The sequence below is a fragment of the Takifugu rubripes genome, chromosome 22 (assembly GCF_901000725.2).
Source record: "Takifugu rubripes chromosome 22, fTakRub1.2, whole genome shotgun sequence".
NCBI lineage: Eukaryota > Metazoa > Chordata > Actinopteri > Tetraodontiformes > Tetraodontidae > Takifugu > Takifugu rubripes.
The window spans coordinates 10,736,370-10,793,521 of record NC_042306.1 but is presented as its reverse complement, the minus strand read 5'-3'; the positions used below and the strand labels follow the sequence as shown (position 1 = coordinate 10,793,521).

Here is a 57,152-nt window from a genome sequence, read left to right as displayed (position 1 = left end):
TGACATTTAGCAGCTGCAATAGATGGAGAGGAGGAACCGTTTCATTTTCAGTCTCGAATGACTCCTCTAATGGGGGAGTAATCGTTTTCAGAGTGAAACCTGCATGCTTTGGTGCTGAACCGTCCACATCCTGCAGAGATGCGTGCAGCCCTGCTCCTGGTGCCTCTGGATGAGGACATAATTGTTGGCACTTCCGCTGCATTCGCTGTCCCCTGAAAACAAAGCGGTGAGGGGATCTCGCAGCGATCCTGCCCCACCTCCGTCTACTGCCTGTGCAAATGTGATATAACCACGACGTGATTTATGGGAGGATCGTGACCACAATTATATTTACCACCAGCAACCTTCCTCCATCACGCTGCTGTCCCAAACGAGGCTCCTGAGAGAGCCGTAAAACTGTCAAAGCCGTGCTGATTTATCCCAAAATTCAGTTTTAACCCCCGGTGCCACCAAAGAGTGTGTGTGTGTGTGTGTGTGTGTGTGTGTGTGTGGGAGGGGGGGGGTGATTCAGCCTCCTCCACCAGTTTGTTAAGGGTTCGATTACGATTTGTTCCCTACAATGGTTTTCCTTGGATGACCTAATTTCCTTATTGAGTGGGGTGCAGGAAAAATAGATCCCTTTTCCTCTTCTCCTTCTGCTAGCTCCCTCATCCCCCTTTTCTCTCTTCCTCCTCCTCCTCCTCCTCCTTCTGCTGCCATGACTCCGCATTCATCTGTGGGCCGATTCATCTGGAGGGCGACAAAACACCGCTGTCATGCATTCCACCAGTGACAGCATGTCACAGCCCCCTTAAGCCCTTGTCAGTCCCTCCAGTAGAAACACACACACACACACACACACACACACACACACACACACACACACACACACACACACAGGCACAGGCACACACACACACTTGCACACACCCCAGAAAGCAGGACATAACGATGCAAGAACACATCACACGTGCATTAACAGTCCCCTAACTGAGCTTTTCCGTCCCCTTGTGGCCCTTCCGGGTGTCTCTGCTCTGCTCTGCTCGTGCTTTTTCATCTTTCAGAGCTAGATCTTTGAGAATCTCCAGAAGGAAGCGCTGATCTCCTCTTTGCCCTCGCCTTTCACTCCAGGCCTTAGACTCCTTTCATTTTGTTTCTCACCCCTCGCCCTGCTGGGCCCGGATGGGTCACCTCCTTAATTCATCCATCCTTCTAAGCAAATGAGCTGCACGGCTCCGTGTCCCCGTTGCCCTCGGAAACAACTACATTTTGGAAGAAAAAAAAGAGCTCATAGCGAAAATCAAAACTTCTTTGGGAGGAGCATGTGTGCAAGTGTGCGCATCCATTTATGGTGACGAGGGGCAGAGGTGATGACAGGGTCGTCTGCCTTCCCCCCCGGAGCCACCACAGTCTGTACACACACACACACCCGTCCCATTCAGAGCCGCTCACTCATGTGGTAATGTCTCTATTGTGACAGCCTGAACGCATTATAGGCAACAGCTTGGCGCTGGCATTTGTGCAGAGGCATTAGCCTGTGTGTGTGTGTGTGTGTGTGTGAGCGTGCATGCAGGTTCACGCACAGGTTCGGATGATCTGCCAGGGAATCTATCCATAAGGAGCTGGAATCACCAAGATCTCCACTCCTCTGTTCCAGGGAAGCAGTTTCTGGCAGGAAGTTTGAAAGGAAAAATAAACCCAAAGATATTAACAAACACACACACACATCCTGGTATTTCTATGTTGCTTGGGACTTTCATAGACATCATTTATTACCCATCTAACCCCCTAACCCCAACCGTTACTTGAACCCAAATCTAACCATGTCCTAACTCTCAAATGGTCCTTTGAAGCCATGGCCACCTTTACAAAAATGTCCACATTTAGGTGAGCAGAAGGAGTATTTTGGTACTCAAAATGTACTAAATACACACACACACACACACACACACACACACACACACACACACACACACACACACACACACACACACACACACCCAGAAGCCCTCTGTCTGTGCTCGCTGCACATGCACTCTTGCTGCCACTTCAGTGCGCTCGGACTCTCCTCCTGTCTCAGCGAAGCGGGCGGAGCGATTCGTCATGTCAGACAGCGCCGGTGCTGCCGTACAACAAAAGGTGAAAAGGAGTGTGGGAATGGGCCGGCGCACAAAGCCCCCGTCTGCCCCCTGTCTCAGCTGCATACGCAGGCTCAGGAACCCCCCGAGTGAGTGTCCCATCTGACAAAAAGATGGGGATCTTCATCTCATATAAAACAAATGCCTGAACTCTGCTGAGCAGCCACGAGCTTCACGCGCTTCCACGGCTGAGCTGCTGTTTTTGGGGCTGTGGGAGAGCGAATGTGGAGCGTTCAGCACTTTTCCCTCACAGCTGAGCGCCTTTACCGGAAGGCTGCGGGGGAAGTGCCGCCGCACCGCCGTCCTCCTCCAACAGAAGAAGGATTGAGCAATCAATGGATCCCGGCCGGATCATATTCCCGTCCGAGCAGACCTATTATCCAACGATGAAAAAGGAGGCCGACCCGCCGCGGGTGGCGAGGGGGGGGGAGAGGGGAAACAAAAAAACGAAGGTCGCCGGTTCTTCAAAATATAATTGATGGAACAGAAAAGCGGCGTTGTCAGATCAAATCAAAGGTGTTTAGAGAGTGATGGATAAAAGGGAGGATGTGGTCATCGGACATATTGGAGTTTACCCAAACAGTGACGGCCTGTTGGCAGAGGAAGGAGCCTGAGTTGGGAAACTCCACCTCCTCGCCATTGTGCCCTAATATCAATAGGTTGGCTGAGAGAGAGAAGAAGATAAATGAGATTTAGGCTTGGCTGTCGTCCGTATGGATCGCACAGACCTGCCGCCGTCAGGTCTCCAATTTTATTAAGATTTTCTGCTGCTGATCCTCCAGCGACAGTAAATCTTTGGGCTAATAGCCCCAAACTCCAGGAGACAGGAGAACCAGGGCAGCGACCCACGGAGAGAAATTCCACTGTTTTATAAAATATGCATAGATGGATATTGACAGGTCCATAAAAGCAAGTAGTAAAACCAATAATGGCGACTGGAGTCCATTTAGCTGCTCCAGTTTGGAGGTATTGGGATTGTTCCTGCTGGCTGAATGCCAGAGGAGTTACGGATCAATCAAACTATTCAGGAAACAGAAGAGACCTATATGTGGAGCGGCGAGGCCTTTAATTGTCCTGATACCAAAAACTGCCCTCAGATTTCTCTGACTTCCTGTCTGACGGCTCCTGCTTCTGCTCATGCGGGTTATGATGAATAAATGAGAGAAGTTATTTTAGGCGCAGTTTAGCTTCCGAAGCTTCCCCAGAATCAGCTGATCTAAACGTGAGCCCGCACCAGCTGATGGCTCCGCCGATCCCCCTCCTCTCCTCTGCAGTCGGTCTACACATCTCAAGGCTGTTCAAAACCCTTCAACCCTCCCTGGGTGACCGCTTTCATCCCAGCTCCTCCTTTTCCTGCTGGAATCGCTTCAATCACTGTCATTCCCGCTGTTCCCCCATCAGCAGGTTATTTGCAGCTCTACTCCCTGTCTGAGCCTTCAGACTCTTTAGGCTTATCAAAAATTTAGTGCTCTATTCAAGGCAGCATATCTGCTGTGGGAAACCACGCTGTCTGTTTACAACCATTTAACAAATGTGCTATTGCTACGAATCACCAGTAGGGGGCGCACAGCTACCTCATGGAAAACAACATTTAAATATTTCAAGCTTTGAGTGACATGTTTGACCTTGGATGAGACACAGGGGCTGCAGCTACCACCAGGTCACCTGTCTGTGATGCAGGAGCTCCTTGGTTGTTGAACTTTTTAAACCAAACTTTTGCTAAACTGAGCCAAATTTTAACTATCAACGTCACGGCTTCTGAAGCAGAAAAGAAGTTCAAGGAAAAACAGAGTGTAGAGCTGTGCGGCAAATTTTTTTGTTTTGTTTTTATAGCTGCGTTATAGTCACGGCCCATAATGTATCTTTGAAGCAGCAGGAAGAACTACAACTTGAATGCATTTATAGGTAGGTGAATTTCCTGCTGAGCTCAGGTAATCTGCTAACCTAAAGCGCCGGTGTAGATGGTGACTATTGCTAAATATCAGCCTGAACGTCGCAATCCAAAAGTCAGTTTGTGCCAGCTAAAGGCGCCATGGGCCCTTTCCCGTTACGTAACATTTCAATGCTAAAGCGCAAGTGTTTCTTTGAGTAAACAATCTTCTAGATCGCGCTTATTTCACGCAAATAAACACGATTACCGCATGTACACAGAGCAGACAGACATGTTGGTGTTATTTGTCACCATCGCTGTTGGCACGGACAGCCCCGCGCTAATGGACTGACACTCTTAGCCGTGCTAAACAAATTAGCTCCATTAGCAGGAGACAGCAGACAGATCGAGGGAGGGGGGAGGGGGACAGAAAGATGCAGATGTGGAGGGAGATGGATCCGGTACGACGGAAGCGTAAAACGTAAGAAGCGCGTGGAGGAGATTTACATGTGGCGCCCAGCGCCTGCGAGGGAAGTCGTCTTATCAAACGCGATACTCTGCAAAAGGCGGCGAGACAACCGAACCTTTCCGGCCCCCGTGAGGGTAAATGTGCATTATCTCCCATCCATCACTCACTCGTTACTCATTCACTTACTTACACTCAGACACACACTCGCCACCTACATGCAGGCTGATACACCCTCTAATAAGAGCACTTAACACCAGACTGGATGCGAGCGAGACACATTTATCTCCATGCGGCTGCGTCGGGAAGCGGCGCTGAGTGCCTCCGTGGATGTGTGCGGGCGTGCAGTGGCGAATGTGATCCACCAGGTTTCGGGTCAAAGCGATCCTCCGCTGAATGATTGGCTCCTAATCCGATTGACAGGCAGACCTCCTCCTCACTGCCTCCTCCCGGCCACTTCATCGTCCGTCATCTATTTTCATTTTGCCTCGTTAGTCCTCCCTCCTGCATTCCTCTGTTCCTTTCACCAGCATTCTTTCAGTCCTTGCACCTCTTTTCCCCTCCTTTGATAGTATAAACACATCATTCTGTTTACGCCTTGATCACATTACCCATGGTCAAGCTGGTCATGACCACAGAACAATGTTGTTGTGTAGTTTTAAACTGTCTATAGCTGCTAATAATGCTAATGCTAATGACATCAGTAAGATTCCTGAATTTAAATGATTTCAATACTTAAAGTCGCACAGCTTGCTCATATCAAAGGCAGGGTTCATTAATAATTTATGATATAGTATATAACTCGGGCCATTTTCACCTATTCCATGATTATGTAGAGCTGAAACCTGATCTGTTATTTTTCAAGGTCACGATTCCAAAGCATAGATGGGCCCGGCAGCTCATTCAAAACACATTTTGTATCTGGATTTGACTTTATATGAATTATTTCTTAATGTTTATAAAGCAGTCGGTTCGGACCAAGTCATTTGATTGGACAGAGACATCCCATGAGCGCTGGGACTATTTCCAGATGGTCTCACTCCGCTGTGCAGGTGTTCTAATATCTGATTAAATTATTAACTGATTCTCAACAGCCAGTCTCCCTTCCAGTTGCACAACGATTTGTGTTAGCACAGCCAAAATAAATGATTAAATCAAGAAATCATAATCTTTTCTCAATTATTACTGTTACCTGATAAAATACGTTTGTAGAACTTTTGGATGAAAGCAGCCACATCCAAGGTCGCGCTGTTGATTTAGTTGTAGGCACGAGGCCGCAGGTCTGATATTCAGCGCTACAGGGCTCTCGTGCGAGGGATATTGTTTAAATATAGAAAAATACGAGTTGGGACATATTTTCATTCCTCCAGGGATTGATGTCAAAGCTCTGTATTTGTTTAGATGCCACATATTTTAGTGGTTTAATTGCTAATATCTGTTAAATTCACGGACCGGGTGGATGTGGTTAGCATCCGGCTATCAAATAATGAAATAAGGAACACAACCGCACCGCTGCTGTGTCGTCATGACACAATATGCTGGAAGATGGAGTTTCCTTTCTCATTTTAACTCTCAGCAGCTGCTTGTGAGTTATAATCGCCCTCGATCTGCACACATAAACGCACCCCAGGAGGAATCTCTGCTATCGAGCAACATTGAATCGGGCCGACACACGTGAATGGTCATTGAGGCCGGATTGACTCACAGCAAGGTAGTGTGTGATCAATGCGGGGCCCCCCCGCCCAACACACACTCCACAGCTGTCCATTTATTCACGGTATATTGATATTAAGAAGGTGCTGGCACAGATTAGCACAGTGCTGGAGCCCCGTGATTGGCTTCAGTGCATCCTTGGACTCGCATGACAAGAGAGGCCCCTCGGCCGGGCTCCCCCACTGGGCCCTTGAGACAAAGACAAGTGCCTGTGTTTCCAAACATGGGCCCCTCTTACCACCCTAAGGTCAGGAACTTAGATTAATCCAGCTAAAGTAGGAGGGACTCTCTCTTACTCACACACACACACACACACACACACACACACACACACACACACTAAGACTTTAAAATGACTCTGCCTGACTCAACAGAGGAGCAGAGGAGAGGGTGTTGCAGTGGGGAGCGGGTTGTACAGACCAAATGTTTCAAGGGTGTGTGGCGTCTCCGTGGGCAGAGAGTCAGAAGGTGCTCGCGGTGAGGGTGAAATTTGCAACCGTGGGACCTTTGTGAGTCGACGGAGAGCTGGTGCGTGTTTGCTGAAAGACAAAGAGGGTGAGGGAGAGGAGATGTGAGTTGGAAAGACAAGAGCAGAGAGAGGAGAGCTCATGAAGCAGCTCCATGGTCAGGCTGGTTCTCACCTGACAGTATCTGTCAAACAGCCTGTAAGGTCATCACCAAAGGGAGACATGTGACTGACGGCCAGTTACAGGAAGAAATGGACAGATTTTCTGTTAAAAGCTAATTTTTGAGTCAGCAGACAACAATTACGCATCCAAAATGGGAATTCCAGAGCAGCAACGGCCCGCTGACATCTTATCTTGCTGACTGTGAAAGCATGAAGAGCAGAAAAATGTCAGCTGTAGCCTGAGGGGGGAAACTGGCTGTATTTTTGCCATTTTGCGCCGCTGGGATGAATTCAGATGACTCACTCACAGCCTGTCAGGCCCCTGCACGTGGTTACTGCAGGAGAACAGCGCCATCTAGTGTCGCCCTTTGGAAGGACAGAAGAAGAGAGGAGAGAAGAAGAGGGGTTCGGAAATGAGAGCTAGAAAAAAGAGCCCTCAATCTGATCATCATGACAGGAAGTCCAGCTGAGCAGATGTGAGGGTGGGCTGGTGCCTCTAACACCAAGCGGAACCGACAGGTCACTGAGGCGAGGAAGACCCACTCTGTCTGATGATCCTTGGATCAGCTGGGTTGCCAAGAACCCCTCCGGCCGTGGAGTCCAGCAGGCCGAGCGCTTCTGTAATCAAAGCTGTTATTGATCAGGCTCCGTGCACTCCTGCAGCCTCTGGGCCGCGACCCGGAGACGAGGGGTGGCTCGGCCCCTCTCAATATGCTAATATATATGGTAATACGGAGCATTTAAGTCGATAATTGACGCCCTCTCTAAATGGACGGTTGATCCGCGATCGAGGCAGAGTGGGAAGGGGTCAACAGCAGTCAGACGGCGGGGGCGGGAGGTCGCTTCCATTTCTGCTTTGCGGGTTCCAGGAAATGAAAAGGCAATGACTTTATTAATTGAAATATTAATGGGAAAGTAAATGTCATTTCTGCGGCTCCCAAAGGAATTCCCTAATATCGAGCTGGAATACACGGGCCCAGGGGAATGTTTGGGGAAGGGGGGGGGCATTTGTTGAGTTCTATCCAATCAGGAGTTTCATTTAATCAGCTTTTCACTGTCCGTGTAATAGAAATAAGATTGTATAAGGGCTTAAAAGGAGAATTGATTCTATCTCACTCAGAGAATAGGAACACTTGAACGATGGTTGCCGGACCGCTGGGGTCTTTGGGGGGGGGGGGACACCAGCCTGAGAAAGGTCAGTGCATTGATCTGCAGAAATATCCGAATCTTTCTCCGGCTTTTTTCCGAATCCCGCCCAGACGGGAGGTTTCCTGCCTGCTGCACGGGATTACATTTTCCGTGTTGTCTAAAAATCTTTGAACAAGACAACGGGACGAGGCGGGGAGTTGATGGCTTACAAGGCTTAAAACCAAAAAGAGGAAACTCTCTTCTCTAATCTTGATCTCATTACTGTCATTCTGCAGGTACTGCTGGGATGTTTCCTGCCCGGTTCGACCCTAAACTCCCTGTGAATAAAGCTCAACTGGCCCTGAAGAGTAAACACAGGCTGCAGACAGGATTTAATCTCTGCAGGGTAACTTTCCAGTGTCTTTCCATTTGAGGCCCAGGGATTTCGTGCGCTATTGGATATTCTTTTTCATGTTAATCTGCAGGGACTCGACAGCATGCATCGCTGGCTGTCCAGTCTGTTAGGGGACGAGATATGAGAGTCGCTATTGATTGTAATTTCCAGCAACGCCACGTTCCACTCCCTCGCTCTATCAGGAGATGAATCGCTATCAGCCACGCTGTCGGCGACCCGACGACCCGGGCTGCTGCCCACACAACAGCTAATGAATATGAGAGGCATAAATAAAGCAGCGAGGCGGTTCTTCTCTGACAAACAGGTTGCCACGGGGACGATACTGATGAGGATGAGCTATTCGATGCAGAGAAAGCGCTCATTTGTATGCGTGTGGGAAAAGGCGCGTCCAAATTTGCTGGCTCGTACCCACATCTGCATTTATTTGTTCACTGTATCGCTCCCAACAGTCAGGTATGGGAGAGGCTAACAGGAAGTGGCACAAGCGCTGGTTAGCGATGCCTTGACACGCATTGACCGCGCCGCGATAGCAGCGACAAGCATGGAGAAAGCTGGTGGTTGAGGCCGACGGCGTCCATTTTGATTGACGGACGTCCCCACTCGCTGTATGATCGTCTCCCATCGAATCCCCTCCATGGGTGCTGGTTGGAGGCAGCGCGTCACCTGCGCCTCTGCTGCAGAGCGCTTGATATCTGTATCACGGGGATGAAAGTTGTGGGCAGGGCTGTGGTGAGAAGGCTTCTTTCTCATCTCTGGCTTGCTCATTCTTTCCTCTTCCTACAATGTGACCACCGCCTTGGGTTGGCGGTGTGATGGAGGAAAGCGGAAGGGGTGGGGGACGTGTGGGGGGTATCTTGTTATAAGAACAGAAACCAAACCTGAACTGTTCAGAAAGATCTGCCAGCCCTCCCCAGAAGGTCGCGACCACCGCCTTTTCTACCCGACTTAGACGAACTCGGTGTTCTGCCGAAAGAGCCACGACCCGCTGCCGCCGTTTCAGAGCGCGTGTTGCTGAGAGGGGACGCGAGCAGAATGCTGAAGACGAGCACGGCGCTGGTGTTGGCCACCACTCTTCTGTGCTTCAGCCAATGGATGAGCGACGTCACCGCGAGTGAGTACAGGCCAGAGCTGAATTCCATGGACGGCTTTGGTGCGAAGGGCGTCTGACCGTTTCTGCTCCTTTCTTTCAGCCCCCGGACTGGGTGCAGACTGTCCCTGTCCACGTCGGTCCAAAACCCAAATCAAACTTAGTAAAGTTGTGGATTACAGCATTCAGCATGAAGGCATCTGTCCAGTCAGAGTCTTAATGTAAGTGACTTAAACAGTCTCCAATGTTTGATCAAAGAATGTTTGACATGATGCTTAAGCAGCAACTGTGATTCTATATCTACTGCAGGGTTCACACCTTGTCCGGAAAAATACTTTGCTCCAACCCGGACACTAAATGGGCAGAAATGGTGAGGTTTAAGGTCCAAATGGACAGGGTCACAAAAGAACTGCGAGAGAACCCGCTGATTACAGCCGGGCCATCGGGCACCATCACGCCGACGCCAGCGCCAACGCCAGAGACGACGCCAGAGACGACGCCAGAAACGGACAGAATTTTGACAAAGGAGAGACTCAAATGTCTCAGGAAACTTCAGAAGAAAAACTTCAGGAAGGGGAAGAAACAGAGAATATGTCCGTGATTAACGGAACACAATTCACAGCAATATGAAGCTTTTATATATTATTGCAACCATATATGCAGGACATGGCTCATATAAACTATATATCAATCATATAACAATAAAGCAGTTTTGACACACTTGATCTTGTGTTTTTTTGTTTAAAATGAATCTCACTGGTGCTCACAGAGGCTGATAAATATATGAATCTACGGATCATATATGCAGGGAGGAGACAGTGGTCAAGACAAACAAGGGAACCGAAGACAGCTTTTAGGTACTTTATAGGTATATTAATATGAAATAAACAGAACAATAAACAGAACAAGGAGCCTGTTCTGGCCTCAGAGGAAACATTTCACCTTCTTAGAATACGGGGAAACTCAGAAATATACATTAAATAAAGTATATTTAAACCTAAAGACAGTCCTCACCACACAATATGTAACCCAGCTCCCTACCCTGGGCATCCCAACCAACCCCCCGACTCTACCATAACCGACCCATAACCCCAACCGTATCCCATCCTAACCAATCCTAACCAATCCTAACCTCAACCTTCTTAGCACGCCGTCCGTAGGAGCTGTTGGGACCCCAAATATGACACATTTAGTCGTTAAGATGTTTTTAAAAGAGGTCGGTATAGACATGGATGAACAAATGTCTTTTTCCTTTTGAGGTGATGATGCAGGATGGTGACAGATTTTTGGTGACAGGTTTTTGGTGACAGGTTTTTGGTGACAGGTTTTTGGTGACAGGTTTTGGTGACAGGTTTTTGGTGACAGGTTTTTGCCATAGAGACGCAACGGAAACATCATGCATAAAAGTTCAACTTAAAGTTTCTCAGCAGTCTTTAAAAAGACTGGATTTGAAGAAGGAATCAAGAAGAGCTGCACTCTAAAATACATGAAAATACAAGAAATATTAAGATAAATACAGGAAATTATTTAGTTCTATTTCCCCCAGCCAGTGACTCTGTGTTTGAGTCATGATGTGTGATTGGCTGTGTGATATTATAGACTTTTTGGTGCAGGGGGCTGTTTGAGTAGACTCAAAACCAGAAAGGCCACATCCTGAGTGCAGTGTTGAGCCTGTGTAAGTTCCGAGGTTGTGGTCGGCCAAACAAGCATCGGTTATTAGCAAGAATCTTCCATCTCTTCTTAGAAAATTCAAACTTTGCTGCGCAGTTCTTACAAAGGCGTGTGCACGTGGAGCACAGCGCCGACAGCACAGCACATGCAATTAGGCAAATGGGTTCTTTTAGGAGTCTATTGTACTTGTTTATAATAACATCTCTTTAAATGGTCCAGCTAATGTCATTATTTTTTAGAATATCACATTTACATTCAATTTCTGATGCATGAAAATATTTTTCAAGTACATTTGAGCACAGGTACTCATTAGCTATGACAGTTAGCTTCTGAAGAAGACCACCATGGGGGGAAAACCTGTTCGCCTGCGGTTCATGTAAACGGTTGCAGCCTCAGACTTTCTCCACTCGTCCTCTGTGGCTCCCCTCAGCTGAGGCGCTGTGCGACCGAGCTGTACTTTCTCTGCATTGACCGCCCACGCAAAAGAACTTATCTTTAAATAAATCACACTTCATTTCATTAGCCTCCATCGAGTGATGGAAAAAAGCCCCCAGAGAACCAGCAGCATGTCACATGGTCACCGTGAGGGTTGGTGGAACATGGCGCCAAATCAGAAGGAGTGAAGATCAGTTCCCACTGAATGATTCATTAGCTGTGTAAAGGGTTGACATTCGTCAGGCAGTCATATGTTTTGGGTTTTGGTTTTTTAAATTATGGAAATATGACGTTTCTATTTTTGCTCCAAGAAACTAAAGACAAAACTTGTCTAAACGTTTCTTTGTCTTCCTCCACTTCCTCCCCCAGTTTCATTCCATGTAGTGTAACCCCAGTGAGAATTCGTCATTTTCTTCTTATTCTGCTCTTTAGTGAATGAAACATGGATGCAGGGAACTGATCGAGCTAGTTACCCCTAAAACCGCACAAATAAAACCGAAAATAGGCATATAAAATAAAAAAGTAGCAACATGAATACATTGATACAAGAGAAATCTGACAAAATAAGAACAAAAATCCCCCAAAACAAAGAGCCAAACAAAGTTTAGACGTTGTGTAGCTAAACCTTCCATGCACACGCCGCAGCCTATTGTAATGTTGCACCCACACGTGCTTATTTGGAAAGTCATAGTACATGTTTCCTCTGAGGCCAGCTTACTAATGTGGTCCCGGGGCCCTCCACTCACCTGCTGCTCCCCCCCCCCCCCCCCCCCCCCCCAGGTCTGAGGCTTAGTACTCTTTCCTCTGCTCAGACGGAAGCGTGCACATATCTTCACACTCTGGCGAGTGAAACGTGTCCTGTCGTGTCGAAAAGTTTACTCATACAAACCCGCGAAGCTGCAGATCTCTGGTTTTGCTCCAACAGCAGCAGCTACTGTATTCGTTTCACTCTCTGAGTCAGATTTAAAAGGTTAACACGTGTATGTTCGCGTATTTGTGTGCAGCCACAGTGCAGCCTTGGGTGAACCTCTGTTGATTTCATGGTGATAACATGGACGCACATACACCAAACTAGGTTGCTGCATGTGTTAGACGGTGATGTTCTGTGGTTACCTGTTTATTCTGTGCATCAGAGGAAGAGTAGCGCAGGGGTAAACAGTGCTCGAGCCCTTTGAGAGCAGTTACACAACAGTTACGTAACAGCCATTGCTGGTACAATCATGTGCCTAAAATCCATAAAGGTTGTTTTCTGCAACACAACGTTGACATAGATGCTCTGCGAGCCGCGTTTGGGGTCGATAACGCACAACAGGAATTAGCAGTCAGCACAACACAGCCATGATCACGGGTCAATCAGCGGAGGCCCGGTGGAAAATGAAACAGGCGTGCGGCGGCCCAGAATCTGTAGTGTTTTGCTGAAAAGGTGGGATGGATATTGATCTTTTCCTCTTTGACCACCCAGATTCGAGGGCGCGGAGGGAGATCAATCATCGTAGTCTGAACACGTGACACTTTTGATGTATTTCATCTGCTCGGGGACAGCACAAACTCTGATCTCTGTCTTCTTTGGCTGTATTTAAGGGTCAGGCCTGCAGAGAACCGAGCACCAATCCTCCGTCTACAGGTATTTAGTGTCGGTTATTGTCTCCGTGGTAGCTTGGCTGTTGCTGGTACATGCTTTAATCGGCCTTTCTGCCATCTACAGTTTCTTGCTGTTTCAATTGGTGCCTTGAGAGCTGGGGGCGCATTTTTAACAGGGAGATTCTGCCACCTAGTGGAGAATCAGGGGAACGTGGCGAGGATGCAAGACTCACCTTGCCTGGCAGGATGGTCAAACCGCTCCCCCCCCCCCCCCACACACACACACACACACACACATACACGCTCACGCACGCATTCTTCACACAACACATGAATAAAAGTCCTGACTTATTTGAGTTTATTGGATTATGATGATTCCTTTTTTCATACGTCTGATTACAAAAGCAGATTAACTGCAGACAATATAATGAAGCTAAATAAAGCTGCCGAAGTTTTTAAAAAAAGCCATTCTTGCCATAAGTAGATGCAAAGCAGCTCTGGTCTCTGGATAAATCCAGGATTAATAGAAGAAAACCGGTTGTTGCATCAAAGCAAACGAGAGCAACTCAGTTTTTCAGAGATAACCTGAGCTGATTATGAGCTGGCAAACTTCTGCTGAAAAACTGAGGCTACAGCTTTGGGATTTTTTGCTAATAGAAGCCAGCAGTGCTGTTTTGGGAAGGCCCTGAAGAGCGATCCACTCCCATCAGGCTTCAGGCATTTCTTCAGGGTTTGCCCTTGGATAGTCTCCGCAACTTTGAACTATGAGGAACGGAGAGGCTTTTAATCAACCAGAACAAAACACTCACCAAAATGAGTTCTTACCTGAGCAGTTTCAGGACTTTTTTGACCCATTCGTCCTTCGGATTTGCACAGACCATCTTCCTCTGAACAGTGTAGAAGCTACAATGAGGGAAAAATTCTGGTTATAGCAGAAGTTACTGTCCCACCGCTCAGAAATGTAGCACATTTTGCAGTGATTTATGCAGCTTGGTCATTAAAATAAACACGTGGCCGCATCCTTTGTTGTTTTTTTGACACATTTTTGGCCACACCCCAAGATAATTGTGAGATTTGACACCCTGCTCTGCTGTGTGTGTAACGTGGGTCTGTCAGGACATCCAAACATCCTGTTTTGGACGGCTGGCTGTCCACCCTACCGTCTTTTCTCAAACGTTCCTGACAGAGAAATCCGTCCGATGGAACGGCCTATTTGTCTGGCGAGATCTTCCGGAAGGGATCACTGCACCACAGATATTCTGAATTTGACACTTTGACACGCCGAAGATCAGACACTCAGCCACGTTGGGAGGGGAGCTGGGGGGAGAGGTTGTAAATTTGGGGGTCTTACATGATCGCCTCGATCCGACAGTTTTCCATGGCGGTGTGCTCTCTGTAGCCTCTGATGAGCTGGGGGGGTACGGGCTTCCCGCTGTATCTGGTGCAGCAGCTTCTGCTCGCATGAGAACCTACTGTCAAAGACAGACCGAGCTCATCCATCAGGTCAACACAACTAGTTTGGGCTGACTTCAATTTGGGGGAGAGGGAGAAAAAAAAGAGCCTTACACGCGTATGGAGCTGGCGTCAACGCCAGAACGAAGCAGAGGACGAAGGTTGTCACGGTGATCATGTCTGCGCGAGTGGCGATGAGAGGAGCCGAATCTGGCCGCCTCTATCCGACACGTGTTTATATGCTGGAGCTGCGATTGATGTTTCGTCATCTGTGGCTCCTAAATTGAGGACAGGAAGCCCACTGCTACACCGTGGCAGCCAAAGTTGCAGAGATTGCACTTTGATGCCATTTCTCTACGTGGGTGTGCGAGAGGCTCGGTGTGCATCTGGTGCACCGAGGAGTCGTGTTCTTATTGTCTCCTTGGGCTCTCATCTATATTTATGCCATCTGGGTTAATAATCAGGCTGCAAAGTTCTCCATATAGCGCACAGCGGATTCTAATCATCGCAGCGACTCCAGTTCATTTAGAGCTCCAAAGCTGCGGCGTATTGCTTCGTATTTAGCTCTCAGCAGGCGCGCGCGTAATTGCGTGTAAATTGAATTTGCTCCGCGACGCGTTGCCTTTATCTGACTTCATATATTTCTTTATGAAGTGAGCGTAATGGCCACTGTCATTATTTGACAGTGGAGCTGAAAGCGGGACTTTTACATAATCAGCACTCTTGAGATTGTTTTGTGGTTCTGATGCTGCATGAGGGGCCCCACCCTGATGTTAGCATGACCTATTTAGCCTCCTGAAAGCTGACAGCTCCCGAATCAAGCCGGCCTACGTCGGCTTTTACATCAGAAACTCCTGCGTGAGAGTTTTCCCCCATTTGTCCTCCTCAACTGACGCCCGGAGGATCCATTTCTGCTGACCTTTTCATAAAAGGAAGAGTGTGAAGGTCGGCGACAGATCAGAGGTGGTGATGGGGACTCAAGTGCTTTTGCTCATGGGCACTTTAGAAATGGTGGCAGTTGGTGGCTGTAAATCTTTGTGATGTGTTAACAACTCTGCGTCTGTAGATTTCAGCGTCGCTGGTATAGATCACTGTCAGGCGGCAGCGCCGGGATTGATCCTGCGACAGTTTTCAGCCGGCTCGTCACCATGACAAATGAGTCATTGTGTTCTCGAGATGACTTGTTCAACTTTCGCCCTCCCTGAATCCTCCTCTGTCCTCCCACGCCACGGAGACACGGCTCAGTTTAGCGTAGCCGTCACACACACTCATGACTTAGGCCGTCCATCTGCAGGGGGTTTTGCTTCCGCCCACCAGAAGGGGGCACTGGTGTCGCGGAACCGTCGGGGAATCTCTGAGTATGACCCACACTTGATGTGTGCAAATGAGACATTATTTACAAATCTGTGGGTATTTTCAATCCTTCCTTTTCATTCTGTCACTTTCTTTTTGTACATTTTGTAATCTGGTGATTCTAACTACAATAAACTGGATAATTGCAACATAATTCCCAATAATCCCATGTAACACACCTCCAAAACCATGGAAAGATCAGATTTTACAAAACCTGACTTCATGCTTGGTTAGCGTGCATAATAAGACCGATATATTTGAACAATATTCTTAAATCTTCTGAATCATTGTCATTGCTAATTACTCATTAAAAATAAGTAAAAGTAACAAACAAAAGTTCTCCTAGGTTAGCATACGTGGAAATACAATATTTATATATGTATCTTTGAAACACTGAATGTGAATTGTCAAGACATGCAAATCTGACCAGAGGATGAATAAATCACAATGTGGAATTAAATACAGAAATTGCATTTTTTGTTTAAAAAAAAACAACTTTAGTTTGTTTTTTCTTAGTTTGATTTAAATTAATACTTAATTACCTTCCTAGTGCATCTGCTACCTAACGAGGAGTACAGCTTGATAGAGCACACTTATACCAAATGTTAATGTACTTTATTGATTAATGCAACTTAATTTCTTAATAAAAGGTTGATTTGTTAATGGTAATTCTTTTAAGCAATTAGCATTAGCATCATCAAGTCTTTTTGAGTTTTTATCACCGCGTCTTGTTGGCAAATGGAATATTGAGTTTGTTTTTTTTAACGCAATTTTCCTTTTTTGTTTGTCTCATGGTGGCAGAAACGAAGAGGACTAAGGAGGAGGGGGGGTGGGGGTGGTGTGGGGAGGAGGGTTTTTTGGGGGGGGGACATCACTATTGTGATGTCCGCCCACACAAGGTCCTCTCTGGTCACCTGCGTGGGTTTGGGGCAAAGTAGGATTGAAGACCCACACGCGTACACACACACACGCGTACACACACACACACACACACACACACACACACACACACAGCCAAAGGGGCTTAAAATGAAACATTTTAAATTAGTTCAAAATATCCAAAACAGCTGAGAAAAGGTCAAAGTGAGTCCACTTCTTTACACCGGGGGCAAAATACTCCCAAAGTGATCAGCTGAAGTCTTTTTATCCTAATTAACGTCGCCCCGACCCGTCAAACACGTTGGGTAAGAAAACAATGCCCACGTTGCTAATTTATGGCAAGGTTATGCTCAATGAATTGAGGGAGCCCAGCAGATTCTGTCCTCTCTGTCTCCTCCTACATCCCATCTGCCCTGTTTGTCCAGAGTGTGGGTGACTGGAGTAGCTGCAGGGGGATGAGGAATTCTTGCGGAAAATTAAGAAAACTTGTGATATAACAGCCTGAGTTGCACTTCTGCTGTTGAAGTTGACGCCGACGTCCACGGCTCCAACAGCATGACTGGTGCAACGTGAAGAGGCAGGAAAATATAGAACCGCAGAACCTCTCTGACATCAGGAAATGCCCAGGAGGGGGGGTTCAGCTTGGCAGAGCTGAGGCCAGGGAGGCGAACAGGGAGGGGAAGAGGAGCGGAGTGGGAGAGTGAGGGGTATTTATAGGGTGGTCTGTAATCTGCAGAGAAGACGGTGAAGTAACATAACCGGGTCACATCGCTGGGGGGGGGGAGATGAAGAGGAAGAGAACAATGAGAGTGTGTGTTTGTGAAACACACACTCTCTAAACCACATCCAGGAAGACGCGCTGCAGCTTCACACTCGCGCCTTCCTCGGAAGCCCACAGACAGGTTAGAAGATCGCCTCAGAATAACGACGCCGCTCCGAGGAGACGGTGCCGCGTTGCTCCGCCAGACAGACCCACGTTTCGGAAATAAATAAAGCCTCCACTCAACCGCTTATCTCCCTCCTTCTCCAGCTCTCTCCATTCTCTCTTTAACTCCTCTTTATTGTCGCCCCGCAAAGATGTAAATGCCAGCAGAACAGATGGATGGAGGGAACATCTCATCACGCTGACACCGTGTTTATGCAATCGCAAGTAAATAGAGCGCGCAAACACACTGGGCGCGCACGCTGTCCGTCCGTGCGCCGAAAGCGAGACGCCGAGGGAGATCTCTCAATCATCCAAGTGGTGCACGCATATTTGGTGTCTTCAGTGGAACCTTCTGTTCTCATCATCCCTTGTTTATGTTGGGCCCAACACACAGCCGCGCTCATATAGACGCGAGCGGACTCATTTGTTGGACGAGCAGCTGTCAGGAGGAGATGTGGGTTGTAACAGAGTGCCTCACAAATGCTAATGGCGCCTCACAGACCTGAGGAGCCCATTTGCACGCACGCAAGGACCCCTGTCGGCCATGTTTGGTTGCGCGGCGCGTCCCTGTCACAAATAGCAGACGATATCAGCCTGAGCGTGTAAATATTCATCGTTTTTCCCACCCGGCGGGATTCGGTGGCTCTGGTCGGGCCAGACGAAAGCGCGGCCCGCTCCTGGAATATCTCAGCCGAGCTTTGAGGGAAGATCCTTTTACTGCGCCCAGCACCAACAAACCCCCGGCCCCTCCCCTCCCCTCCGCCACTGCCACCCACCCGCCCAATCAAATCCTCTCTGGCAGCGCGTTGCTCCGCGTCTCTTCTGCGCTTCTTTTGTTCGACTCTCTCGGCCGCCCACACACCTACCGTCCCCCAGGCTTTTCTCTTTACACTCGCACAAATGTGCGCATTTACATTTGGCTACTTCCTATTTTATTTCAGCACTTTTCATCATCGTGGGACACTCGGAGACTCTGGACTCGTATTGAGATGAGCTTAAAAGCGTCTCCAGATACAAATGCTTGAGGTTTTTTTTGGTGTTTTACAATACAGATGTGGGGGCATCAGCCATCTGGAACCCCAAATGGAACAAAGTGTGGATGTGTGTTTTTGTGTCACGGGACTAAGAGCCAAACCAAAAATAAAGGTTTGGAGCCAGAGGCCTGTCTGGAAACCCCCTCCGGAGAGCTCCGGTTCTCAAGGGAGAGTGGGAAAACCATCCCGACGGTCATCAATCAAAACTTTAGTGACACAAATGACCAGAAACAACAGGACCTTCTCCCTTCAAGGCATTGTGTCACCTCCAACCCACGGCCGCGTCCCACCCACCTGCGCCGATGCCCCATAGGCCCTCGCCGTACGCCGCCCGACGCGATTGGTCCGCCGGGCCCGGTCGAAATCGCACTCCCCATCTCTGCTAATTGGCCCTTTGTGATTGCGCACTCTGTCGTGACGCCCGAAGAGAAAGGAACCTGAAAGCGGTTTTCATGGTGGATGGGCGAAGACTGGCAGGTCCAAGTGGGGACGTCGTATTTGGCGTCTCCAAGCACCAGATGCTCTTCCTGGGTCCATTATGACGCCTCACGGGGGATCGAGATGGTTTCGGCGTAGCAACTGCGGAGACACAAAGCGAGATGGAGACCGAGCCGAGATGGAGACTCAAACAAGATGCGCACACACACACACGCATTCATTTCCCTCGTCAAACCTTTAAACATTTGCAAAGTTGCTCCACGTTTCTGGGAGCTTTAATCTGAGGTTAGGGTCCTTGCCGCCGTGCACCTGTTTCGGCCCCTTGTGCCGAAAATGTGCCAAAGATCTGGGGAAATCCCGGCGCCACATCAATGCAAATGAAAGTATTTACCTTTTCAAGCCGTGCCTCCGCGGGCAATTGTTCGCCAGCATCTTTGAAACAGAGAGCGCGTAGGAGGACGGGTCATGAGCCAGCTCTTTGTTTGATCCAGCAGGCTCCGGCACAAGGCCGCGGCCCTCTGTTCTCAGCAGCTTCCCCTCCGTTAAACTTTGCATCTGTCTCTGTTTTGTCCCCCGTCGATCCGTTTGTGGACTTAGGAAGAAAATCATGTGGCGACCAACAGATGGCGAGGAGCGAATGAAGTCCCTCATCCAGTAGCCTTAAAATATCCCAAACCCTTCCTGTAACGGAGCCCAGCATTCAATAGGATTCTCCCCCATACTAAGCAGCCACAGACAGGTGGCGCTGTTGACGCACACTTTCCCGACGAAGAGCCACAGCTGCTGCAAACACACAAAGCCACAGCATTTAGGTATTCTGATTGGGAACATTTGTGTTTTGGCATTTATGTGACAGATTAAAAACCGGATGTTGTGACGTTTGATGGCCCCCCTCGGATGCCGGATCCCGTCAGGGCCACCGCTAACAAATGTCACCCTATCAAAGTTGCGCGTTCGTTTCCAAAGCTTTATCTTATCGTTATCACCTCGGAAAGGTTACTGACTCCAGCACTTCCAGAAATGTCAACTTCATTTAATTGTTTTAAGTAACTAACGCGGAGTCCTTAACTGTCGCGTTTGTAGACAGGAAACCTAAAAAAAGAGAGAGGAAAAATGCAAAATCCCAGCGTGGCCTCTCACCTTTTTCAGATATTGACAAAGTGACGCAGATGAGGACGACAGCGCCGTTTGTCACTTGAGTTGGGCGCCGGAGTGGGAGAGACCGCCCCGCTCACCAGCGCCCGCTGCATCCAACTTGCTCACACTCGGCTTCATTCACACACACTTCTCCCACCGGGATGGAGCCTGACCGCGCAGCGCGCACAGCCGGCGGGGGACGCGGACTCTTTTGCGCGGCGCACACGGCCGCCAGTTCACGGCGAATGTTGCCCGCTTTCGTCTGGATCGTAGCTCTGGTTTCGGGTTCGAGGAGCAGGACTTATCCACCTAACGAAGGTGAGTAGGGAGGGAGGGGGGGGGGGGGGTTGTTGTCGGAGACGCGACACCCGCGGAAGGGGAACTGCGTGCGGTCCGCGAACGCCTCAGGACGGTAGCGCATGTTTGTTCAGCTCAACACTGTTTGATTGTTTTCTGTCGTTTCTGTATCTTTTCTGTCGACAAGCCGAGAAGTTATGCCACCAAGAAGACCCCCCCCTTCTCTCTCTTTCTTACTATGGTGGTTTTTTTTGGTTTGTGGATGATAGCGCGTAAGACGCATTTAAGGGAATCGTGTGTAAAACATGGACAATAATCATCCTTTCTATAATCACTTAGATTCCAGTTTCCCATTCACGTGCATCTCGCGGTTCTTGTGCCATGAAAATGACAGCGTGATGTGATTTCAGCTTTCAGATGGTCATAATCATGGACCAGCTTCTGCCCAAACCTGACATGTTCTTTTTCGCCAAGCCCCATTTGACTGAGACGCCGGGGGCTGTTTGCCATTAAACTCACTGAATGTTTTTATGCGTGGATTGCAGTGACCCTGCTGGACACCAGGACGGCGCCAGGAGAGCTGAAATGGGCAGCCAGTCCATCTGAGGGAGGGGTGAGTGGGAGCGCTTCTTCTTCTCCTTTTCCAGGGACACAGTTTCCAACCTGTTCTCCCTTTTGGAGGACTGACTCCATCTCTCATCGCTGGTCTGGAAGCGGTGGGAGAGTCGTCCCACAGCTTCTGAGGCGCGCTGTTGTTCAGCCTGAGTGCTAATACGAGTTGTGTTGTTTGGCAGAGGAGCAGGCGAAGACCAGCTTGGTGGTGGGTGTATTTTAAGGGATTTTTTTTTTTTTTTTACTGCTGTACCGTTTCCAGCACGAATCGTGGAGATATCTCTTATCTGATCACGTCTTCTCGCATTTCTATCACGCGCGTCGGTATCTCTGTCCAACCTCCATGTTGGTTTGAAAGTTATAGTTGAGCTTGGCTCTTATTTTTTGGTGCCTGTGCTCTCATTGACTCACATGCTGCTTGATTGACAGGGTCCTGGTCTGCACTACTGAGCTTTTGATTACAAGCAGCCCTCACCACCACCTTTCAGAAACACACACACACGCGCGCACAAAGATTTGTGCTCAGTCGGGACAAGTGCACAGTTCTTCTCCTCTGACAGCTGTGATTTCTGTCTGCTGACAAAGACTCCCAAAGACGAATGGTCCTCCCGCGACATTCATTTTTTAAAACGACTTCCCCTTCCGATAAACACACGCGCTGCAGATATAAACACCCTTCCATAAGCTAAATGCATCACATTACCCACAGCGACACGCGTTGTCAGGTTATCCACACACATCGTGGGGCTCTGGGTGCTTATTCCTGCACAGATATTTATGCATAACGGGACGTTTGAGGTTAGCCTGCCAGTAAATTCTCATTTGAAGCCTAAATAATCAACACACTGATCAAATCTATATACGGCATTAAGCTTTATTATTCCTGCTACCATTTTTATCATCACCAGATCAATATATCTTTAATAAGCTCACATTGAGTAATAGAATCAGTGGTGATGACTATTGATTAGGCTTAATTAGACATCAGAAGCATGACAATGAGGCCTGAGTGAAACCCTCATGTTGTGGGACCCCACGCATGTAGCAAATCACTGGCGCGCGCACACACGCCCGGAGCTTCACACGTTCTCCCACTCTCCCTGCGTTTTTCTCCCTTTCGACACGCCACATTTAGTGTGTATGCTGCTTTCACTGGAGACGATTATTATTCAGGAGCAATAAAAAGCCAATTTGGAGTTGGGAGGGCTCAGCGGGCATTTGAAGGGTCATGGTACAAGGCAAACAGCCGGCTGTATTGAGATGGATGGAGCGCTGAAGGTTGAGGCGCCTTCACTTGTATGGAAATGGGCCTTTAAAAAACCTTGGAGTTGCAACAAATCTGAGCCTCCGTCCACTGGAGAACAGCGATGCCAGAACAAGTGTTGGCCCCTGAGCTTTCTAATAACAGCCGCTCCTGCAACCAAGATGCACTTGCTCCTGTATTTTGTTAATCATTTTATTTAAAAGGGCACATCTTTTCCTTCAGCTAAGAGAAAAACAGGGATTTTTTTACGCCGCAGTGGTGTTTTTGTGGTCAGTTCTTCTGTGTTTGTCTCTACTGGTGCCAGCGATGATGGTAAAATATGGGATTTTAGCCTTCCTGACACCATCCAGGGCCGTTCTGGTGCATTCAAGCACCCCGAGGAGCCTTGTGATGTATTCAACAGCCTGCCAAAATAACCTGTAACTTAAAAAACATTGAAACTTTCCCGTGGCTGGCCCAGTTACACCTGAGCATATTGTTCCTTTTGGTGCCAATTGTTACATTTATGTGTCAAAGTTTCCTGAAAGAAAAACCTTTGACTGAGACTGATCCAAATAATAAAGCTGCATGCGTGTTCATGGCAGTGGGAGGAGGTGAGCATCATGGACGAGAAGAACATACCCATCAGAACCTACCAGGTGTGCAACGTCTTAGAACCCAGTCAAAACAACTGGCTGAGGACGGACTGGATCCCCCGCTCTGGGGCCCAGCGGGTCTACGTGGAAGTCAAATTCACCCTAAGGGACTGTAACAGCCTGCCGGGGGTCACTGGCACCTGCAAGGTACAAAAGAAACTCGCTGTCCTCTTGAGCGCCATCAGTTTTTGCAATTAAAAGTCCTAAAGCTAAAAAAAAAGCCGCACTTCTGGAACAAATTAGTGGTTTTTCTAATTAGTTAATGGAGAGCTGTTGCTAATGCACATTTATTAGATGCTAACGTTGTCGCTTATTGAACCACACACTTCATTATCGTATTAGGAGTAAAGCTGAGTGTGAATAGACTCGGCAGCATGACTCTTCTCTTCCCGTGGCCTTGCAGGAGACGTTCAATCTTTACTACCACGAATCAAACGAAGAGAGGGAGAGCTACATCAGAGAGAGCAGCTTCATTAAGGTGGACACTGTGGCCGCAGATGAGAGCTTCACACAGGTAACTCCAAACAATCCAGGCAGGCTTTGACCGTCCTTCCTCCTCCTCTCAGGTTCATTTGCCCACATCCTTGAAATAAAAGCTCCTGTGTGTAGCTGTAAGTGGGTTTTTATATGTTTTTTAAGCTCTGTTACCTTGGAAGTCCATGCTGCTTCTCAAGGGATATTCACACATGCTTTAGCTCCTGTCCTTGGTAAACTGGGAGATGAAGAATTTGTTGGGAACCGCTCAAAGTGAACTTGTTTAGGGTCTTGAGTAATGAAAGTCTCCTTCGCTGAGGTGGACGTTGGTGACCGCATCATGAAGCTCAACACCGAAGTGCGGGACGTCAGGGTCACCACCCGGAAGGGCTTCTACCTGGCTTTCCAGGACGTGGGCGCCTGCATCGCTCTGGTCTCCGTCCGGGTCTTCTACAAAACCTGCCCGCTCACCATCCGCAACCTGGCAACCTTTCCCGACACCATCACCGGGGCTGACACCTCGTCCTTGGTGGAGATCAGAGGCTCTTGCGTCAATCAGTCAGAGGAGAGGGAGGAGCCCAAGATGTACTGCGGCGCTGACGGAGAATGGCTGGTTCCGATTGGTGGGTGCCTGTGTAACCTGGGATACCAAGAGAAAAGCGGCGCATGCCAAGGTGAGTGATGCTTTTCTCTTAAACCACCACTTGTTGGCCGTCCGCGAGATCTGGCAGAACATTTTATTAGGATTTCCCAGGTTCTGACTGTTCTTGGGACCATTTCACTGAAAAAGACAGTTATTATCTTTCTAAAGAAAGGAGAGAGAAATCTGCACACTGTTCTGCGACAGTCGACCCCGCGTGTGTTGGCAACAACACTGTTATCAAGAGCAGCACGTTAGAATTAAACCAAACAAATACATTTCATGGTTTATCTTTAGCGACAGAGTTTTTTCTAGATTTACATTCTGATGCCAAGCACACTGTTCCTTCCAGGATTGAGTTAAATTCTCCCAAAACTAAAGCTGTAAGTGCACGTACATGGAGTGCAATGCATGAAAACCTCCAACAACTGAACTTATCTGCTAGTGACAAATTTATAGTGGACATTTTTTAAGTAGCAGCAGTTGAGACGTGTGCAAAAATAACAACAGCCATCTGGACAAGAATGGCTTTCCATCACTTACCAGTCTGAGCTGACTTTATGGGACCAGACATCGGCCTGTTCACACCTCACGCCAACATGCATGTGGCATGGCTGACGTGTAAGGCGTGCATGTGAAGGTCGGCGATAGAGGGGATGGAGGTTCGTCGGAGAAAACCTGCAAAAACACGGGATGGGGACATGTTTACAGCGGCCTCACTCCCACTATTTATCACGCGCACACACACGGACACACACGCACACACAGATGGACACTGACCAATAGAAAAACAGCAGAGCGGTGCACTGATCTGCTCCCTGGCTTTTATTTATGAAGCTCCACCCCAGCAGGCTAATTGTGTAACAAAAAGTCTCATAACTCAAAGTGGGGAAAAAAGAGGTGCTAAAAGAGGGGAAAGATGGAGGGATGGACGCTAACAGAGGCTCACAGTTGGTGCCAGGTGGAGATAAAGCGGTTGCTGTGAAAAATCGAGGGCCCCGTTTGTTCTTCCTGAAAAGAGGAGGAGGGTGCAGGGTGGCCCCCGAGGCCTGAAAGATGGTCCCCCTCAACTAGATTTAGGAGGGACCCTTGACTCCTCTGAACCTCCAGCAGATGCAAAGTGCCGTCTATCTTTTCTTCCCTCCGTCTGGCCGCCGCTCTGGTCCACGTCTTCCCGCCCTTGTTGGCCGTCACCGCCGGCTGGGCTCAGCTGACTCGGCGGGAATCCACCAGAGACCCGATGAGTACAGAGGGCAGCTCTGAGCCTGCGGGAGTGGAGGGGTCCTTAGCGCTTCTGCTATGTCAGAGGGCAGTGGAGCGGAGGGAATTTCAGTGTTAGACCGGCACACATCAAATCAAAGGAATATTAGAGACGATTCCTCACACTTTCTTTTATTTGGCTTTAATGTGTTTGCTGTTGTTTTGCTAAAAAAAGAAATCATTCTGATAATTACATCATCACTTTATAAGCAATGAACCTGCAAGATTTAATATCAGAATAATGGGACGGGCCATTAAAGCTGTGTTTTCACAATACTGCCACACTGGTTGAGTCGGGTTCCTCCTGAGCCATGCGAAGACCCTCCTCGGCGGCACGTCTGTGTCGCGCTAATGTGACGCAGTTCTCGCTGTCTGGCCTACACACTCGCAGAAACGCCATCCGTGCTCCAACCCCAAGAATGACTGAATGTAAGAGGAAACGTGGATCCACCGTTTTCAAACTGGCGCCTTCGCCATCTGTGAGGGTTCAGAGCTTTGTAGTGAACTCTGGGATTAGGCCTAAGAACGATGAAAATACGACGCATGGGATGTGGCTTCTTCACAGATCCGTGACACTGTTACCACTGCCGTTAACACGTGTGTTGTGTGCTATGCTAGGCTAACACTAAGTATGCAGTAAGTTATCACAGCGCATATGCTAAAGGTTTCCGAGACGTAATTATTTTTCAAAAAGCACGTTCAGGTTCACAAGGCTTTTTGTGGAACTGTTGGCAGCTGAGTGCTGCCACTCAGCGCCCGGAATGTTTTGCTGCTGTGTAAGAAATAAAGCGGTGAAATGTGAAACGGTTCTTTCCAGCATCAGCAGGAGTCATGAGGATGGGGAGGATGAGACGAGCACGGGATTAGATGTTGAATGGGGTGAGAGGAGGAATGAAAGAAGGCCACTGACAGCAGGGCCGCCCCTCCCCCCGCCGAGGAACGGGGGTGTTATAGGGTGTAAAGAGGAAGACTAGAGGTGAACAAGAGGGGACTCCCCGTCTTTTCCAAAGCGGCGGTTAAGACCGAGGTCACGACCGAGCCCGATGAAGACGTCAAAAAATCTGACTGACAGACACGTGAGCCGGGTTCAGCGGAGTGCAGGGTCGCGACCGTGGGAGATGAAGACGTCAAAAGTTTGACAGCTGCGATTCGTCTGGGAGGGTCGGAAACGAGGGAGGTGGGACAAAAGGCAGAAAGAGGAGAAACAACAGAGAGAATGAGAGACGTGAACGCACGGAGAGGCGCCGAAAGAGGAGCCTCCTGCGTTTTGTTTCACCGTCTCTCCACCGGCCTCCTTTTTCCTGTTCTCACTGCCTGGGAGGGACGGAATGTGTGTGTGTGTGTGTGTGTGTGCGCGTTCCTCCGAGTCCAGAGAGATTTCATGCTCGTGCTTCTTTCAAACGCACCTGCAGGGTCTCATCGACAGCAGAGTGGTTTTTTGGACGGGAGCAGCGAAGAGACGGAGACGAGAGAAAAGCAGCCGCAACGGAGAGAGAGAGAGACGGCAGAAAGAGTTCATAATCACTCCGTTCAGCCCCCCTAATTATTGCATCGCGTTCCTGGACTCTGGTTCTGTTGGACTGCTGACTGTGTGTGTGTGTGTGTGTGTGTGTGTGTGTGTACTGTATCCCCCCCCTTCCCTCAGCTGGACGACTGCCCGGGAATGCTTACAGAGGAGAGTGCGGGAGGAGTGTGTCGGTGCGAGCGTGCATGTGTGTTTGTGTGCGGGCACGGAAGGTGACAGTGCAGGGGGTGAGTGAAGAAGAAGAAAAGCTGAGCCCACGTGGGGGAAATGGTTTACATTCCTCTGTAACAGTCAAAGTGGGTTTTTGTGTGTGTGTGTCGTTTTTGCGCCGAAGTGGGGACGTTTTTCTTCTGAAGTGGCGTTTATTTTGGCTGGTCCTCACAACTTCAAAGGACTCTTTTAAGGGTGAGGTTAGACTTGGGTTAAGGTAAAGGTTAGTTCAGTTGGGATTGTTAGTGTTAGAGTAGGGAGCTGGGTAATGTAGTTTGTCTATAAATATCCCCACAAAGATAGAAATACTGGGACGTGTGTATGTGTGTGTGCAGGTTTTCCTTAATATAGCCGAGGTTTTCCAGCTCCACCAGTCTGTCTGTAGCTCTCCCTCCGTCTGTCTCGTTCTCATTAGCCCTCCTTTCTCTTCTCTGCCTTTTTTCCCTCATCCACGGTCAGGGGTGAGGTGGCGGCGGCGGCGTTGGCGGGGAGGGGTCTGTGCTGTTCCTGGTAGCGGTGGTAGGGGGGTGATCCGGGTGTGACTGGGAGGAGGGCTATTGTTGCGGAGCTGCATTCACATGCTAATCCCAGGGCAGACACACGCGAATCCGCGCACATTTCTCTCCCAGCCAGCACTTTTTTGTGAATATTGAAATGAGAGCAAACGTCAGTGTTTAAATTCCTCAGCTCTCTAAAGAGCGGCGAGCGGATCCGCACGGGATTTAAGACCGAGTCCTAAAGGGACGCGACATCGACGGGTATTCAGCAGACAAACAGTGGGGGGAAAGGCAAGAATCGCATCTTATCTGCAGCAGCTGTAATTAAGAGGGCACGACCCCTGTGATTAACAGTGTCCCGCCTTCTCATGCGGCCGTCTATCAATCCGTCCGCCCGTCTGTCAATCTGCTCCTCCCTCCGTCCATCCGTCACATTGACAGGCGTCGGGCCGGAGCAGTCAGGGGTGCTTCCTGCATCTGCAGGGAAGTAACAAGAGATGATGACAGATAACACAGGGGTCAAGGAGAGAAGACAAGCGCGCGCACGCACGCGCGCGCGCACGTGCACTTACAGTGTGCCGACTCGGCTCTTAGAGGATGAAACACAGGCTTCATTTGCATTTGAGGTAGCAGAGGAATGCATATGCAAATGTCGACAATGCTGATAGTAATCAAAGGGCACCTTCTCCCACTCTTCCGTCTCCCTTTTCACCTCTTTATCTCTCGCTCCCCGCCAGTCTTGTGCCTCTCCGATTCATCCTTCCGCGCCCCCACATTTGCTCTCGTCTCCAGCGGCGGGATTCCAGGCGATCGTCTCCGCAGCCAAGCTGCGAAATGTGAACAAGCGACACAAACAAGCGCCCCCCCCCATGTTCACCGCCGTTTGCTGGGATGATCCAGCGTAGGGGTTAATGTCGGGTTAATGATACCCTCATGAGCTCCCATCCCAGGTCGTCAGCGCTCAACCCCCCCCCCCCCCCCCCCCAATGAAATTCAACAATAAAAAAGGCACCAAAGGCTACAGCCAGCAGAAAGAATAGACATGAGGGGCTGCAGAGGGAAGTTTATGGTCGGGATACTTGCTCCTTTCTTTCCCTCAGAGGATTGGATGGGATGGAGACAAAGCCCCCCCCCCCCCCCCCCCCCCCTCCCCAGTTGTATTTATCTGTTAAAGCATTGGCCAGTCAAAAGCTGCTCCTTGTCCTTCAGCCTTTATTATCCATGAACGGCCCAAAACAAAACAAGTTCACGAGGACACACAAGTACTTTGACTTGACATCAGGTGAGGAGAGGAAGACGAGAACGCGCTCTAAAGAAAAGGAGAAATCCCGTCCTGCTGTCCTGTCCTCCTCACAAAGTTCCCGTGGTCGTCGTTATCTTGCTATTGAGCTCGCTGGCTCTTAAGTTCCTGAGAGGAGAAGGATACAAAGAGACACGCCATGAGCAAGGGAGCTATCCAAGACACAACGTCCCGTAGCCAGAGGTCGAGGAGGAAGCACGCTGGGAGCGAAGGAGGGAAACGGTGAAAAATGTGAAAGGCAGGGCAGATGAATGGGTGAAAGAGTCCCTGAATGGAGGCTCGCACAGATGGGGAAGGATGGTCGGTGTGAGGAGATTACAGAGGAGACTTCCTCCCTCTCATCTACTGATGAGTGTCATAAACCTCCCTGACACACACACACACACTCATACACACACACCAGTCATCATCCCCTCATTCTTATCCACTCCCACTGGGATGGCTTCATCTCCTCAAAATCGTGAAAGAGTTGAAAACAGAACCAGGAAAGGTGATGGGATGGCGGAACGGGCATGAATAGAGTGTGATGAGAGGCAAGAAGGTGTTTAAAAGACGATCACAGCTGAGACAAATGAAGGATTTCCTCCTGGAACCACGTGGCTCACCAGCCGACCGCACTCCGCCGTCTCCGCCGCTCCGCCGGTGGATGTCTCGCAGTATAATTATGCTCTCATTTATCGCATTGTTCTTCTGTCAATGCACAAATTCCTCAGTGTACCAAGAGAGGGTTTCTCTCCCCCTCCACTCCCCCTCCGCGCCTCTCACTCACCCCCCTTTCTCTCTTCTCCTCCACGTTATTACATTTAAATGTCAATTACCGTATATTTGCGTGGGCCGCCTGCAGCGGGCAGTTTGCTGTGGTCGCTTTCTGCGTGTGTTGGCGAGTGGGAGTGCATCAATAAGTGTTCTTGTAAGGTGGTTCTGTCTTTCTTTTGGGGGGAGGTTGCTCATCAAACTCGGAGATAAAAGAAAGCGAGCGCTCCCTCCCCCACCCCCCTCCCCCTCCGCTCTGTATCTATTTCTCGTTGCCTTATCTTTTCGATTCGCCGGCAGTCCATGGATTGATTTTCTTTTTGTCCGAGCTGTCGATATGGGAGTCAACAAAGAGTATAAAAAGAGCGAGAGGGGTCGCTCGGACTTAAGTCGGCGCTGACTTAATTGATGCAGAGGATTCACATGATAAGAACCTTCAATCAGCAGAATTACCTCTTTTGTGGTCATGTGCGTGCTTTATTTAGTTGCTTTTACTAATCAGGTTGTAATCAAGCCATGCAAAGAATATACCATGAATATACCATGCCGAATATAATGTTTGAAACACTTAAATATCAGGTTACTTCAAGGTTCACACACATTTCTTTTGCACATTTTATTATTTTGCACCTTCTTAAAGGGTCTGAATGCTGACTTCTCCTCTTCCTCTGTCCCCTCCGCAGCCTGCCCCTCAGGTTTCTACAAGGCCAGGTCCTCCGAGGCGGCCTGTTCCAAATGTCCTCCGCACAGCCACTCGCTCAGAGACGGGGCCACCGCCTGCGAGTGCCATTCTGGATTCTTCCGCGCTGACTCTGACCCTCCCTCCATGTCCTGCACCCGTAAGGACACACGCACGCACAATGGGCCCCTGCCTGCCCAGCGGTGGCGGCGATAATATTTTTGTGCGCTGCCGGCAAACAGGGGTTACGGAGAAAGCGCCGTCATTGTCTCCGGCGTTTTGCTATCTCAGCGAAACAGAGGGAGTCACAAACTTGTCTGAATGCCACCTCTGTTTCACCATCCCATTATTTGTGACTCAGCCTCCATCGACATCCTGTCAGGGAGCGATAACCGAAGACGTTGAGAAGTGAATAAATGTTTCTATCTCTCTCGTTCTCTGAGCGAGCCCCATGTGACAGACTCAGGGACCCGTCTGTCATAAACGTAATTACATCTATATACAGCGCATAGTTTCTTTAGCCTGGGAAAAGGAAAAAAAACACATGTGTAAAGTTACTCTGTGATGCACATGGAGAGAGAAAGAAAAGAAATTCACCGCATGCAAAAACAGCCGGCCCATCAAAAGCGTCTGTGAACGGCCTGGTTTCCAGTCTGATGCCAGATGTCTACATTTAGCCTCTGGCAGTAACCTCCCTTCACCGTACAGCCTCTATACTTCCACTTTTGTTATGCGCAGCATATAATATAAAGCTTGGTTATGCGTTTTATTCTCCCCAGAGCCTCCGTCGGCCCCACAGCAGCTCATCTCCGCCGTGAACGAGACTTCTGTGGTTTTGGAGTGGGCCCCCCCTCGCCGTCTGGGAGGTCGCAGCGACACCACTTACAGTCTGGAGTGCCTCATCTGTCAAACAGGGAGCTGGAACCAGAACCCCGGAAAAGGCCTGAAGAATCGCAGCGTTTCCCAGCCTGACACCCAGCGCGTGGGCCCGGAGATGCAGTCAGACCAGGGGATTGTGGGAACTGGAGTCCAGTCAGGTAAAGCGGTCTTCCAGAGCAGGGGAACGCCTGGAGAGTATCCCAGACTGGGCCCAGATTCTGTCTCCCAACTCTGCCTGCCCTGCGGCGCGGACGTGCTCTTCTCTCCCGGCCAGACCGGCCTGAAGACCACCAAAGTCGTCGTGAGCGAGCTGAGGGCGCACACGCACTACACGTTCACCGTCCACGCACGCAACGGAGTGTCTCAGGCCGGCGGCGCGGGGGCATCCCAGAGCGCAGCCGTCACCGTCACCACCAACCAAGCGGGTCAGAAGCGTGATTGATGTGTTTGTAGAGATGATGGCCCGTGATTACACTGTGGCAATAATGATGTGTTTGGAGATCTTTGAGTGGGTCGTTAAGATGAATTCCCTCCCGAAGCCACAGCAAAGCTCAAATTCATCCAGAGTTTGGGCGCTGCAAACAAAACATACTGGTCGAGTATTCGCATCCCCTCCCAGTTGCTCTCCATATGCTTTCGAACCATTGTTTCCAGTCCTCTGCTCATTTTAACACGACTAAATTGATGTTTGGCAATTATAGAAACTTGACAGGAGAAGTTGAGAAGCACTTCTCTTCTCCAGCGAAGCCTTCATCGGCGAGAAACAAAGCCCCGCGACACGTTTTGTCAGTCAGCATCTTACTATCGCTGTCATAGCTGCCATATTTATGACTCCGTCCTCCTCCACCCAAACCAGAGCTGAATTAATTACAGCGCCGTTGTCAAGAGAATGTCACAAAGCATCTGAGTAAAATGTAAATCAGCGACTTAAATACAAACAGGCGAAGCCGGTGGAGGGGAACGGAGGCATGGCCGTCGCATGTTCCGGCACTGCGTAGCAACACACTAGCAGGAGGGCGGGTTTTGGTTCTCCCGGTTCGGCTTTAGGCCACAGCGGCGTTCAAAGACGGAAGGAAAAGAAAAAAAGATTTTTATGGCGTGTTTCATTTTAGTTTAGGTGTCGGCTGGTGCGCAGCGCCCCCGCACATGCTCCATTAGTTTCCCTCTCCCACGTTGTTAAATCGCCAGCGTCGCCGCTGTGAGCCCGTGGCGGCGTTTTTAGAAAAAAAAAAACTGCACACCTGCTTAGTTTCAGCCCCCCGGGAAATAAGTCGTGCACAACATGAGAAGCGCCTGGGATCGTCCAGGTGTCATGTGACCTCAGCTATGGAAGAGGACAAATGGCACAAAGGGGTGGAAAAAAAACCCGGTTGTTTGCAGCGCGACCAAACTCAACCGCTACTTTATATCTAATTCTTGTTTTTCTTTATTGCGCTGAAATTATTACTTAGTGTGTAAATTGGGTGTCCATGGAAACCAAAGCCATGCGTATTTTAGTTGGAGTGATTGATTAAGAGACACAAGGGAAACTGGTTTTACTGTTTTTCTGATTTTTCTGAGGATGTCGGACATATGAAGCACTTTATATTCATTATTGTGGATTTTCTTAGTCGATTAACCTCAATGCGCATGAATGATTTGATCGATATTCTTTATCGGAAGAATTTAAGGGTTTTTGTGACCTTAATTTATGTATTAATCCTCAAAGTTGTGCCACTATCACAAAATCATCTCTCATCTCCCCTCAGCTCCCTCCCCAGTCTCCTCCATCCAAGTCACAGATGTCACCAGGCACAGTCTGTCGTTGGCGTGGCAACAGCCGGATCGACCCAACGGGGTCATCCTGGAATACGAGGTCAAGTTCTATGAAAAGGTGAGCCCCTCCCCCGACCCCACCCTGCAGGTGAATCCCGACTTCTTGAAGCGTTTGACTCTGTTCGCTTTTCCCGTCTGATCAGGATCAGAAGGAACGAGCTTATCGCATAATGAGAACCTTCTCCCGCGGCGCCGATGTCGCGGGCCTCAGCCCTCTGACCGTGTACGTGTTCCACGTGCGCGCCCGCACGGCGGCCGGCTACGGCGACTTCAGCGCCCCCTTCGAGTTCGCCACCAACTCGGGTATGGCAGCAGGAGATCACAGTCGCCGCCGCGGCGCCGTTCGCCGCAGCGCTGTTGGCAACATTGTGATTCTGGATTTTGCCATCTGACCCCGGCAGATCCCTTCCCTCTGATCGGCGAAGGAGTCAACTCAGCCTTCCTGCTTCTGTCTGTCAGCGGGGTCGGAATTTTACTGCTGATATCTGCCGCCGTCTTCATCATCAGCCGCAGGTACACACACACACACACATCTAGGCTTGTTTACTAGTTTCCCATCAGTGATGGGAACACGGGCGCGCTGCCTCTACCTTAAATACAGCTTTTAATCTGTCCCCAGCCTGCAGAAATAACACCCTCACAACTCCCCTGCTATTGTGCGGCTAAATAATGTGTGTGTTACCTGGAGCTTTTAAAGGGGATTAGAGTGGAGACAGTGATAATCCCTTTGTCCCTGACTTGTCATTACTGTCTCTTCAGCGCAGCTTGTGTGTCAGCATCCGGTAGCGCTCAGACCCCACGCGCACGCCGGCGTCCGAGCGCGCACGAGCGCACACCTGCTTGCACACAAAGCTGTTTCTGACAGTTTCTTTGTTTAACGGAAAACGCCTTTTATCTTGCACTACCTGCGGCACTGCCCCCCCCCCCCCTCCACCCCTATCCACCACCACCACCACCCCCCCCAAACGCTTTCATCTGCTCGCTCCGTGTGTCTCTCTCTCCTGCAGCCCGCCACTCTCTGTTCTCATTGTTTCCCACTTTTAATGCTGCAGCTACGGAGAAGAATGCGCAGTCCGACTTAGGAAAAACACCGACGTGTATCTCATTAAAAGAACTCACCTGACGTCATCTGGCGGGTTCCTCTGTTTCCCTGCGTGTCGAACCTCCACCATCTTCTTTTTGTCTCATCAGGAGAAGCAAGTACAGTAAAACAAAGCAGGAATCAGAGGAGGAGAAGCATCTCAACCCAGGTAGACACACAGGCACAAGCACACGCACATTCAGCATACATACATGCTCATAAATAAGAGAGTGGTTTTTTTTTTTAAATCTTTAATCCGACCGAGGGCGTCGTGCACCTTCTGCCAAACACACTGACATGACAAATGCAGCAGTTATGCAATTCCGGTTTCTCATCCGTCTTCCTTCTCTCCCCCCCCTCGCGCTCGCCTTCCACCTCTACGGCAGGAGTCAAAATCTATGTGGATCCATTCACCTACGAGGACCCCGATCAAGCCATCCATGAATTCGCCAAGGAGATTGATGTCAGCAGTATTCACATTGAGAGGGTTATTGGCATGGGTAAGCATGGCACGAAGGCACGCTAGCCCACACACACTTTGAAACACACACACACCTACAAGGTGCTGACTTGACTCTTCCCTGTATGTGTGTAGGAGAGTTCGGGGAGGTTTGCAGCGGTCGGCTGCGCGTTCAGGGCAAGAGGGAGATCTATGTGGCCATCAAGAGTCTGAAGGCGGGCTACTCTGACAAGCAGAGGCGGGACTTCCTGTCCGAGGCGTCCATCATGGGGCAGTTCGACCATCCCAACATCATCAGGCTGGAGGGCGTGGTCACCAGATGTGAGTGTTCCAAACCGCCGAGAGGAGCGTGTGGATTTTCTAGGTTTTGCTTTGGTCTAATTTCCTTATCTCATCAGGTAAACCACTGATGATCATCACAGAATACATGGAAAATGGATCCCTGGATGCTTTTCTTCGAGTTAGTACACATTAGTGCTGCATTTGTACCGTTAAATAGCAGTTTTAAATTTGTAGATACCACAGACAGAAGGGCAAGCTCCAAATATAAGTGTACTCTGCATACATTCTCACAGAGTTTATATCAAAAGAAACACATAAAAAGAATCAAACAATTTTGCAACACACTGTAAATATGATAGCACTTTTACATATTTAAGCTTGGATGCCCCTACTGGACACATAGGGCACTGCAAGCTCTATTTTTCTAAGAGTACCTACCAAATTACATCACTTCCAACCCATTAGATGAAGAAGCATAGTCTGGTACCACCAGTGTGAAGACAGGTGATGCTGTAGGAACTACTGGTTCGGTTCATTAGTCTCGTACATAAAACGTAAATGCCAAAGGAAACTTTCTCGCTTCTTTTGGTCAGCTACAGTAGCAGATGTTATCGGCCGTTAACGCTCGTCTGTCTCCGCCATCAACGTTCCAGAAACACGACGGCCAGTTCACGGTGATCCAGCTGGTGGGCATGCTGCGCGGCATCGCCTCGGGTATGAAGTACCTGTCAGACATGAGCTACGTGCACAGAGACCTGGCGGCGCGCAACATCCTGGTCAACAGCAACCTGGTGTGCAAGGTGTCCGACTTTGGCCTGAGCCGGGTCCTGGAGGACGACCCAGAGGCGGCCTACACCACGAGAGTAAGACAGTCCCCAGAACCATTCGAATACCATCAGTGTTTAGATCTTTCAATATCAACTGCATGTGGTGTTGATTCAACATTTAGGAGAACACCGGAACTTATCTTTCACCTGGAGGGAAGATTCCCATCAGGTGGACGGCTCCGGAGGCCATCGCCTACAGGAAGTTCACCACGGCCAGCGATGTGTGGAGCTACGGCATCGTCATGTGGGAGGTGGTTTCGTACGGAGAGAGACCCTACTGGGACATGAACAACCAAGATGTGAGTCAGTGCAATAACCTCCAGAAATCCTGTTGCCTTGGAGACAACAGAACATCCTGATAAATAATAATCTTCATTTACATGGAACTTTACAGTCCTGATTGTGCATCATCATCTATGCTGACGATGCAGTCCGATTAGCCTAATTACTCATTAAATAGATGTTTACACGTGTAGTATTAATATTGATTGTAATAATGAATACAGATTTACATACTAACTAATTAACTTACTTATTCAAAACCATAAAATAATTTCCCCTAAATTATACTTGACTGCATATTGTGATATTTTAATTCAAAGTTTCTTTATCCATTTTCTATTAGCCTGAATATTAAATGTGCAGAAATCTAAAGTGTCTGCTGTTACATTTAATTCTGGCCCTGAATGTTTGACCCCTGTGACCCCCCCCCCCCCCCCCTCCCTTGGAGAAAATCTCTTTTTCACCCTAATTAGGGTGCAGGGTGTGTTCCTGCTGGGGTGGACTCCCAGCTGGGGTCATCCTCACAGGTCTTGGAGCATCTTTATTGACCTCCCTGCTTCTGATTCAGGTGATCAAGGCCATGGAAGAGGGCTACCGCCTGCCCGCTCCCATGGACTGTCCGCTGGTGCTGCACCAGTTAATGCTGGATTGCTGGGAGAGAGAGCGAGCAGAGAGGCCCACCTTCAGCCAGATACTCAACATGCTAGACAAACTCATCCGTAACCCTGGAACTCTGCGGCGCACTGGAGGAGACAGGTACGCCCGCTCCGTGTGCGTGGATAATGGCTCCTAAATCCCACTAAAACAGAAGCAGACGTGATCCTCCTGATTAACACGTCTGCGCGGTGTCTTCACTTATGAGTCCATACTTGTTGCTGACACTGCTCTTTCCCGCCGGTCCCAGGCCCACAGGCACCATACTGGAGACGGGGGTGGGTCCAGAGGTGTGCGTGTCAGTGGTGCCGCAGGTGTGCGTGCCGGAGTGGTCGGTGTGTCTGTGGCTGCAGTCTGTGGGGCTGGAGAGGTACCGGGACACACTGACGGCGGCGGGATACACCAGCCTGGAAAGTCTCCTGACTCTCACACACCAGTGAGTTCACCCACACACACACACACACACACACACTGAACTTCATCTGTCAGTGCTCTCAAGCACATGATACAGTGGATTCGTCCTCTCTGGGAAAGTGGTCAAACACGAGGCGGCCCACAGATCGGCAGACAGCCCTCGCACGCTTGCACGGCACTTTGTCACCGTGCACGGTGATTTCGAGACATTGCGCAATGATCCAATAAAAACCCCGAAACATTTACACTCCATCAAGTTGTCGACAAGTTGCCCTGCGGGGTTTTTGCACCACGCAATTACCTTAACGTGTGGATGTAGCCCAACCCCCCCCCCCCCCTCCGACTAGTGAGTAATGAGGCAGCTTTTTGTGAAATCCTCCCTTAATTAAAGAGAGCCGTAGCCCTGGTCAAGCTTCACACCTAAACTTCTAACTTTAATAAATGAGGCCTTGAAACATCCTCATGTTTTTGTAAGTGTGATTGGATGATTAAACTCTGCTTTACCTTGAATAACTGTGGGGTTTATTTGTACAAAGGCACTAAATGTGTCCTTTTGTCCACATTCGGCTCGATTACAATGGTTACAATCGGGTGGTTATTGTCAGCTGGCGGGTAAATGGACCCACAAGTGTCCTTGAAACGAGTGGTTTGCCTGCTGAACGGGCTCCAGCTCCTTTTCCGTCAGATGTCTTTATGAGATCTTTCTTTTTTTTGCACCCACAGTGAGATGGACAGACTCGGGATCCTCACAGCATCACACCAGGACATAATAACGGCGAGCTTACAGCAAGAAATGTTGTCACAGATGCAGCACATGCAACACACGATGGTCCCGGTGTGAGTCGGGACAGGGACGGACACGTGTCCCCGACAAGAGTTTTCATTTACCTCATCTGTGCACTTTAGAGGGACTTTGACCGGTGGGACGGAGCGGCGAGCGCCAGAGAGAAGCAGCACTTTTGCCAACTCTCATCCTGTGGAATTTTCTAATAAAAAAAAGAGACAAAATGCAAAAAAAAAAAAGAATGGACACGGACACAGATCGCTCCCAGCTCCATCCTCTAATTTGTCAATATTTCATCATGTGTTTCGTGAAGGCTGCAGATGCTGAATGGCTTTCAACATTCCTTTTGGCTGCTTTGGGCTTGGACTTGACTTGAATAATGTGTTTTGTGTTCTGGTCCTATGCATGCACGAGTGTGTGTGTGTGCGTGTGTGGGTGTGCATCATGTGAATGCATAGAATCCGGCGTTCACCCCCCCCCCAGGTATCGGTTTTATCTGAATATCCTAAATATGCAAAGCAACCCGTGAGAATTGGACAGAATGTATCATCACGAGCTCACGCTGACAAACTATATGATTTGTTTGGCTTTTATTTTTGTCCTTTTACATTTTCAAATGTATCAATGTTTTCTGTCGGTTAGACATAGAGATGTAGATCATGGTTCATATGAATTGTAAGTGTCTCTTATTTGATGCTAAGCATTAGCTAAGTGATCTGTTTATTTATGGTCCTTTTTATTATCTAGTTTGTACATTGTAAAATAGAACCAGGAAGGAAGAATTGTAATGGCCCCCACAATGCATTGCAATAAATCCCAAATGCGACTCCAGCGGCAGTGGAAGGTGTTCAAATAAGCCGCGCACGCCGGGATGCAGATGGCGTCTAAAGCATTCCCTATTTTTGGCATCTGACTGTGGCTGGAAAGAGGAAGGTCTGGGAATGTTGAGTCAGAGGTGGCGGAAAGATGGAAAACAGAGGCGCCGCCGGCGTGATCACGCGCGGCTTTTGGTCCGACTCAAACCGGAGAAAACAGTGTGTGCGTGTGTGCGTTTTTGTGCCTTTGGTGGAGTAGCTTGGAGTAAATATATGGCATCAGCAGACATCTGTCTCCCCACACACACACACACACACCCTGTCCATTAATGCACAGCAGAAAGACGTTCAGAAGAACCTTTTGATCCACAGGAAACTGAGAGAAGACACCATCAATATTCTGGGGGGAAAAAAGAAATGCCAGTGTTTTTCAAGCCTAATGAGAGTTAGCTATACACAAGTAACCACACACACACACACGACTTCCCTCCCAGTACATCAAATCACACGCAGCAAACAAAATGCTGATGGTGGTTAATGAGGCAGATGAGGTAGCTGCAGACGGGGAAAGAGGAGCCTGGGGAGGGGGGGGGGACAGCCCGGCCAGGGGCTACCAAACAGCTTCTGTCGACTAATAATGGCAACTCATTTAGGGTCCTGTTTTCAGGGGGACGGACAGCGAAGGCGCTAGTGTTGGAGGTGAAACGGATGCTGGCTTGAGTGCAAGAGAAGGGCCAGAAAGTTTAAAAATGTAAAGTTGGAACGCTGCTGGTTTCCAGGTGGGAACGTGTGATCTTTTCAAAACGACTCCGTGTTGCAGCCAATCATTCTTTGTGTACAGTGGCTGGTGGGCGATGTGTCAGCGGTCACCACGGCAACCAAGGAAAAATGGAGAGAAGGCTTGTTGTGGCCACCCCGAGATTCCAGAACTTTCATCCCGACAGATAAATCCGATCAGCTGGACTCTTCTGTCTCCTCGATGAGTCTTCGGTTTGAAAAAAAGAGATGTCGTTTGGCAAAAAGATGTAGAAAGTGACACGGTTCTGTGATCTTTCTGATCTGTCTGACTCCAGAGGTTATCGGTCCCAGATTTGTATGTCTCATCCTTTAAAACGGTAACAAAATCGCCAATTTTCTCCTCATCATGGGAGATGCTAACGACTCGTCCTCGCTAAGTATGTGGCTGTAGATTCATTTGCCGTTTTCCTTCTGCTTAACTGTCCACATGTTCCTTTGGGGCGATTACAATAGGATTGGTCTAAATGTGACACTTTTAGTGGGAGAGTTTCAGCACATAGCAAATAGCACTGAATCAGCAGGCGTCCCACAAGGGCCCCGTTTAGGTCCACTTTGCTAGCGCGAGCAGCGGTCCTTTTTAGTGTTAAAAGACACTCTTGTTGTATTGAAGAGGGCAGATCAAATTAAATCTTCATGTCTCGGCATCTCAGTGGGAGGTGAGGGTGGATTTTTGTCCTCAGATTAAGGCTGGCATAGAGCCGGCTAATCCTGCCGGCTCTTCCATGTGGGAGTGGCAGCGGGGTGCCTTTGCTGCGCGACCAGCCGTGATGCAATTTGTGTGAGATTGGCCTTTGCGCACACACACACACACACACACGCACGCACACAGACCTGCCAACACAAAGTCTAGATTTGTTTCGGGATTAAAGGCATCACTTCAATGAATGACATAATGCCACAGGCATTCCCACGGTAACCCTTGATTAGGTTGTTAGTATCTGTGTTGTGTGTGAGTGAGTGTGTGTGTGTGTGTGTGTGTATGTGTATGTGTTCTCTGAGCTCTTTTTGATTCTGTTCTTAATCTATTTCTCACCTCATCATCAAGGAAAGCCAACCACACACACTCACATGCACACTCTCTCTCAGACTAAGCAGCTGTCCGTGCTGGCCGGCCGTGGTCCTCATTATGGCGTCCAGTCAGTCGTATCCTGGCGCTCGCTCTTCCCCGCTGCTGCTGCTGCTGCTGCTGTTGGACAGGTACCATCTGACACACATTAGCCCGCTATTAATGACTTCCACTGCAGCTGTTATCACGCACGTTGGAAAAATATCCCCAGGGCGCAATTTTTTACATCCAGATGCCGTACCGCATCACCCGTTTACTCCAAAGCAGCGTGGAGCCCACGTTCCTGTCGTGGAAGCCCTCCGGGGGCGCCGCCCGACCCCAGACCCAAGCCGTCTGAGAGCTTCTCTCTGAGTCGTCTCTTCAGGAATGTGGACCCCCCACATCAGGCCCGCTGTTGAAAACCCGGCCGTGATTAACATTAATCCCACAAATCTGCTGACAAACAACACTAGCTCTGGATCTCCAACATCAGCAGCAGATGTTCCTGGCTGCGGCTCAGGAACGTGACGGAAGCAGGAGGGTCTGTTCTTCTTCATCATCCTTTCAGTTTTGTTTTAGCATTTCTAGTAACGAAAATGTGTTTTTTAAAATCTTAAAGTGTTATTTTAGTCACCGTTTCTGTTAAGGAAACTGAGATGTGAAACCGAACGGATGATGGTGAATAAAACCTTTGGTTTTGTGAAGGTTCAATCAGGCTGGTATTAAAGAGCTCTGCTGGGGTGCTGGGGGGAGCTTCTCTAGAAGGGATTTGATCTTAATTCATCACGAGAGGGATCAGTAATGCTGTATTAATAATGGTATTAATTAATCGGTCTTTTGCTCCCTTCTGTGCGTGGAGGGAAAAGTCAGCAGCACATCTGTAAGGAAAGCTTTGTCCTTCATCAGCCCTCCATCCTCCATCCCTCCATCTCATTAAGAATGGATAGGTGATCAATAGGAGAAGAAGGGGATTAGGATTAGAAATCAATGGCTTTGTTTTTGCCAGACTGAGAAAGATAAATACTGCCTTAAGACACTGGCAAGGCAGCTTCCTAGCTGCGTGTGAAAGGGCAGCGCGCCCCCTCCGCAGGACTGACAGGCATCTGCACACTTCCTATCTATCGTGGATTAAAATTAGCAACACGTGAGCGAAGGAGATTTTTTCCTTTCGTTTTGATGCCAAAATGGATGAAATCGGCAGTTTGGCCGCTGGTGTACAGTTTGATGAGGACGTGTGCTGCCTCTGTGGGGGCTGTGAGGAAGTGTGTGGCAAGGAATTCTGGGTAGGTGAGGCTTCACCTCCCACACAGAGAGTTGGAAACACAGAGCTTGCTTTGATCCGATGGCGTCCACACGAGCGCATCACACACGGCGCCTGCAGATGAAAGCAACGACCCCTTCTCACCCCGCAGACAAACACTTCGGCTTTATTATTTTTGCTCCTCGGTCCCTCAAACGGTTTACATGTGAGAGGAAATCAGAGCAGCATCACAGGAGGTTTCCCAGAACCGAGGAGACAGGATGCAGGAGGCCACCTGATACCTTCACTTCCCAGAAGTAAACCAAGAGTGGAAGCGCTGCACTTTCTGTCAGGATTCCTGTCTCCTGTCTGTTAGTTAAATGTAATTTTGGAACGAACTCCGTGTGATGGCAGGCGTCTGCAACCTTGTGTGCAGAGAGGGGGGATGTGAGGGCAGATCAGGATGGAGAGGGACAATTCCATTCCAGGACAATCGAGGCCACATTTTCTGATCCCCGTCCATCACGCTTTCAATCACAGGCCCGACATGGCTGACTCGTCAGCTTGAGTGCTGCTCTCGGCTGGCTAATACACATAAATGAATATAGTGGACACACACAAGGCCTCTCCATCTGTTTTCCTTTCATTCTTGGGTTTGTCTGTGCTGAGATCTTACTTGAAGTCATATTAGTCATTTCGTCATAATAAATCCACTACTTTTTAATGAAATGTCTTGTCGACTAAACAACAAAGCCATTAAGATTCCATTTCATCATCTGAGTGATGCATGCATAAGAATTCATTCGATTTTTAAAAAACAGAGAAAAACCTTCAGTAATTTATCTGCTTTGATGCTGTGTTTGCATGTTGTATCTTAACTAAATATTCCAGACGTTGTGCTGCCATCTAGTGGACAACTGACACTCGTGCAGCTTATATTCGAAAGTTAAGGTTTTGACAACATTTAACCCACTTTTTTTAAAACATATAATCTTTATTTTTATTGTGTTTACACAGTGATCTTAAACAGTTGGATACCAGGCAGAGTAGCTTCAGTAATAACGCACCACTAAGTTACAGCAGTACTGCCAGGTTCCATCACGTCCAGGAGAGGAAAAATGCTGGTGACAAACATCAGACTTTGGGCACTAATTCATGATTAATCCACTGGTTTGGATGGGAGGGTGTTTAGGGGCAGCTTCTGTACCCACGTGCACACAGCCGACATGCTTTAGCTGGTTCAGACCGTACTTTGAATATGTGACAAACGGACATCTCTGTCTCCCAAATGGCATGCAAAGACGTGCGCAGACACGGACACAGGGGCACAAAATCATTTACATGCATGCGTTTGATCATATGCACTCGAGTCACAACAATAATAGCTCTGTTCTCTGTTTGCTGCCTCTTGGTTCTGAATCAATCCAAAGGAAATGTACACTTAAAAGTCTTGTTTGGTCACAATGAAATACTCTTTTTTTTAACAACATGTTCTCTTTTGACTGAAATCTATCTTTTAGAATCAATATCAGTCAGACAATAAGGCATTTGGAACACGTTTTAAGAATTCCTACTCGGACCCCCAGAGAAAACAATAGCGTTTGTACATAAACACACCATACAATACAGGTGATTTGTTCTTTTAATGTTTAGAAAATGCTAAATGTTGACGAGTAACGACAAAATAGGAAGAACTACATAGATCTGCAGCGACACGTACACGATATAAAGTGCTTGAAAATTGAATATGGTACAAATGACACTATTAAATAGCCGTGAAGCAACAGTAGTAGCACTGGTCCACGTCTTGCATAGACGGAGCTGTCGCGATGCTGCATGATTCAGAGACTCGGCAGGACTGCAGAAATACCTGCTGGACAGCCCCCCCCCACACACACACACACACACCCACACCCACTCGGTTGCTGCTTCACGCCTTGCATTGTGGGGACCGTCGTGCACTTGCAGTTGCATGGCTGTTTGGGTTGTTCCAACTTTGCCTGCGGTGAGAGAAGCTGCAGCTGTCACTGCTGCCGGTTACTGAAAGAGCAGAAAAGCGGTGGGATGAGTGGATGGAAGGGAAATCAGGTTAAAGGGACAAAGGAAGTTACTGGACACTCACTGTCTCACTGTCGCCGTCCGAGCCTCTTCTGGAGTCGCCCTGCAGGGAGGAGTACACCCAGCTCTGATCCTCCTGGTTCTGCTGGCAATGCATCAGCCAGCAGGGGGCGGCAGAGAGCGCAAACAGGAGAAAGATCAGAAACGGACTATTCCAGAGTTATTCTAGCAACTAAACTCAATTTATTTTGCAAATGAATGCTTTTACAGTTTTAGGAAAAGTTGCTTTCGGTTTTTGCTGACAGAACATGAACTGCTTCGCCATACTGCAGAATTTACATTAAAAATAAATCCATTATATCATAAAAGTTTCTATTACAGGTGAAAGATGATTTTGAAACAGTTTTGGTATAAAAAGCTGTAATTGCTCTGCAGATTTCCTCATTAAACGTTATACAGCAACCCTCTTTTCTGTGGCTTCCAGTCTCTAAGAGTCTGGCTCTGGGGTCGCTTAAAGCACAGAACCAATCCAAACCCACATTCCAGGTTTCATCAAAAAGGCTTTGTCAGTTCAAGACCAGCAGATGAAAGGTCAGAACCTTGAAAGCCTGTTTGGATGAGAAGTAAAATATCTTCAAGATTGAAAGAGAAAAAAATGCAGGGAGGAAAAAAAAAGATTTATTTTAACATTCACTACTAAAATGACGGTGGATGCTTTAAATGCACAAGATGGGCCTTCAGAAGATGCAAAGGTGAGAATTTAACACTAAAATATATATATATATATATATATCGGTTTTTAAAAACCAGCATGGTCTGATTTCTATTAAAGATCCTCGTGCATCTGTTCCTGCAGTGATGGACCAGGGAACCAATGAGTCCAGCTACGTCTGTGACAACTTACGCTGTAGCTGGAGCTCGAGTTTAGCTTACGCCGGCCGAGAACAGGAGAGTACACCCAATATCTGCCGTCTGCATACTGATGAATGGACACACACACACACACACACATAAATCAACTCACAAATGAGAAATAAATGGAAAGAAGATGATAGTATTGACAAAATAAGGAAACTGAGAATGGAGACTGGAGACAACACTGGCAGGACACATGATTGACAGATATGAAGACAGGAAACACGAGCCCAGTGTTCCCAGTGTTCCCAGTGTTTCTAAAGCACGATTAGCTGCAACCCATAGCAAACCGCAGAGACATGAGAAACCCCCCCCCCCCACACACTCCCCCGCAGGCGAGGGAACAAAACAACACCATGATGACACCGGAACTCACAAAGTAAATGTCAGAGACGAGCGCTTCTCCATCCAGGGAGTTTTGGCTGCTGCACGCCGACAGCTGACTGGACGCCGCGCGCGGGGGCACCTGGGGGCTCGGGGGGGAGGAGGCGGAGAGGGGTGTGGAGGAGAGGTGACAAGAGGGCGGGCGGGAGGAGGCCGGGCAGATGGGAGTGAAGGCCGAGGCGGGAGGGAGGGTGGAGGAGGCCGCGGGGAGCGCCGCAGACCGCCCGGCCGAGGCGGGAGGGGGGAGGGTGGAGGAGGCCGGGGGGGAGGAGGAGAGCGGGTTGGCGGATGGACGAATGGGCGAAGCGAGCGCGGAGGATGGCTGGGCGGCGGACGGAGGGGTGGAGGAGGGAGGAAGCGCGGTGGAGGGCGACGGAGCGCTGGAGGGGGCGACGGCGGGTGTGACGGCGTCGGGCGGAGGATCGGGCGACAGGTGTCCCGGAGACGTGTCGGTCAGCTGAGTCAGCTCTGTCGACTTGGGGATTTTACTGGAACAACAAAGGCACCGTTACACACTGCCGGGGTGTTGTTACACCAGGCGACCGCTGTACCTCAGCTCCACCTCCACCGTGATGGTGTCCTGCTTTTCCTCGTACACCTCCATCCTCCGTGACCTGAACAGGCGCAGGGGTGAGTCAGCATCGCTGCCTTAGCAGGACGTCAGCGCTAGTACGGTGCTCACCTGGATATGCACGGCGAGTGCGTCTGCCTGCGGTAGCGCGGGTGCTCCGGGGTGTCGAAGGGGGTGGTGGTTCTGGAGTTGTTGGAGGACAGCGTGGTCGTGATAGACGCTGTCGTCGCGTCCTCAAAGGAGGAATTAGTGCACGGCGGCTCTTTCCCTGATACACGCCAACCCCAAAAATCAGAATGAAACATATTTAAGGGATTAAAATGGATGCTTTAGACAAGAAAAACTTGTGGGCTACCATTGTCCTCCATCATCAGGAAGGCATGGACCCCTCGCAGGCTCTCCAGGTTGTCCTGGTTGTCCTGGTTTTCCTGTCTGTCGTCCGTAAGGGAGGGGCGCTGCCCAGTGGAACCCGCCCCGCCGCCGGACTTGGACAGAGTCCCCCGACCTCTCTTGGAGGGAGACGAACGGAGTGCTGTGAAGGCAGAGAGCTGACTCCAAATGTGTCCCAACACAACAGGAACAATGGGAACAACAGGAAGAACAGGAAGAACAGGAGCAAGAGGAGCATCAGGAGCAACAGGAACAAGAGGAACAACAGGAACAAGAGGAACAACAGGAGCATCAGGAGCAACAGGAGCAAGAGGAACAACAGGAGCATCAGGAGCAACAGGAGCAACAGGAACAACAGGAACAACAGGAACAACAGGAGCAACAGGAGCAACAGGAACAACAGGAGCAACAGGAGCAACAGGAACAACAGGAACAGCAGGAGCAACAGGAACAACATGAGCAACAGGAACAACAGGAGCAACAGGAGCAACAGGAACAACAGGAATAACAAGAACAACAGGAGCAAAAGGAGCAACAGGAACAACTGGAGCAACAGGAACAACAGGAGCAACAGGAGCAACAGGAATAACAAGAACAACAGGAGCAAAAGGAGCAACAGGAACAACGGGAGCAACAGGAACAACAGGAGCAACAGGAACAACAGGAGTAACAGGAACAACAGGAACAGCAGGAGCAACAGGAACAAGAGGAGCAACAGGAACAACAGGAGCGACAGGAACGACAGGAACAACAGGAACAACAGGAGCAACAGGAACAACAGGAGCAACAGGAAAAACAGGAGCAACAGGAGCAACAGGAACAACAGGAGCAACAGGAACAACAGGAGCAACAGGAGCAACAGGAACAAGAGGAGCAACAGGAACAACAGGAGCAACAGGAGCAACAGGAACAAGAGGAGCAACAGGAACAACAGGAGCAACAGGAGCAACAGGAACAACAGGAGCAACAGGAACAACAGGAGCAACAGGAGCAACAGGAACAAGAGGAGCAACAGGAACAAGAGGAGCAACAGGAGCAACAGGAACAACAGGAATAACAAGAACAACAGGACCAAGCGTTCAGACTCACAGCAGCTCCTCCTGAAGACGACAGTGCTGCTGAACTTCAGGAATCTCTCAGCGTAGAAACCGGGTCTATGGACTGACACAGTGTCCTGTGGGGGTCGGAGGGGGGGTTTAGGTTTACATCACTGGCTGCTGAGACGGACACAGGAAAAGAGGAAGAGGCTCACCCCGTCGTGGATCAGGGACTTCCACGTGTGCTCCATCTTCTTGATGAGCCTGTCCAACAAGACGAGCGATTTATTTGAACCTGTTATATCAACATATCTAAAGAGAGACCCTGAACGCACCATCAGTGTTGGACGAGCGACACTTAAAGATTAACAGGATATAAATACTTTGTGTCTAATCAGGTGACATTTTCACGTGTTTTCTAGCTGACGTCGTCAAATCCAGTTCACGAGGACCGACTCCAGCGGTCGGCGCTCCGTTTCTGACCTGTAGGACTGCAGGATGTCAATGATGCCAATGAAGAGCAGGAGGTTCTCCCCTTTCCCCCCCACAGCTGGGATTCCCCCCATCCTGCAGACAGAGAAGAGGACCTCTGCATTACTGGCGGACCCCCACCACAGCGGCAAACTAAACCCGGCCACTCACGTGTCATCGTGGTCCAGCGTGTCCCTGCAGGTGGAGCTGCCCTGTATTGACTCCATCACCGTGGAGTACAGGGATCTCTGAGGGGCGCGCCTCTTCTCCTCGCCGCCCCCCGCCGGCGAGCCCGCCGGCTGGTGCTCCCGCTCCGCCTGGGTCTTGTTGTGGACCCCCAGCAGTAAACTGTAGTCCATGATTTTAAAGCTTTCAAGAACCTGAAACCATAAATATGATCCAGATAAACCGTTGATACGCAATGCACGAGGTTAATGGTCAAGCGAGGACAATAATGTCCTCCATGTCCCTCACCAGGCAGTCCCTCTGCAGGGTTTTGATCAGAGCGCTGTACGTGTCCTGGTCCAGAGTGAGGCCTTCGGGAACGTCACTCAGGAAGTCCAGGTCTTTGAAGGTGGGCTTGGATTTCTCCCGCTCCTTCTTGGAAGCTCGTCTCTTGTACGTGGAGCCCTTCAGGTCGAACTTGAGGTGCATGCGCACTGAGCGCGGCAGGATGTTGTTCATCACCACAACCCTGATGTTTTTGCCCCCGCACTGGACGCAGTAGAGGCCGAAGAACTTGGGCAGCAAAGTCCGGGGATTCTGGTTCAGGTTCTGGAAGCACAACCAGCGCGTCCCATGACTTCGGTCCGTCCTGTAGCTCGGCCGTGTTTGTTTTAGCGCCTGCACCTGCCAGAGAGCGTGACCCACCCACAGCCCTCCACCCATCATGTGCACGCCCGCTGAACCACTTAAGGAGTACTTAACCCGGACCCGGGTCAAGTACAGCCGGGTCGCTTGGCTCAATTACAAAGTCACTTGGTGACGTAACTGCTGGCGCTGGCAACCCCAACAGGGAAGGATAAGGGGGATAAAGAGGGCTCCAAATCTCTGACCACTGCCACCATAACAAGAACACATGGCCAGCACACGGCGGGTTAGCCAGCACGCGGCGGGTTAGCCAGCGAGCTAACTTCTGCTCGGATTCAAACCAAAGAAAGGGGTTCAGTTTGTGGGTGGAATCCCCAGGTTGACTCACCATGTAGTATCCAGGAAGAAGCTTCTGTAAGAACTCGGCCTCTTTGTGCTGGACGGTCTTGATGATGAACTCATCGTCGCGCGTCACGTAGAAAATGGAGCCGCTGGCTCCCGGGTTTGTCAGCTCGATGAGGGACTCGTTACAGAGTGAATACTGACAAGAGAAGGAGGGATAAAGACCAGAGATGAGTCCAAAGGCGCCGTACTGAAGGGAATGCTTTCAGGTACAAATGCTGATAACTGTGGGCCAAACCAAGTTAAAGTGGAGAAGTGGGCCCCCCTTTCTACAGAAGGGGGGGGGGGGGGGCTCATCCAGAGGGTGAGGAAACCGAAACCACAAAAACACTCCAAGTTAAACTGATTCTGAGGGCAAGAGCGGCTCATTTTGACATAATCTGGCAGAGAAGACCAAGCTTTAGCCAGCACAGTGCACTTACAGTGCTAACCCAGCCCCCCCCCCCCCCCCCCCCCCCCCCGCAAACACCATGTGAACCATGTGCACAAACACGAGCAACAGCCTGACGGGCTGCCATTACAGTAGGTGCAGTTTAAGAAGGAAAGCTTTAGCCTCTAATCTCCCCCTGACACAGGAAGGACCTTAAACAGAGTGTGTGTGCATCCATGTGGGTGTGTGAGCGTGCGCGCGTGCGTGCCCGTGTGGAGTGAGGAAGCAACAGTTAACACTTTTAAGCAAATAACTGTAAATGCATCTAAAGGCACCAATGCGAGCGGCACCGGGGGAGGGTGACCTCACCAGGTAGTCGTCCGGCCGGATCCCGAACAGCTCGCGGAAGTAGCGGAAGGCCACGGGGGCGTAGGTTTTGAACCTGAAGTCTGAAAAGTGGTGGGCGGGCGTCAGGTTACTGCCTTCGCTGTTTGGAGGAAGGGAGAACGGAGGAGAGATTAGAAAGGGGGGGAGGAAATATCGGAGGAGCGGCGGATGGTGCAAACGCGCCTGGGGAAGAAGATGCTCTCCACCACGTAGAAGTCCTGCATCAGCACGTCCCTCTCGGGTTTGGAGCTCAGGTTGCCGACGGTGTAGCCGATGCCCAGCTGGATGGCCCCCTGCAGAGCAGAGGAGGCGGTCTGGGGGCAGAGAGCAGGGCAGGGAGACGTCAAAGGCGATGACCAGACAGACAGACGGACAGAAAGAGCCAGAAACACGCGTGCCTTCTTGTAGGTCGTCTCCCCAGAGGCATCTACCCTCCTGTGGCCAATCTTCTTCTCGTGGGTCGGACCCGCTCCTAGCGGAGACGGCATCTGATGAGAGACAGAGAGTCTGAGTTGGCTGCGCACCGATGTGGACTGAAGACGTCCAATGTGAAGCGTCTCACCTCTGCTAGCTGAGTCTTCTTGGCTGGATCTGGAGAGAGGGGAGATGAGAACTGATCCGGTGAGCAGAACATGGGGGCGCTGCACGAGTTTAGCTCTTTATCTAAAAAACTGTACCTCTAAACCCATTTCTGTGTGTCGGATTGACTAACCTTCTTGAAGAAAAGTGGAACTTTGACGACACGGAACCTCACAAATGTTAAATAAAGTTGCGACTGACTCACCGGTGGACGAGTTTGGAACCTGGAGGAGCCGCCTGCTAATCCAGAAGCCCTGACATTCAGTAGTCAGACCCTGAAGAGCACACTGCCTTGCCTATTCCTAGGACCAGCCAGTGCTGTACCCAGGATGTAAAGAACCATTGGATTGACTTCCGTCCTAATCTGACTGCTGCCGCGGCGCCAACCAATCACACTGCAGGATTAGGAAGGAATCTTTCCCACAGTGACATCAAGGTTGGACTACTCTGTGTGGGCCTAAACCAGTAAGAAGCGAGGAGGAGAGGAGGCGGTTTATATTCCAGGTCGTGCGAGGCTGACGGCTCGTTTACTACTGCACACGATGAGCCGAGCACATCCGAGCACGGTCTTCAACGCTCAAACCAACACATCAGTGAGAACACACTGCTGCTAAATGCTAATGCGGCTAACGCTCAAATCTGTAGCAAAACAGGTGTAACAACTACAAATGCCAAAAAAATAAAACTCTGAGCGAAATCTGGTGATCTATGACTTGGCCTTAAGGTTCACACATGCAATCGGACTAATCGTGCCAACAAATGGATCATTCATTAAGATCACAACGTTTTATTGATGGCCTTTGTTTAGATACAGTAACAGGAACACCTGTAACAATCAGATTAGGGCTGCGTCAAAGCCTGTCTGGGAAAACAATGAGTATGCACACACACACACACACACACACACACACACACATGCTCTCTCTCTCTCTCTGGGGATTAGGGTCAATCCAGAATAAAGTGCCACAGAGGACGAAGTCAGTGGTGAAACCCCGGTGGACATGAAACAAATACTCCCAGAAGAATGCTAGAGAAAATGAGCAAACGTATATTCACAACGCGTCCGCTTGTATTCTAACGTGCACTTTCTCCGTTTTTGGAGGCCTCGAATCTCCATGCGTCTTTGTCGTAGCAAAGAGGATTACAGTTATCTCCACCCCCCCGCCCCCCCCCACCCCCCCAAAGAAAATGCTGGCCTGTTGTTGTGACATTAATGTGACACTAAATGCTGGTGTAGATTATTACAGCAGAGAAGGTCTCAAGACCTTCTCAGAAGTATAATCTGGTGGATTTAATAATCATATGCTCACAAACACACATATTATGTGTGTACATGACTGTGTGTGCATATTATTCTAAAGAGAACTTCGGTTTTCTGCCCTTTTATATATGCTCCAAAAACCGTCACATACATTTTTCCTGTAACACACACAGCTGCCGGGGATCAGTGTGTACCTAGAATTGCATATCAGATTACATAAAGCACTCTCCAGATTTACCCACCAAGAGGAAGAGATGGTGAGAATTTATGAAAACACGCATTGGACCGCGCAGAGCAGTCACATGACACACGAGACCATTTCCATGACTGCAACCCAGTTCTGCATCAATACCCCAAATCCTGGCTTTGATTCCTGCGATGTAAATGTGTCACGGCAACAGAACGTGACGCCACGTTGAAACTGAACAGCATCTCACGCTGGTCTGCCATATTTTGCTGTGGGAAAGATCCCCCGCAGATGCTAATGTCAAACTAATGGATTTCCCTGCAGCATTGTCATTAAAAAGCTGCGGTCTACTATTCTGTCACAATATTCCAATATAGGAAACATTATAAATTAATAGATTTTTTAAAAATCTGTTTTACTTTTGCCTTTGTTTTAGGGTATTTATCCCGTTTCCAGGCTATTACCAGCACATTTAGTGATTTATGTTTGGTATTCTGTCACCATCAGTGCTCCATGATGGCTGCAGTCCGCCTGCAAGTGTGTTTGTTCTAGAGTTGAGAGCTGAAGCTTCTGAGCAGCTCTGCAACACCACTAGGACTCATTCCCATGCGCTTGGTGTTTGTGGACCCTGCAGGAGCCCACGACACCATCAGCTGTCAGCGGCCACCAGCATCGGCGGGATGGCGAGATGCTGGTCACGCACCTGCTGCAGCTGATTTACCGGTACTGGTATTTCTTTTAAGGTCTAACCGCGAAGGATATACGAACCTGGGTCCTCCAGGTCCATCTGCAGACTCGTCCTCCCGTCCTCCCCGGACTCCGCGCTCTCCGCGTCCATCTCGTGATGGTGGAATCCTCAGTCGGCCCGGATGAGAGCTGATCTGATTTGAAATGCTGTCATCTCGCCCTCGACGCGGCTTAACGCTCCCGATGCGTCGGAGGGGCCTGCACACGCACGCATGGTCGTCGCCGCGCGTCGACGGAGGCGGCGGCACGATCGAGCGGCGATGCTGGTCGTCGCTGCCATGGATGCGCGTCATCAGCCGATACGACCCCCCCTCACCACACGCATCATTATAATTGAGCAAATAAAGACTTGTTATTACACTTAGAGGTAAAAACGTTTGCCCCCGTACCCATCTATAGAAGAGTAAACAATAAACCCAAATTATTACGCACACGGCTCATAAGCAAATAAAACATTTACTGAAAAAAAGTCGTTTAAATGTAAATAAAAATAAATAAAATACAGGTCGATTAAATAATACTAATTTTGCTGAGACAAATATTTTCTTAAGTTATAAGCAGTTATACATTTTATCAGATGAAAACATTAATTTCAATTTATTTAAATTCAATTTTTTATCATTTTTAATGATTTAAGTAGAAGCGGAACCAAGTTCTTGGCGCCTGTCAGGGACGGGCTGTTTATGAGGTGACACCGCAGCGTCGCTGCAGGTTGAAGTTGGATATTTGGGTTTTCTAGCTACCGTGTTAACGCGCCTAACAGGGAATGTGTTCCTTTTTACCTTTAATTACGATCATTTACATACATTAACTTCAGAACACTTCTCAAAGGTACACACTTTTTCCCCGTTGTTACTTTATTACTCAGTTCTCTTGGTGTCAACACTAAAGAGGTAAAAAAAAAAAAAAAAAAAACCCATAGTCATTACAAGTTAATCCTTTGTCAAATTTTTATTTCTCAGGAGTTAGTCCATGATTTTATAGACATCAAGTACAAATAAAAGTTTGAGTATTGTTTTTTTTTTTTAAACACCATGAAGGAAAAACGTGTTGCTTAGTATTTAGAGGCGGAATGGCTGTAGAAGTGGAGTGAAGAGTGTTACTATCAGCATTAGCTAATGAACGTCCTCTCGGATGGTTTTATCGACTCAGAGTGAGACTTATGGTGGTGAGTTGCACGCCAAGCATCATCGGGCCCGTCCTCCCCATTGTTGAGTTTGCAGACGGGCCGTCACAGGTCCACACACACGCCCACACAGAGACCGATAATTCCAGGAGAGAGTTCAGTAGCCAAAGATGGTGAAGTTACAGGTAAGTTGGGAGATCCTTCTCCACTACCTGTGATGACAAAGCAAAACTGTTACTGACTGTAAAAGCTCACAAAGCTCAGAATTAGTGCTCAGAAGCACAAGCTAACGCCACTCACAGCGGGATCATCTAGAGGAGCATATCGCTTCACCACTTCTCCCTCTCTGTTAATCAGAAACTGCAGAGGAAGACATGTATTAACTCAATGTGCACGTTTCTAAAGTCAATAAAGGGGAAAAACTACTTTACCTTTGTGAAATTCCATTTGATGTTACTGTGAAGACAGTTAAAAGACAATATATGTTTTAAACATGACATAATATTCTCTCTAGAATGAAAATATGAGATAGCGCTGAAAAATTGGGTGGAGAATGGAGCAGCGCAACGCGACATAACATGTAGACGGGTTGTGTTTTAGATGTGGCTACCGCTGCCCTTATTTTAATGCATGTAAAGTTATAGAAGTGATAGCTGAGGTAGGTCATTTGAATAGAAATTCCAACCTTCACACTGAAACCTGTTAGATCCTTTAAAGTAAAATTAGTTGTGTTTTAAACTGCATGACATCATGCTGGTCATGTCCTCAAAGGTCAGGGTTCAAACTAATGTCAAATGATAGCATGAAAACCTCCAGCACGAACCTGGCTGAGCTGCTTTGCTCACACAAAGACAAGATCTGGTTTTTGTTTTAGGTTATGAATAACTCACTTTCCCAGGGTTCCTTTGCCTTTGGGCTGTGCCTTCATCCACTTCCACAGAGGGTGCGCCTTGTCTCCATTCACGTCAATTTTAGCAAAGAGGTCATATTTAGCGTTGAACCCGTTTGCAAACTCTTTAATCTCTGCGTTGGTCCCCGGCTCCTGCGTCAAAGAAAACAATGCAGCTTGTGTGAAACTGTGAATGCTCATTAATAGAGTAGGAAAATATCCGTCAACACCCTTTAGTTCTTCAAAAAGGAAAGTGTCACATTAGCTGGGTTTCATTTCCCTGTTTTAATGTTAAAACTGGTGATTCAACAAAATGTCCATCACAGCATAAATACTCACAAAGAGGGTTTTAACTGCCAGTATTAAACAAAATGTTTTAGATTTCTTGCAAGTGGTTCAAATATCATTTCTGGAAACAGGTACAGATCTCTACATGTTCTTAATTTAACTGTAATTAGTTGTCGGAACTTGCCTGTCCACCAAACTGGTTGCACGGGAAGCCCAGGATGGATAAACCTTTCTCAGCGTAGGAGGCGTGCATTTCCACAAGCTGAGTATAGTTCACCCTGGTCTTTCCTCATTTAGAGGCTACGTTTACGATGATGCACACCCTCCCTCTGGAAAAAGAAAAGCAGATGAAAGCTTTTATGAATTGGCCAAACCACGACTTAACGTGTCAAAGGGACGCGTGCAAGTTCACCTGTATTTTTCGAGAGACGTCTCATTTCCATCTATATCAAAAGCAGAGAACTCGTATATGGACTTGGCGCTCTGCCAGTCCACCGCCTGAGCACACTGGAATGAAAAACACAACCGAAGGTGAGTGAACGCTGGCAACGGCCTGAAGAGATACAGCTGCGTTGTGGGCAAAGTCTGAGAAGTTGTCCGTGAAGCACAGTTATAATCAAGCAGGAGGAAGATGAATCAGATAAGCATGATGTAATCCAGACAAGTTCACCTCTGTTCTCCTCCCTCAGTGAACTTTAACCCGTTGCACTCACAATCAAACCCTGATTAATCATCTGCTCGTGCTCCATTATTGCGTGCAGATACTGGAGATTATTTAACTTTCAAACAATAACCAAATGTAGACGTCCTGTAGAACTTTCTCCTCTTAAATTTTTCCCCTTGGAACGAATGTGTTTTCTACTGACCCAGATTGGAACTTTGAAAACACTTTTCGAACAGCACCGATGCCTTCAATTGAATTTAACTTTATTTATACAGCGTCTGCTCCAAATCACAACGGTCTGTGGGCGCCATACAGAAGAATCAATAGCATAAATTCAGCACAAAAATTTTCCTGAAGATAATACTGTAACTGGAACGCATCAGACAAAAACGTCGTTCCTCAATACACAAAAGAAAAAGGAATCATTTATGTGGCCACTGAGGCCACTAATATTGCCACTATTACGCGGAGCTAGCTTTAACTGGCGGATCGACGTCGGACGAATTTGTCTGTTACACACCGTTCAAAAATAGAATAAACACGACCTGCGAGTTATTCAACATGCGAGTAGAGGACATGAATACATGAGGAGCAACAGACAAAGTCAGAAATCGGAGAAAAACGGTGTAACGCCTCGCTTACATACCATAGTTTTAGACAGCGGTAGTCGGCTCCCGACCAGACCCAACAACAACGTCGTTCTGCGGACCCACATGACGACGGACCCACTGGATGACGGCTTGTCACTTTAACCACGCCCACTTGGTGTCATACCCCGCCCACTTAATGTAACGCCACGCCCACTCGTAGTTATTGAAATTGGCTCTTCTCTTTATATTGCAGAAATATTGCTATGGGTAAATTAAATTAAGGTTAAAATTAGCATGCTTATCCCTATATCGTTTTGCTGTACAATGTATGCTATTTTGTAACTTAGATTTAGTATATATATACCTTAATATAAGTGTATTTAACAGATTAAACAGATTTAACAGATTAAAGAAAAGCAGCTTGATGGGGGAACAGGAGACACATTTTCTTCCTTCCCATCTGCCCGATCCATGTTTTTACTCGTTCACCTGGGATCACGTGACGGGATCTCCTGGGAAATGTAGAGTAAGATCCTGCCTAAACATGTGGTGTGATGGCAAATGATCTGCTGCCATGGAAACATTGGAATACAAGTTCTCTCTCTCTCTCCCTCTCTCTCTCTCTCTCTCCGTGTGTGCGTGCGTGTTTTTCAATATACACACATACTTCATAAGAAGTTAACGATGCTTTAAAGGAAAACGAAAACCTTCAGACACTGTTTGGTTATTTTCATATTTAATCAGTCAAACGCTAATATTCTGTTATAGTTTTGTTTTGTTTTTTAAATTCATATACCAAATGAGATGAAAAAAGTCTTCGCTCAGACCTTCTAAGGCTGCAGTTTTACTCTTCTTGCGTTAGAGGGCACCCTCTCACTGTAGTAAAGGTTAAGTAACGTTAAATTATCTTAATTGCACAAGTTAACGTGGATATGGGTGTAATTAAGTGTTCAGTAGGACGTTTGATCGAATATTAAATCATAATCTAGAACTTATTTACTTAATTTGGCCCAAAGGTTTATCAGAAACCACAGAATCTGTGACATTTTGCAGCAATAACTTTAGACCAGCTTGTTTCCATGTTCTGTTGCTTGAAAACTGACGACAGTCGTGCGTCACGCTGCACAATTAATCTCCATGAACCAGCATTTCTCTTCTTTAATTGGATGTATTCC

General features: G+C 48.7%; 4 protein-coding genes and 1 long non-coding RNA gene across 8 annotated transcripts; 1 reads left to right on the top strand and 4 right to left on the bottom strand.

The window, feature by feature from the left end:
• Nucleotides 1-13,446: 13,446 nt before the first annotated feature.
• ccl20 (C-C motif chemokine ligand 20) lies at nt 13,447-16,242 on the bottom strand. 3 transcript variants are annotated; one of them, XM_029830375.1, is made up of 4 exons: nt 14,678-16,242; nt 14,463-14,564; nt 13,937-14,014; nt 13,447-13,873 (listed from the first exon to the last, which is right to left on the bottom strand). In XM_029830375.1, the coding sequence occupies exons 1-4, from the start codon at nt 14,830-14,832 to the stop codon at nt 13,837-13,839; spliced, it is 372 nt and encodes a 123-aa protein (XP_029686235.1). In that variant the 5' UTR covers nt 14,833-16,242; the 3' UTR covers nt 13,447-13,836. The 3 variants fall into 3 exon arrangements, with proteins under 3 accessions (XP_029686235.1, XP_011614809.1, NP_001233222.1); XM_011616507.2 differs by having other exon boundaries at nt 14,463-14,580; nt 14,678-16,228; NM_001246293.1 differs by having other exon boundaries at nt 13,453-13,873; nt 14,463-14,583; nt 14,678-14,775.
• A 2,288-nt stretch (nt 16,243-18,530) lies between these two features.
• LOC115248032 (uncharacterized) lies at nt 18,531-20,461 on the bottom strand. Its single transcript, XR_003887062.1, has 3 exons — nt 20,333-20,461; nt 19,584-19,975; nt 18,531-19,333 (listed from the first exon to the last, which is right to left on the bottom strand). It is a non-coding gene; the product is annotated as an uncharacterized lncRNA (long non-coding RNA).
• On the top strand, nt 20,375-38,951 carry LOC101071166 (ephrin type-A receptor 4-like). The gene is made up of 19 exons (XM_011616531.2): nt 20,375-20,647; nt 21,172-21,239; nt 23,087-23,284; nt 23,541-23,651; nt 23,931-24,285; nt 30,480-30,635; nt 31,255-31,779; nt 33,103-33,227; nt 33,313-33,472; nt 33,571-33,682; nt 34,361-34,419; nt 34,637-34,750; nt 34,846-35,031; nt 35,109-35,170; nt 35,646-35,855; nt 35,942-36,118; nt 36,670-36,857; nt 37,006-37,191; nt 37,893-38,951. The coding sequence occupies exons 1-19, from the start codon at nt 20,491-20,493 to the stop codon at nt 38,008-38,010; spliced, it is 3,267 nt and encodes a 1,088-aa protein (XP_011614833.1). The 5' UTR covers nt 20,375-20,490; the 3' UTR covers nt 38,011-38,951.
• A 3,834-nt stretch (nt 38,952-42,785) lies between these two features.
• LOC101071396 (phosphatidylinositol 4-phosphate 5-kinase type-1 gamma-like) lies at nt 42,786-52,715 on the bottom strand. Of its 2 annotated transcripts, none has more exons than XM_011616538.2 (17): nt 52,442-52,715; nt 50,209-50,237; nt 50,045-50,134; nt 49,830-49,960; nt 49,629-49,746; nt 48,876-49,028; nt 48,152-48,451; nt 47,849-48,057; nt 47,690-47,773; nt 47,422-47,470; nt 47,259-47,343; nt 46,135-46,311; nt 45,891-46,047; nt 45,760-45,822; nt 45,201-45,696; nt 43,974-44,054; nt 42,786-43,891 (listed from the first exon to the last, which is right to left on the bottom strand). In XM_011616538.2, the coding sequence occupies exons 1-17, from the start codon at nt 52,509-52,511 to the stop codon at nt 43,889-43,891; spliced, it is 2,295 nt and encodes a 764-aa protein (XP_011614840.2). In that variant the 5' UTR covers nt 52,512-52,715; the 3' UTR covers nt 42,786-43,888. The 2 variants fall into 2 exon arrangements, with proteins under 2 accessions (XP_011614840.2, XP_029687446.1); XM_029831586.1 differs by having other exon boundaries at nt 42,787-43,891; nt 43,974-44,051.
• Nucleotides 52,716-53,356: 641 nt separating this feature from the next.
• On the bottom strand, nt 53,357-56,165 carry LOC101066389 (phospholipid hydroperoxide glutathione peroxidase-like). Its single transcript, XM_011616532.2, has 7 exons — nt 56,034-56,165; nt 55,136-55,230; nt 54,908-55,052; nt 54,437-54,588; nt 53,978-54,002; nt 53,847-53,906; nt 53,357-53,758 (listed from the first exon to the last, which is right to left on the bottom strand). Exons 1-7 carry the CDS (start codon nt 56,100-56,102, stop codon nt 53,726-53,728), a joined length of 579 nt encoding a protein of 192 aa, XP_011614834.2. The 5' UTR covers nt 56,103-56,165; the 3' UTR covers nt 53,357-53,725.
• Between the last annotated feature and the right edge of the window lie 987 nt (nt 56,166-57,152).

What these genes read in the sequence shown, in the direction of transcription:
- ccl20 (XM_029830375.1), bottom strand. Translation starts at nt 14,832, where the DNA reads ATGACGAAACATCAATCGCAGCTCCAGCATATAAACACGTGTCGGATA. An exon ending in GACGCCAGCTCCATACGCGT is followed by an intron (nt 14,565 to 14,677) that starts GTAAGGCTCTTT and finishes TCATGCGAGCAG; the next exon opens with AAGCTGCTGCACCAGATACA. An exon ending in TGTCGGATCGAGGCGATCAT is followed by an intron (nt 14,015 to 14,462) that starts GTAAGACCCCCA and finishes CCCTCATTGTAG; the next exon opens with CTTCTACACTGTTCAGAGGA.
- LOC101071166 (XM_011616531.2), top strand. Translation starts at nt 20,491, where the DNA reads ATGGAGCCTGACCGCGCAGCGCGCACAGCCGGCGGGGGACGCGGACTC. An exon ending in GGAGAAGCATCTCAACCCAG is followed by an intron (nt 34,420 to 34,636) that starts GTAGACACACAG and finishes CCTCTACGGCAG; the next exon opens with GAGTCAAAATCTATGTGGAT. An exon ending in TGAGAGGGTTATTGGCATGG is followed by an intron (nt 34,751 to 34,845) that starts GTAAGCATGGCA and finishes GTATGTGTGTAG; the next exon opens with GAGAGTTCGGGGAGGTTTGC.
- LOC101071396 (XM_011616538.2), bottom strand. Translation starts at nt 52,511, where the DNA reads ATGGACGCGGAGAGCGCGGAGTCCGGGGAGGACGGGAGGACGAGTCTG. An exon ending in GATGGACCTGGAGGACCCAG is followed by an intron (nt 50,238 to 52,441) that starts GTTCGTATATCC and finishes CCCTCTCTCCAG; the next exon opens with ATCCAGCCAAGAAGACTCAG. An exon ending in AGAAGACTCAGCTAGCAGAG is followed by an intron (nt 50,135 to 50,208) that starts GTGAGACGCTTC and finishes GTCTCTCATCAG; the next exon opens with ATGCCGTCTCCGCTAGGAGC.